The sequence below is a fragment of the Sorghum bicolor genome, chromosome 7 (assembly GCF_000003195.3).
Source record: "Sorghum bicolor cultivar BTx623 chromosome 7, Sorghum_bicolor_NCBIv3, whole genome shotgun sequence".
Taxonomy (NCBI): domain Eukaryota; kingdom Viridiplantae; phylum Streptophyta; class Magnoliopsida; order Poales; family Poaceae; genus Sorghum; species Sorghum bicolor.
Window position 1 is genome coordinate 6,510,321 of NC_012876.2, and position 66,275 is coordinate 6,576,595.

Here is a 66,275-nt window from a genome sequence, read left to right on the forward strand (position 1 = left end):
GCAGTGGGGTGTGTGTGTGTGATGTGAGGCTGGAGTTTGGTTGGGTGCGGGAGGTTTTGAGCCTCCAACCGAGGATCCTCTGCGGATGCGCTTCGCTCCCACTTCTGGCCGCGGGAGCCTCCAGCTGGACATTCCTCCCTTCCATGCCTTTTTTTTTTTTCTCTCTCTCTTGCCCCCTCACCCCTCGCGCGCTCACTCTGTGTCTCTGTCTGTCCTTCCCGGAGGCGTGGCTGTGGACTGTGGACCATGGGTTTATCTTTATCCAGCAACTGCAAGAGTAAACATAGCATGGTTCAGATTTATTTATGGAAATATCTAGAGAAAGGCTATCCAGCTACTAAAAGCCTATTTGTTGCTTTGAATGACTGACAGATTCAGTTTATAAAAACTCAAGCAAACAGGCTCTAAGTGTTGGACACACTTTTTTTCGGTGCTCGTCTCACCCCCTTATTTTCCAACTCCAACGAGCTTAAAAGACAAGGGGTTTGGGAGAGAAAAATTGGCCAGACAATGGAGCGTCCATGGTCGGAGCTCACCGCGGAAGAAGGAGGGGGAAGAAGGCGGCTGTCACGAGCGAGCTCCAGTAAAACCCTAGCGCGCCCGTGGCGGGGCGGTGGGCGGCAGTGACAGCGCATTGAGCTTGAGGAAAAAGATACGAAGAGGGAAAATTAGGTGTCGGGGAGAAGGACCAGATCCAATATTTAATATGAGTTCTTTTACTTCTTTTGTACGTATCATAAATGTTATATAGTGGCCATTAACCTTGTATTTTGGGCTTTTAGCAAAGACTTTAAAACGCGCAGCCTTTTTAAAGGCGCACCGTACAACCACCTAACCTATCTCCCTCCCCACTCCTGCACCCGCCAGGTCGTCTTGCACCTCACGCATCTTCTCTGTGTCTAACTCTGGCGATGGGTTCTAGCTAGCGACAGGGGGGTTCAATGTCGGCGTAGGTGTGTCCTTCTTCTCCCGCATTCAAGCACTCCCAAGTTAGGGTACTGGTGGGCCCCTTTCTTCTTCTTCCACAACTCTGGTCGGCTTAGTAGAGAAGGGGCTCAGGAGAGGAAGGTCGCCCAAGCGATAGGGACGGTGGCTTAGGGTTTTGGCAGTAGTAGAGGTGGCCAGGGCAGGTCGAGATGGGGCGGCCATGGTATGGTGTTGTCGGGAGGGGTGAGGGAAAAAGGGGACTGCCACAGGCATGCATGCTAGGGTTTCACCGGAGCTCTACACCCGCGCCGCCACGATCGCGGAGCTTCGCTGAAACCCTCGTGCACCCACGGCGGGACAATGTATGCCAGGGCGATGGGACTAAGGAGAAGGAATAATAATAATAATAATAATAATAATAATAATAATAATAATAATAATAATAATAATAATAATAATAATAATAATAATAATAATAATAAAAAAAAAAATAATGATAAATAATAAATAATAATGATAATAATAATAATAAATAATAATAATAAATAAATAAATAATAATAATAATAATAATAATAATAATAATAATAATAATAATAATAATAATAATAATAATAATAATAATAATAATAATAATAATAATAATAATAATAATAATAATAATAATAATAATAATAATAATAATAATAATAATAATAATAATAATAATAATAATAATAATAATAATAATAATAATAATAATAATAATAATAATAATAATAATAATAATAATAATAATAATGATGATGATGATGATGATGATGATGATGAGGATGATGATGATGATGATGATGATGATGATGATGATGATGATGATGATGATGATGATGATGATGATGATGCCCTAAGTACCTCTATTTATTAGAATTGATTTTCCTAGGTGTCCCTTTGGAATGTATGAAATTTACCAAAATCCATTTAAGTATATACAGGGAAAAAAAGCATGACTAGAGGGGGGGAATAGTATTACAAACAATGGCTGAACCAACAATTTTGATTAAGGAGGCGGGACAAATAGTCCTTAAATGTAAAAATATACATAAGTGTATGTCTCAACAGATTTTTAAATATTTTTATAGTATTATAACAAAATTCATAATATTTTAATAAAAAATGGGTGAGTTGATCCTTTGTTGTGCCGTATAGAGCAACTCCTAGAATCTCATTGTATCCTTTCTGATTAGTACGAATAGAGATTTTTAGTAAAAAAAAACTCTAGCTACTTGTTTAAGCTGACCTCAAATTTTATAATTCTTTCAAGTTTTTTTTGTAATTCTTTCTATAATTTTGGTTAAACTGTAAATGCTTTGATTCTCTATAAGAAAATTAAAATAACTTATAGTTTAGAACGGACGTCGTTAAGGTGACATGACTAGTTATTATTGTACCGTTGGCAATCAAGTGTTATCCGGGCAAAGTGATGAATCTTCCTTTCGGAAAAAAAAAAATAACGCGCGCGACTGCCGACAGATGAAAGTAAAGGTTATTTGTGCCACTAGTAGGAATACTACGCACGAGTACGAGACGATGATAGGGATGTGTAGCAGTTATTTCTTCTTTTGTAAAAAAACAAAAAATTTTAGCGCAGGTTGTGTACCTAGACGCATGCATGCATGCATGAACAAAGGCTCGATGGAAAAGATGGTTGTCCAGGCATCATCATCATCGTCCATCCATAACAAAAGATCACTTAACAGTGACATGTCTCGATATCGATATAAAAAAACGTGAGGCTGGGAATTGATCAAGAGGCGGAGTGGCCGCGAAGGAAGCAAACACCAGGCCACCAGCAGCAGAGCATAGGACAGCGCGAGGCCGCAAGGGCCGCCCGCCACAAGCTCCACGGGTCCGCCCCCACGTGACGTGAAGCGCCCCGGATCGATGATATCCATCCCGCGGTGCCACCTCGTATTCCTCGTCTCTCCCCCACACACCTACCCACCTCACCAGCAAACTCACACGACACATGACCCTACTCCCGGCCCTCAAATACTTTTTAGGCCTTTTTTTAGTTAACCCTAAAAATCAAAAACTTTTCAAGATTCTCTGTCACATTGAATCTTGCGGCATATGCATGAAGTATTAAATATAGACGAAAACAAAAACTAATTGCACAGTTTGCCTGTAAATTACGAAATGAATCTTTTAAGCGTAGTTAGTTTATGATTGGACAATGTTTGTCAAATAAAAACAAAAATATTACAGTACCGAAATTCAATTTTTTTTTAAACTAAACAAGGCCTAAGGACTTATTTAGTTCCTAAAAATATTTGGAAAAAAAATAGATTATCTGTCATATCAAATCTTACAGCACATGTATGAAGCATTAAACATGGATAAAAATAATAATTAATTACACAATTTACCTATAATTTGCGAGAAAAATCTTTTGAATCCAGTTAGTCCATGATTGAATAATATTTATCAGATACAAACGAAAGTGCTACAGTGTCCATAAAAAAAAATGGAACTAAACAAGACCTAAGTACTCCCTCGAGACCCATAAAACAAATCGTTTTAGACAATGGCACGGTCTCCAAAGTCTAACTTTGACTTCTTGTTTTTATAAAAATATTTATCAAAAAGTGGTATAGATATATTTTTGTAAAAGTATTTTTCAAGACAAATCTATTCATATGGTTTTCATATTTTCAAACTCAACAACTTAAAAGTTATTCATGATTTATATTCCCAGTGTTTGACCCAAACCTTGTCAAAAACGACTTGTTTTATGGGTATAGAGAAAGTAATAGATTTTTTTCCCTCTCTCTATACGCCACTCCTTGCTCTACTACATCATTCCCTCCATCTCAAATTATAAGTCATTTTTAAGAATGTTGGAGAGTCAAAACATCTCAATTTTGATCAAAATTATAGAAACAATTACAAAAATTTATAACATCAAATAGGTATAATATGAAACTATGATTAATGAACAATGTAATGATATTAAGTTGATATCATAGATATTATTATCTTACCATATAAATTTGTTCAAACTTAAGATGATTTAACTCTCCAAAATTCTTGAAATGACTTATAATTATAATTTAGGATTAAGGGAGTACTACCCACTGCCGTCCTTAGTCCTCTCTCTATGGGTTTTTTATTTGGCTATGGTAGCATTTTTATTTTATTTGGTAATTAGTATCTAATTATATTTTTTTTTTGAGATTACACAGTACAACGCAGACACTCAACCCGCACGCACACTCACCCCTATGAACACACGTACGCAAACCCTACCCCTATGAGCACCTTCGAAGGACGGAGCCAGCAAATCTTGAAGTTCACGAAGTCACCACAAGCGTCTCGCTGTCATAAATTATATATAAATTATATAATTATTTTTTATCTATATTTAAAGCTCTATCTATACGTCTAAAGATTTAATGTGATGGATAAAAATAAAAATTTTATAAACTAAACAGGTTCACTCGTGTGATGCCCATTTGCTTGTCTTCTTAGCCCTACTTTTTCTAGCACCCAAAAGTATTCAAACCTGCGAATGACAGCGAACAGACTCAAGGTCCTGATACCGTACTCCTGTATACGAGACGAGCCATATATATATAGACCGACCTGAAACGTGCCAACCAATGTACCACCCGACCTGGCAAGCTGCAAAACTAGCTGCAATGGTAAACGTCAAATAATGCATACCACAGGATGACAGGAACAGGCCGTGTTTAGTTCCTTTTAGGAAAAATTTCGCGACACTGTAGCACTTTCGTTTGTTTGTGGTAATTATTGTCCAACCATAGACTAGCTAGGTTTAAAAGATTCGTCTCGTAAATTTCAACCAAACTATGTAATTAGTTTTATTTTCATCTATATTTAATATTTTATGCACGCGTCTAAATATTTGATGTGACGAAGAATCTTGAAAATTTTTAGCTTTTTGGATGGAACTAGCCGTGTTTAGTTCCTCAACCAAAACATTTCGTTACACTTGTAGCTTTTTCGTTTATTTGTGGTAATTATTGTCCAACCATAGACTGACTAGACTTAAAAGATTCGTCTTGTCAATTTCGACCAAACTGTGTAATTAGTCTTTATTTTCATCTATATTTAATACTCCATGCATACGTCTAAAGATTCGATGTGCTGAGAATCTTGAAAATTTTTAGGTTTTTGAAGGAAACAAGGCTGCGGCCAAGACAAAAAGTTTCGTCTGGATTTACGGGGTTCCCCAAAATTTCGAGGATGGCGTGTAACGTGTTGACTCACTTTGAAACACACAGCTTCGAAACGTTCGTGACATGCATGATGCTTGATGCATCTGTCATGTGTGCGAAGACTTCCATGGACTTCAACAGGCTTTGTTTAGTTCCAAAAAATTTGGCAAAATATATGCTGTAGCACTTTCGTTTGTATTTGACAAATATTATTCAATTACAGACTAACTAGACTCAAAAGATTCGTCTCGCAAATTACTGCTAAACTGTGTAATTAATTATTTTCTTTTATCTATATTTAATACTCTATATATATGTACTGTAAAATTTGATGTGACGGGAAATCTGAAAAATTTTGTAAAACTTTTTGGAACTAAAGCTCGGATACCCGTAGTCCGGTTATCCTGAACTAGTGCATCTAGCTTGTTCGCTTGTCTTATTAGCCGTATTTTTTTTTTGTAAGGCCTTGTTTAGTTCCAAATAATTTTACAAAATTTTTCAGATTCCCCGTCACATCGAATCTTTAAATGCATGCATGGAGTATTAAATATAGACGAAAATAAAAACTAATTATACAGATTGGTCAAAATTGACGAGATGAATCTTTTAAGCCTAGTTAGTCTATAATTGGATAATATTTATCAAATACAAACGAAAGTGCTACAGTGTCAATTTTCCAAATTTTTTTGAACTAAACAAAGTCTAAGTCAACAGTTTTTTTTCAATAAATTAGCGAATAATATTTTCAGCCATGACTTTTAAGACTAGCTAACAGGATAAACCCAACCTCCTACCAATTTTCAGTGCCATCCCTAGACCTACACGCGACGTTGCACACTGGTCTCCCAACACCTTGTTTGTCTATTGGTTTTCTACACCGGTTCTCTATGGTTTCGCATGGTGACATTCTACCAAATTTATTGCACGCAATTTACGCAATTTACTATTATGAGAATGTTTGTGGCTCGTTATAAAAAAAAAAGAGATATTTGTAGTATACAAAGAAAAAAGTTATTAAGACCCTAACGTGGTTTTGACTTTTCCAATAACAATAAAACTTTAATTGTGTGGGTAAGGCTTATAACACTTTTGTTTTTATTTGACAGACATTTTCCAATCATGAAGTAACTAGACTTAAAAGATTCGTCTCGCGATTTACAGGCAAATTGTGCAATTAGTTTTTGTTTTCATCTAAATTTAATACTTCATGCATGTGCCATAAGATTCGATGTGACAGAGAATTTTGAAATTTTTTTGATTTTTAAGGTGAACTAAACAAGGCCTAAATGATGCAAGACAATATAACAACGCTTTCCACTACTGTCTATATTACTAGTATTTTATACTATACGACCCAACAGGAACGAATGGTGATTAGTTTGTCTTGCATACATAGTTGACAAAATTAATCCTGGCCCTTCCAAATCAATTAAAGTAATGAATGTAAAGATTTCATCCAAAATTAAAATCACAGCAACACAACACATGTAAGTTACACTTGTACCTGATGTAATTTAGCCATAAAATATTTTAAATAGTCTAATAGTTGGTCGTTTTGATGCTACGTTAAATTCGCACAACATCCTAAAGTATGGATAAATTAAAGTAAATTTAATCAAGAAGTGAGACATTGACATCATTTGTTGTTTATTGCTTTCTTGTAAGTTTCTGTAAGGGCATGCTTGGTTCGCTCCCAATGCGCGCTGCAACAGCTACGCCTTGTTTACTTGCATCTGAAAACCCAAAAATTTTCAAGATTTCACGTCACATCAAATATTTATATGTATGCATAGAGTATTAAATATAGATAAAAATAAAAACTAATTACGCAGTTTGGTCGAAATTGACGAGACGAATCTTTTGAGCCTAATTAGTCCATGATTGGACAATAATTACCACAAACAAATAAAAGTGCTACAGTGTCGCGAAATTTTTCACTTCACTAACTAAACAAGCCGTAAACGCCTGCGCTGCACTTCATCCAAAGTTTGGAGCCACCTGTGGCGGCAGCCAAACACGTACATCTAGCAATTCTGGCCAATGCAATTTATTGTTTCAGTTTGCCAGCCCCTAAGGTTTGTTTAGTTCACCCAAAAACTAAATTTTTTTTAAAATTCTCTATCACATCAAATCTTTCGGCACATGCATAAAACATTAAATATAGACGAAAATAAAAACTAATTGCACAATATCACACCCATATTTTAAGAACAAAATAGGATGCATAAAAGACTCATATGTGCCCCAGAAACAGTCGCACACATAAGTAGACAAATCCCAATTGTACCATTGCAGTGTTTATTACATAGCGGAACATAATATATATCACATAGTCTCATACAAAAATGATAGCATGAAGTAAACAACGCTCTCGACGGAAGCTCCTCACAGGGACAACATTGACTGGTTGACTTCAAACCTAGTACTTATAGCGATAATCCTCATTTCAATCATCATCATTAGCATAACCTGGGGTGTTGGGAAATTGCAAGAGTGAGCACATATCTCAACAAGTATAACCAGGGGTTCATGAGGCTCAAAAAGCTGACACTGGTTTGACTGCATTTAGCTTTTAATAGTGGATAGCATGTTCATAATTAATGAGCAATTGTCAAGGTAGCATAAATAATCCATTAATCACATGATCAAGTGTAAGCATAATTAATTCATAGCATAAACGGTAATCAAATGAACATAAATAACATAACAAGCTCATCATCTTAATGTAGATGTCCCCAAGGCCGCTCCTGACCGTGAGCTCGACTAGTATACCAGTTTTACACTCTGCAGAGGTTGTACATCTTTACCCATGAGTCATGATTTACCCTTTCGCCCGAGGTAACTAGTCTCTTAACCCCCTTCCTAGGGAGGTCGGCAGGGATCACTATGAAGCCTTTCAAAAATTCGTCTAACATGTTAGGGCCGCAAGGTTTCCTTTGCAAGCAGATATAGATACCCCCCTTCCGAATGGTACAATGACGCGCAGCCTATACACATAGGGACAGGGGCTCGCACTATACCCGTGTCGGTTCAGCCCCTCCGCCCTTTCGGGTAACCTCTAACAAGCTAGAAAAGGTCTCCATACTGAGCTAAAGCCAGAGCCATTATAGCCCTCATGGTTGCACTGTTATCCCGGGTGATCACGTACAGACAAGATCTCATACAGTTATTTGTCATTCTTTTATATTCATTGCATAGCTATTAATCATCTTACAAGGTCATGGATTATATCAAGCACTAGCACATCTACATCAAATGCATATCAAGTATGTAGCAAGGAATCCAGGTAACAATCATCTATAATTTTGCTAAGGTCGACAAGGTGAAAGCATGCATGTGATATATATGTGTATTTATAAGTGAATAGGTAACAAGGATGATCCCAAGTTATACTTGCCTTGATCAAAGCTCTCCTGAGCCTGCTGGTCTTCAAAAGCTTGGTCTTGATCACCAACGTACGGCTCACCGTCTATTCCCAAACATCAATCAACAACACGCAATCTAATGTAGACAATCATACACAAAGCAAACAAGCTATAATTAGAACATTACACCAACAGTGAGAAACCAAAGATAAAAGTTGATGAAAATATTCTACGCAGCGCTACGATCACACAAACGTAAAGTTCACGAAAATCGGAATTAAAACGTAGAAGTTATGAATTTTCTAAGATTTCCTATAGAGAAATAATTAATTAAATACTACTGCAGAATTAAAAAGTTTCAAAACAGAGAATAAATACTTCTAACATGTAGAGCTCGTAAATACGAATCTAACGAAATTTGAATGGACAAAAACGGAGTTAAAATGAATATTCTATAAGCAATTTAAGTTCAGTGGCAATTCTGTAATTATTGGAAAGCGTATTTTAGATTCAACCGACCAGAATACGCTTACTGAAATGGAAAGCGTAAAGCTGCTTGAGGCGCCAGGGACCGTGGAGCAAAAACTGAATACTTCAGGGACTCTTAAAGCAAAAACGCAGCGAAGAGGTAAGTTCTAATCTCGCCCGTAGATGATCGATCGGACGGCTCCCGATCCGCCAGGGAGGGCCAGGCGGCGGCCGGCCGGCTTCCTCTGCCCCGACGCGGTGGCGCGCCATGGGCGCGACCCAGAGCTCACCGGAGCTCTTCGATTCCCCGTTTCCGACCACCAAAACTTGAAAGAAAAACTCCGGGAGGGCGAGAAGCTCACCGCGACCTCGCTGGGACCCTTTGCTTGGGCCGAGAGGTGACAAAAACGGCTCGCGGCGTGCGGCGGTGGATTTGGCTCTCGGCGAGATTCAAAACTTGGCTAGACGGCTGCTAGGGCTCAGTCTGGCGGCGTGGAGGGGAAAGACGGGGTGCGGCGAGATAGTTGAGGCTTTAAAGGACGCAGTTTTGCTATCTTGGCAAGGAAATCCCCGAACTTCGGGATTGCTTCAGCCGGAGAAGGAAACCTGCTCGGTTACGACGTGGAGAAGAAAACCATCGCGCTGACAGGTGGGGCCCGAGCGCTAGAGAGAGAAGGGCGGGGCCCGGCTGGCGGTGAGAGAAAGGGGGTGGGAGAGAGGAGGGGCGCGCGGGTCGGCCAGGCGCTTGGTGGGCCGCGCTAGCAGGCCGGGGGAGTAGGAGGCTCGGGGGGGGGGGGGGGGTTTAGCTGGGCTGCGAAAACAGATTCCAAGGGGGCTACTCCCCTTTTTCTCTTTTTCTTTTCTATTTTCATTTTCCAAGACATTTTCTAAAAGAGCATTTTTGAGCATAACAAATAAGAAAAAAATAGAAACAACACACAAAATAAATGTTATTCTCAGCATGAATGCAAAAGCATGTTGGTAGCCTTATGATGAATTTTATTCTCCACAAAATAATTTTATTTGCTAGGTTTAAATGCTCACAAAAATACTTAAATAAATCAAATTAATTCCTATTAATTGAAAATCGCGAGACGAATCTTTTGATCCTAGAAAGTTGTGGACACCGACGAGGAAGCTGATTTATTTTTATGGGCCGTACGTATGTCATGAGTACAACTACTAGTAAAATTTTGCCATGCTTTCTCTGTACTAGTACTTTCATACGAATATTTAAATCTATGTCAATAACGTATGGGGCGTGGAAGATTTCACTCTACGGACCAACCCCAACACTCACTAGTATTTAAAAAAATGTCGTATGTGCTTGACTGTCCATAGCACATCACCTCTTCTAGCCGGCTACTCCTAAAAATTACTAACGCCTATACTACAATACAAGTTATATAATAGTGGGGCACACAAACTCGTAGTTGCATTTTATTTTGGGACAAAAGGGAGTACTTTGTCTTATCCAACAACATGAAAGTTTATATATTTTCGAAAATAAGCTGAAATTCAAATTACAAAGGTGGCAAAGTATCCATGCCATCTTTAATTTAGGTTCACTAGGATAAGGATATGTAGGCATTCAAGATGGGTGTTTTCTATAGCCATAATCTTGGAGTTATCTATGCTAGTAGATAACACTTGAATAGACACGGACAATAAGTGGATGATGTGTTATGATATACTCGGAGCTAGTGTTGTGTCAAACTAGATCTCAAAGCTATAGAGTTGTGCCAAACATGTTCTAAAGAGCATCTTTCACAGTTTGATCAAGCCACTTCCAAAAATCTTCAAGTAGGCTTGTTTCTTATTATTTTATTCAGAAGCAAATTATAGAAAAATGTTGCAAAACCAGATTTTTGGACTCTTCTTTTTTATTAGACACCGTTGGAGATGATGCTCGAAGAGCAATACCAGGATATGTCATAAAATTCTTGTGAAGCACCAACTAATGATCGAGGTCATAAATTATAAATCATATGGACCAACAATTAATGGTAGACGGTTGAACTCCTGAATTGAAACTCGCCATAAGTATGCACATACATGACTTATGTTGCTGATGAGACTACATTTTCCCACGAAACGGCTAAAATGGAAAACCGATTATCCATGAGATATATATCTTGAGCATCATTCCCTCAAGATATAAGTTCCATGACGACAGCACTTGTGGACCATTGTACCCAAGATCAGATAGTTTCTTCAAACTTTAGATGCTGGTAGAGAAGTGAGGCTCACAGTCATCTCCGAAGAATATCCCCGAAGAATATAATGGATCCATTATATTCTTTGTACCAACAAGCTAACTCTATTGTGTGTCGATTTTCTAGTGAATGACTTAGGACCATGGAAAACGTATATATCATTTGAAGTGCAAAAGCTATAACATCACTTGATCCTTTTGGGCTACAATCTCCTGCCAAATGTCTGAATAAGCAAGCGCCTTTTTGCTCAATACTTGCACATATAGCCATATAGTAGTACCTCAACAACAAAAGGAGAGAATAAAAGAAAAAAAGGACCAAGACACCATCAAGGCAAATCGCAACAAAAAAAAAAACATCAAAGCTCGGCCCTAGAAAATATGTGGACCTGAATAACTTGCAGCATGCACATATAGTTAAAATTAAAAACCGAAAATAATATATACAGTTGATGGAGAGTCCAGCAGCAGAGATAAGGTTCGCTGACGAAATGGGATCAGAGAGTTCGCCTAGCGATGGCATGTTCATATGTATTCGAAACATCGTACCAATGCTTTAGCTTTTACAATGGACTGTAGCAGGGAATCACCTTTTTTTGGTTGTTGGAGTGACATAAAGAGTCACAATATACTGCATTTCACCCGACATATATACTATTCTCCCTCACTTCAAAATGCAAGATTTTTTTTATTATCTCCTAGATCAAACAATCGTCAAGTTTGACCACGTTTATATTAAGAGTCTGTTCTTTTTTTTCAGGTGTACTTTTTCTGTCAGTTAGGAGTGTTTAATTTTAGTCTTAATTTTTCAGACCAGCGAACAGACCCTAAAACGTAGCAACATCTACGATGCTAGATTAGCTTTCTCTAATCCACCATTGAATTTAGGTTTGTATGCACTTAGATATACATGTCTATATAAATAGCAAAAGCAACATATTTAGAAAAAGCCAAAACGTCTAATAATTTGGAACAAAGAGTAGTATTATTTTTCATATAGCCCATGAAATCCACTATAATAAAGAATATATATGTCAAAGCTGGCATTGTTTAGTTCGTGAAGGAAAATTTCGTGACACTGTAGCACTTTCGTTTGTTTGTGGTAATTATTGTCTAATCATGGACTAACTAGGCTCAAAAGATTTGTCTCGTCAATTTTAACCAAATTGTGCAATTAGTTTTTATTTTCATTTATATTTAATATTCCATGTATGCATCTAAAGATTCGATGTGACGGAGAATCTAGAAAATTTTTTAGTTTTTGGGTGGAAGTAAACAGGGCCAAAGTCCATTATTTCAAGAAAAAAAAACTTTGTATGCAACATTCTATCTTTTTATAAGGAAAAAAGAAGTAGTACTATACTGCATCAATTCTGTGCAGTCAGCAGTGTACTCGGCGTAGCGAACCGCTTGGTGGCCACACGTTGGGTGGAGGTGGCGGAGCGCGGTTGCAGGCCGTCAGATCCGCATCGGGCGGCGGAGGGAGCTAGTGGCGTGGGACGTGTAGTTCCGTGGCTGTGGGGGCGAGTCGCGTGGGCCCCACGCCCGCCCAGCCAACTGCAGCCGCACGCTGGCCTGGGAAGCCGCGCGCCGCGCGAGGTGAGGTGGCTCGCTGCGCGTGGACCCACTGGGCCCCAGAGCTGGTCCTCCTTTTTTTTCTTTTCTTCTCCGAGGCTTCCGTTCTCACCTGTTCCCCACGGAGGTACTCCCTACTTCCCATAAATAAATATATTTTTTGATCGGTACAATTTATATTTGACTATTTATTTTATTTAAATCTTTTATATGCAAATAATAAAATAAATAAATCATTATAAAAATATATCTAAAATAAAATAAGTCATAACAAAATAAATACTAATTATTAGATATTTTTAAATAAAATAAACGATCAAATATGAATCATACAAGTTAAATAAATACGTTTATTTATGGGACGGAGCGCAAAACTGCACTCACTTCACTTGCAGCACCAACCGATGGATGGATGAGCAGAGATGAAGAACAACACACACGGTTGTGCTTTTACAAAATAATAAAAGTATTTTGAAACAGGCTTCGATCTTGCATTTAACATGTCCTAAAACATATTCCGTCTGCCCCTGAATAAATAGATTTCTAGAAAATTTATGATAGATTAGTATGATGAAGAAAAAGACCATACTACCATTTATTAATTGGAGTAGTTTGCACACCTATTCAAGTTGGGCAATAATTATAGCATTTACTATATCCATCCAGTTGCATAGACTCAGGACTTGTTTAGTTCGCGGAAATTTTTAAATTTAGCTACTGTAATATTTTTGTTTTATTTGATAATTAGTGTCTAATTATAGACTAATTATGTTCAAAAGATTCGTCTCGCAAATCAAATTATGCGATTAGTTATTTTTATATCTATATTTAGTGCTTTATACATGTGTTTAAAGATTCGATATGATAGGATGAAAAGAAAATTTTTGGGAACTAAACAAAGCGTGGAATTGGTAGAAAAGAGAGAAGTGAGGTGGTGCAGTAAATATGTGGATACTTTGAGAAAAATAAATGAGCCACCCATTAATGTTCCTTAAGATTGATTTATTGTACTAGACAAATTAGTATGCTAGGAATCTAATTATTAAAAGAACAATTTCCAACATTTTCATGGTTTGCAACGTGACATTAACTTTGACAATTTATTGTTGGTCAATTAGATGACTTGCTCAAAAATGTATTCAATCATCATGTCATGTGATTTAGTTTTGACTTATAATTGAACTCTGTGCCTAGACGTTGTGTTCCTATTCACTTTGAGATGGGTCTCCGCAAATGCTCAACACTCCTTGTTTACTTCTCCAAATATTTTGCAAAATGTTTTAGATTTCACGTCACATCGAATCTTACGGCATATGCATAAAAACATTAAATATAGGTAAAAAGAAAACTAATTACACAGTCTGCATATAATTTGTGAGATGAATCTTTTGAGCCTAGTTAGCCTATGATCGGATAATATTTATCAAATACAAACGAAAATGCTACTGTTCACATTTTGCTAAAAATTTTGCAAGTAAACAAGGCCGGTAACTCGAATATGCACAAACAAGAGAGTGGCAAATCATAGAAACAGTCCGCTCCAAACTTAGACCCTGTTTGGTTCCTCTTGCTAAATTTTAGTTAGCTAAACTTTAGTCACTTTAGTAGCTAAAGTTTTCAAACACATTGACTAAAAGAAGCTAAAATAGTTTAGTTCTATTAATCACCTAAGAGTAGCTAAAATAATTTTAGCTGGAACCAAACATGCCTCATCACCCTAGCTAACCTATACAAGCACTAGAGATTGGGTACACTGACTGTGAGCATGTCGGACCACAAAATCTTTCTCTCCGCTCAATATTAGGAACACATATAAATGTACATAATATTGAAGTACAATGATTTTCTTCTTCATCCATCTTGCATTTACAAAATTCGTTTTTATAGATGACAAACTTAGGCCCACAGCACGAGCCCAAGTATGTCCTTCCATTCCCTCGCACTCCTATCCTTCTCATTTTCACATATGGCAAACTTAGGCCTTGTTTACTTTCAAAAAATTTTCAAGATTTCCCATTAGATCAAATCTTTCGGCACATGCATGATGCATTAAATATACATGAAAATAAAAACTAATTGCATAGTTCATCTGTACATTGTGAGACGAATCTTTTAAGTATAGTTACTCCATAATTGGACAATGTTTGTCAAATAAAAACGAAAGTGTTACAGTGTCGAAAATCTAAAAAAATTTGCGAACTAAACAAGGCCTTAGACTCAAGATATTCTTGAAAAAAAAAACTTATACTCAAGGTGTTGTTGAAAAAAATCCCCCTCCAAGGACTTTGTATTTGAACTCACTTTTAAATATAAATATTTGATTTTTTTTTTCTTTCAACTCATCCGGTCTCCGTGCTCGTTATCCGTTTGTTTTTTTTTCTATTTTAGGATTAGGAAGGTACTCCCTGTATCTCAATCATTCTAAAAATATCTCAAGTTTATAACTAAATCTATATGATCAGATAATACAATTATGATGCTAACTAAATATCATTAAATTTTTCATTAATTATATTATCATAGTATATCCATTTTATGTTACAAATTTTAGTATTTCTCTATATAATTTTGGTCAAACTTAAAAAGTGATTTGACTCTCCAAGATTCTTAAAATGACTTATAAGGCCTCATTTGGTTTCTTCCGATAAAGTTTAACTCCTGTCACATGGAATGTTTAGACACATGTATGAAGTATTAAATATAAACTATTTACGAAACTAAAGACACAGCTAAAGAGTAATTTACGAGATGAATCTTTTAAGCATAGTTAGTCTACGATTGAATACTACTTGTCAAATAAAACAAAAATTTTATAGTATATATTAAACATTAACACCTTTAACCAAACATCTTGAATGGAGGGAGTAACTATTTTGGGCGGTGGAAGAACCACGCATGTGAAAATGGGTGGCTACACAACAAGAACACCTTGAGCAATGTCACAAGAACGTCACAGTCTCTCCAATTAACGGCGTCCCAACCGCGGCACAGTGACAATATATCTCAGACAGACACAGGAGAGAGATGAGATAGTTACATGAGCAGCACATCTATCCATGTCCATCCATATCTATCCATCTATATATTTGTCTATCTCTATCCATCTGTCCTGGCCGGAGATTTGGATTTGTCTAGCTAGCTGACATGATTGAGCAATCAGCATGTAATAGTAATATTAATTAATTAATAAATTAATTAATAACTAGCAAGTACTAGCAACAATGGAGATAAAAATGGCGCAGCCACAATCTTGTTAGAGAAAATAGTATAGCTAACTAAAGATGACGAATAATTGCAATATATATATATATTTATAGAAGCAAACACTGACCCGAAAAATAAATAAAAGGACTCAGGAAAGAAAAAGAAAGAAAGAAAAGAATAAAAGATGCGGCGGGACGGGACGGGAGGAGGAGTTTGTGGCTGTGGAGTGATGTGGGCCCCATCAATGGGGCCGGAGCCGGACGGTGTGGAGGCCACGTGAAGAGCGCGTGGACCGGATTGCTCCCCCCGCCTTCCCATGCCGGCCGCTTCGGCGGGCCAGCCCGCCAGACACAAACAGTCCCGAAAAAGATTCACCACGGGCCTTGTTTAGTTCCAAAATATTTTACAAAATGTGAATAGTACCAATTTCGTTTGTATTTGATAAATATTGTCTAATCATAGACTAACTAGACTCAAAAGATTCGTCTCGTCAATTCCGACCAAACTGTGTAATTAGTTTTTATTTTTTTTATATTTAATACTTCATGTATACGTCTAAAGATTCGCGCCGCTCGTTTGCTTCCGCTTCTTTCCTCATCCTTGGCCTTGGACTCGACTTTGGACCAACGCTGACGCACATGCTCTGATGTATACCCGCGGAGTACTAGGTAGAAATAAAATTTAAGGCCTTGTTTAGTTTAATCCAAAAATCAAAAACTTTTCAAAATTTTTCATTACATCAAATCTTACGGCACATACATAAAACATTAAATAAATAAAAACTAACTGTACAGTTTACTTATAAATCGCGAGATAAATCTTTTAAGTCTAGTTACTCCATGATTGGACAATGTCTGTCAAATAAAAACGAAAATGCTACAGTCCCGAAAACCAAAAAGTTTTTGGAGCTAAACAAGGCCTTCCTACAATTTTTGGGTTTTGGGTACGGTAGCATTTTCATTTTTATTTGGCAAATATTGTCTAATCATGGACTAACTAGGTTCAAAAGATTTATCTCACGATTTACAGGCAAACTGTGCAATTAGTTTTTGTTTTTTTTTGTTTATATTTAGTGCTCTATGCATGTGTCGCAAGATTTGATGTCACCAGAAATCTTGAAAAGTTTTTGGTTTTTGGGGTGAACTAAACAAGGCCTAAATAAAATGCAGAGCAAAGAGATTATTTTATGGTTAAAACAAAAAGACAAAACTGTTGTTACCGATAGCAAAACCACCATTCACTACAGAAAAACCGTCCTCAAAACCGCTCTAGCGAGGTAAAATACACGGTTTAAAAAGTTGATGGAGATGATTTATCCAATTTTAGAGTTGAGCGAGGAAACATAGATTTTCATAAAAAAAAACGGAGTAGACTTTTTATTACGAAACAAAATGAAGCAGTTCTGGGCCCACCTTACCGGTAGAGCCCAACACATCGAGCAGCCCATCAAGCGAACAAACAGCGGGCCAGCTACCCTGGCTGGCTGTGGCTGTGGGCCGGTTTCTGCGAGTGTGCGTGCGGCCTGCAGAGCGTCTGACCCACATCCACACCCCGCATGCCGGGCCGGGCCATTATCTCGTCTCATCCAGATTCTCCGGGAAAAAGTCTACTTTAGGTCTTCAACTTTCTCGAAAGTCTGATTTTCATCTCTGAACTCTAAAACCAGACAAAATACATCCCTCAACTTTTAAAATCGTGCACATTATATCCTTGACCTGGTTTTGAAAGCGGTTTTACCTTTTTATTTTTATTTATTTTGGCTTATTTTTTTGAAAAATAACAGTAAATCACATAAAAATCATAAAATAGAAAACTCAATTTTGTTGGACTTTAGATCAATAGATCTACACATTGAATATATAATATAGTATATTCTAGTACAATTTTTTTGATACATCTTTAGATCTATGTTTTTCTATAATTAATTAGACTAATTATAACTACATTTTCTATGGTCTAATTGTGACGAAATTTATATGGTGAGCTAATTATTCTATGTTTGAGTTATAGTAAAAATTTTATACTCATTTCATCACGTATTACTTAGTTATAGATTTATTTAGGTTTATGCTTGTTAAATTATAATAAATCTATAACTAAGTTATACATGATCGAATGAGTATGAAATTTTTACCATAGTTTAAACATATAATAATTAGTCTAACATAAAAAATTCACCACAATTGCACCATACAAACTATAGCTATGAATTATTCTAATTAATTATAGAAAAACACAAATATAAAGCTACAATAAAAATTTTGTACTAAAGCATACTATATTATATGTTCACTATGTAGATCTACTCATGTGGAGTCCAACAAAATCAGAATTACTATTTTATGAATTTTATGTGATTTACTATAATTTTACAAATATTCAGCCAAAATAAATGAAAATAAAAAAGACAAAACTGCCTTCGAAACCGCTCATAACTATGTCAGGGACGTAATATGCATGGTTTTAAAAATTGAGGGGTGTATTTTATCCGATTTTAAAGTTCAGGGATGAAAAGCAGACTTTTGCGAAAGTTGAGGGACTAAAAGTGGATATGTTGAGTCAGACGAAGAAGAAGACTATTTTAGGTCTCTCAATTTTCGTGAAAGTCTTCTTTTCATCCTTGAACTTCAAAATCGGGTAAAATATATCCCTCAACTTTTGAAACCGTACATATTACATCCCTAACATGGTTATGAGTGGTTTTGGAAGGCAGTTTTTTTTTATTTTTATTTATTTTGGCTGAATATTTGTAAAATTATAGTAAATCACATAAAATTCATAAAATAGTAAATCTGATTTTGTTGGACTCTAAATAAGTAGATTTACACAGTGAACATATAATATGGTATGCTTTAGTATAAAATTTTTGTTGTAGTTTTAGATATATGTTTTTCTATAATTAATTAGAATAATTCATAGCTATAATTTGTATGGTCCAACTATGGTTAATTTTTTATGTTGAGCTAATTATTATATGTTTAAACTGTCTTATTAGATCTTGTATAACTCAGCCATAGATTTATTAAGATTTAACAAGCATAAATCTAAATAAATCTATAACTAAGTAATACATGATCCAATGAGTATGCAATTTTTACTACAACTCAAGCATAGAATAATTAGCCCACTATATAAATTTTATCACAATTAGACCATAAAAACTGTAACTATAATTAGTCTAATTAACTACAGAAAATCATAGATCTAAAGCTGCATCAAGACAATTATAATAAAATATACTATATTATATATTCAATGTAATACATCAGATCAGATTTTTCTTTGTTAGTTCTCTTGAATCTTCATCTCTCTTGATGTCTTTTTACACACTATTAATTCCTGTAAACATTGGATGCCTCACTGGAGTGTTTATGGGCCGGGTTTTGCCTCTAGAATATTAGACACGTTCAAGCATCGATATTTGATCGGGTTCAGTTGGGCAAAAAAAAAAAAGGACTGGCATCAAATCAGAATTTTGACATGTGCCAACACAGTTAGGGGAATGTTAGGTCGGTTTGGGTTGGATTTTTTCCCATTTTGTGTAAAAAAATTATGCCCCCCCCCTCCCCCCCCCCCCTAAAAGGAACCCGAGAGGCTGACCCAAGAGGAGGATGGCTGAATTGGGTCACTGGCGCCATAAACCTAGCGATCTCTACTTTATTTCACATTGAGCCTAGCTATGTTTATGTGATTAAACATATAAGCAAAATTTTGGACAATTACTTAGAACTAGTGACCTCAAAATGGGGAAGTAGGAGCTGCAAATATCGCATATAAAGGAGTATTTTTTCGAAAAGGTTATCATAAGAATATAATTCTCAAACAGAAGTGTTAAATATATTGTGATAACAAAGTATAATTACAATGTGTGTGCCACCTGATTGTCACAAAGGAAAATTATGATGAGTTACAGTTTGCTTGCCATATAAACTATATTCATCTGGCACCTCATTATTGTATGAACCTGAAGAATGAATTCAAGTCTTCAAGAAATCATTCCTAAGATTCAACTATATATATATATATATACTCCATACTTCAGTCATAGATTGCTATATATATATATGTGCTCACTAGTAACTACTGCATGTGATGTGAGTTAGCACTTGATATTATAATTAGCTAGAACTTTCAAATTATTCTAATTAGTAAGAGCTGCTAGCTAGCTCCCGGATGAGATACACATCTACTACCGGAAGGCTGCAGGGCCTCCAAACGGTGTCCAGAAATCGAGAGGCGTCTCGCTGGCCACCGCGAAGGTGCTCGATATCGGGACTAGGCACAGCCCTCGGCCGGTGAGTTCTCCGTTTGCCGCCGCCGCCTCACCTCCATCCCTCAAGACCTGGACGTACGCATCATCAGGAAGCCATTGTACATAGGTGTTAGGTCAAGTATGCAGCTAGCATGAGTCTATCTGAGATGAGCCCTGCAGGGTATACAGCAGCACTGAAAATACTACTGTAGCAGTACCTTGTGATGGGGCACTTGCTGCCTGTTCTTTAGGTAAGGAGCACTGAGAGACTGCATATATACAAAAGCGTCCATTCAATTTTGAGTAAAATGCGAGCTGGTAGATCAAAATTTCTACATATTTATGATTAAAGCCTTTAAAGGACCAGAGAGCTGCAGCAGCTAGATCAATCGCACTTACACCAACTTGCTCATGCAGGAATTTGATGTACTCGATGGTCTCGTGGAGCACCGATGCCGTATCCGTCTGAACGTGCAGCAGCAGCACGCACGCCGAGGTTGATCGATCATTTGTTTTTGGCAAAGAGAATTTCATTTGTTAAAAGGTGTGGGCCTTTTGCAACGAGACTTATTGGGGTATTAATTGGACTCTGAAGTTTTCAGCTTCCAGAATAATACGTAGTGCGTGGAAGTGCAGGACCATTAACCAAATTAAGACCATGGATCGCTTACCTTTCCAAAAGGGGAGACTAGTTGCTGAAGTGCTGTGATTCTGTCACCAAGCTTCTCTTTCCTCACCTGAAGCATATATAAAACCCAAGTGGAGTATACATGAATGAGTGTATATAGTACAGAAACTTTATGAAAGCAAAATTGTATGTGGCCATTCCATTATTTCCATATAGTTAGTCTTGGAACAACATCAACTTTAAGGAAAACAGTTCAACTCAACAACAAATCGGGGTGTTAGTTTTCCATGGTGAAATAGGATCTAAACTAATTGTCGTTGCTAGTATGTATACCTTGAAGGTAGGCAATGGTGATGGTGTCCCTGTTCTCGATTTCTTGAGTGGTGGCGGCGTTGGAGCGGTGTTCGTCCTCTTTGCAATGATATTGCTAGAGTCTCCGGCACCTTCGTCTAATGCACTCTACATGCATAGAAGAACAAACTAAATTAATTAAGGTTACAGGCTGAATCGGGACAGATCGCGGTAGGCACAGCACAACGGCGCAAAACATTCAGGCCACTGAAAATTATCAAACAAAGCTGTGTGGCATGCAGTGATTGAAGGTAACAAAGAAGTTTTCAGGCAACTGAAAAATTAGCAAAACTGTAACTATATATACTCGAATCGAACCTTGACTCCAAAATTTGCCGGCCTAGATTTCCCTGACGGTGGTAATAAGCTTGTGGCCCCCTCCGCCGCCGAAGCAAAGCTGCCGGCAGAAGGGTTCCAAAACGGCGTACTATTGCTGAACTGCAGAGCCTCCCTGATGCTTCCAGCTGGCACTTGGTTCATCGTCTGCTGCTGGTGGTACTGCTGCATGAAGCCCGGCGAGGAAGTCTTGGCTGCTGCCGCCGATGGCTCCGTGAGGCTTCTGAGCAGTGAGGAGGTCCGGAACCCGCCGGAAGAAGAAGTCGGCGACGAGAGCAGCTCCAGCCCAAGGTTGGACAGGAACTGTTGGTTGGGATCATGGGCGTCCTGTAGCATCAAGCTGTTGTTGTGATTCGATGATGGGCTCCTCAGACCTACGTGATGAGCCTGGTCGCTTCTTGGGCTCATGTAGCCATGGAAATTACCAGCTACAGATCCATCCCTAAGATGGTCATGGTCAAGCATAGATACATATGATCATGAATAAACTTTCAAGAAGAGCACCAATATATAATTTCTGGAGGAATTAACTAAACAAACAAAAGATCAGAGAGAAGAAGCAAATTGAAGTTGGTGAGACTTACAAGTAGTAAGAAGGCTGGTTCCAGCAGCTGGCGGTGAGACCACCAGACACCGCGGGGTGCGACGGCACGGCGACCACGCCGTGATCGGCGACGGCGCCTGCGTTGTCTTGGAAGGTTATGGAGCTGCCGCCGGTGGCGAGCGAGTGGTTGGACCCGGGAGACTCCGAGGAGGCCGCCGCGTTGCCGGACCTCGACTTGTTGTTGCCTTCAGCAGACGACCAGCCGGCGGCGCCAAACCCAGCAGATAGCTGATCCGGCGAGCACGACACCGCCGTGGTCCACCAATCGCCGCCGTGCCCGTGACCCGTGCTGCCTGTAGTGGCAGCCGCCGGTGGATGGATCATCTCCTGGTGATCTGCCATATCTGTCTATATCTATCTATCTACGACAGATACATGCATGGGCGGGGTCCGATCTGTTAATATATGGGATCGATCGAGATCTTGATTCGGCTAAATTCTTGGCAGTTTAGTTAGGTATGTAGCTAAGCTAGAGAGGTATGGTAGATAGCTGTGGGAGAGAGAGAGAGAGAGAGAGAGAGAGAGGGGCGGCCGGGCATGCGATGGAAGAGTAGTGGCGAGTAATGAGTGTGGCGTGTGGTAGTGCGCGGCTAATAGCTGAGCTAGCTCTCTAGCTATATGTGTCAGTGTGTGGTGTGGGACTGTGGGTTATGTGGTGGACGACGACTACTGTCTGGTGGGCAAGTAGGATGTGAAGTTTAATCGAATGGATTATATATATATATATATAGAGAGAGAGCAGAAGTGGATCAGAGTGCAACGAAATGGTGGCGCGACATGAGTGGTTTTATATAAACTGCCGTCGGGCCGAGGAATTAAAGTGGAAGACGTACGACGAAGACGACGACGAAAAGGAGGAAGAAGAGAATTTAGGTTTTCTGACCGGCCGGCTAGCAGGAAGAGAGAATGAAAAGGTTATATATTTTAGGTGGCCAGGTCGTCCACGGTCTGAGACGGCGACGCCATTATCGTATGCTATTTGGCGCAGCTGGTTAATGATTACCTGCTCATCTTGATCTCTCAACATGCTGTCATCATACATATATATATACCTGGTTAGCTGGTCTACATTCGAGGATCCACGCGTGCATGTGCCATATGTATATGTATGTATAGAAGCATACAACAAGTACGTCCCCTGTATGAACATGGACACACACGCTGCTCTCCTGTATATATGTACTCTTCAAAATGCATTTATCATTTTATCTAGCTATAAAATAGTACTCTGCAATTCTGCATGCTTTTCTATTATATTAATTAGATTCTTTGGACGCTAAATCGAACATGTCCCCCATTAGAGGAGGTAGTAGTATCACACCTAACGCTAGTAGTTGTTTATATATGTGTGCTGTGGTGTGTGGTCCTCTCTAATCTAATCTGAGAGGTGTAACCCTACTTAGCTTATTGCCCTCAGAGACATGTTTTAATCCTACTCCCTATGCAATATGTATATATGCTCAAAAAAATATGCAATATGTATATGGAATCAGTTAGTTGCACATACTCATCCTCTCCTACTAGCTAATGCTCAATACTCTTCTCCTACTAGCTAATGCTGCATCGATACATCTCTCGAGCCCAGACATGGTGTTAACTTATTTCTGGAACAATTAATGATAGATCGAACTGCCGCCTATCATAAACTTGATCAAGATAACCCTGGCAGACGCACAATTTCCTTTTTCAAGAAAGTATAAGCACCGTAGAAAATCAAGGTGCTCGAGGGAATCAAGATCATGCTTACAGGCGGCACGTCATCTGGATTCACACCTCAAGAGTTTCTATGCTGCTCTTCCAGTGTTAGGTTTATTTAGTCCTACATCGAAAATTGATGGTGAAGAATCCCAACATATAAGATGAAAATAACTCTTATCTATCAAACTAGTCTTTTAGGTTGAGTTAAAACCAATGTCTTAATATGTCATTGTGGACTCTGAGACTAGTATATGAGATACTCTCTATCAATATGTTTGTAAGGATACTAGTATATGAGATACTCTCTATCAATAACCGACAGATGTTGGCTCTTCAGTAGAAAAACAATGTTCGTTTACAACTTGACTTTACTACATAGCCAAGCACTTAACTCTATTATTGGATTTGTTCTAACATGGGATATATATAGCCAAGCCTAGCTAGTTGCTTCAATCAAGTAGATCAGTCTAGTTATTATGATCCTTGTTGCTTTTCTTCATGCTTCTAGGTCCCAAAACTTTATTTCCATTATCATTATGAAAAAAATAACCACCATAGAAGATATGTGCTCCATCGATGTGAATGATCAAAGGTGTGATCAGCATTTTAGAACAAGTATTCACAAAGATAAACCTCGAAAAAATATTGACCTCGCATCCTCTTGGCAAAGCATTGATCCCCATATATAACATCCAAGAAACACAGACGCACCACATACAACTATCAATGTCAATGACAAATGGATAGGAAAATATGGAGATTGATGAATTAAGTCATGACATATTTATATATCATTGTCGACGAGCATATCATTTGCCACTAACAAATGGATAGGAAAATATGGAGATTGACGAATTAAGTCACCACATATTTATATGTCATTGTTGACGAGTATATCATTTGCCACTAGAAAATATAGGAAGAGAAAAAGGTGGGACATGGTTAAAAAATAGTATCTCATAAAATTGACGAATTAAGTCACCACATATTTATATGTCATTGTTGCCGAGCATATCATTTGCCACTAGAAAATATAGGAAAAGAAAAATGTGGGACATTGTTAAAAAAATAGTATCACATAATAAAAAAAACCTTTTGTAGACAAATATAAGACAATTGTGGTATAACTTGGCTCTAATGGGTTCTAGTCAAGCCTAACTATGCTCTCCATCGGGGTGAATGTAATACTTCAATCAAGGTCCGCATTTTGAGAATGAGTAGTACTCATAGAAATAAACCTCCAAAATATATTGCATTGGCTTTGCATCAACATCAATGAACAACAAAAACATGTTAGCACTAGAATCCTTTCTCTTAGCAAAGCAGTGAGTGTCATAGCACCCAAGCAACACAAACACACCATATACACCTATTAACTCCAATGACAAATGGACATGAAAATATGGAGATTTACAAAGTCATCACAGATGTATATATCATTGTCGATGAGCATATCATTTGTCATTGAAAAATATGGCCACATTAACAAGGCATCAAACATATACATAGTTTTACACCAACCATCTTTAGTAAACCATCTACGATAGGAGTAGGGGCAAAATTCAATTGCCCACAAGTTCAGTACTACCTCATCCATATCTCCATGCATGAGTCAAGACTTCATATTTGTCCTCATCAATCAACATGTGCCAGTGACACAATGCTAAACCCTGGCTACCTTCATCCCTCCACCTCATCTATAACCATCTATATTATGCACACATCACTCATATGTTTCCCACCAGCCAAAGTTGTTCTTTTGTAGTCCATCCTTGTGACTTAAAGGAGACCATGAAAAAATATGTTGTAGATTGTCCTTTTAAAGTTTGCATATTATTTTCACTTTTGAATTATGTTGTTGGGACTATACAATGTGTTCACTAGTACTTAGACTATACAATGTGCTCACTAGTGTTCCATGCCTCTGTGTTTGAGTTCACAAGTTAGAAAACGCACATATCAATCGCTAATAGATAAGACATTATGGGGTATGCTCAAACATTTGTAGATGTAGGTCTGCAACTGACTCTAAAAATTTACTTTTAAGGGAAGTTAAATATTTTGCACCACCCCTGAAAATTGATTTCTATAGACAGTTGCTTAGAAACACCAACCACCCCTAGGAATTAATTTTTAAAAAAATAAAAACTGATCATAAAAAGTGGCAAAAAATAGAGTCGGGATAAGCCTACTAGCAACACACTGCGTGTGTGTCGCTAATCGTAGTTCACACAAAATATGCATGCATGTGTGGTCCCAGAGATGGCCTCACTATCCCTCCCTACCACCACACTCATACTCACTTTTGGCTACATATAGGATGTTTTAGCCTTTTTGTCTTAACTTCTATGGATCTTTTATTAAAAATTTGGAATCTAAACAATCTCAAATAGAAGAAATTTATAGTTTAACTACATAGTTTAAAATCTCATCAAGCAATACAACTTCAGTATAGGGCATCACTCCATCTGAGGTCATTTGAAAGTTTAAAATAATGGATTTGAAAATCTCATAACTCTTGAAACTTATATTTGGGGCTCTAAAGATTTCAAATAAAAAAGTTGAAAGTTTATAGATCTAATTTTAATACGAGTTTGTCTTCATCTAGCTTTACTTAGCATCATTACTTTATAATTTTGATAATTTTTTTATGTTGCACTTATTTATTATGGTGGTCATATTACTAACCATGGTTGAATCAATTTCTATCCATGCTTAGTGCTTCTGACTGTCCCTACAAATGTATCTATCTCTAGGACGATCTGTAACACTAACCGCACGTAGAAATATTATTACGGGCGATTGGTAACATCAACTGTCTGTAGAAGTTGATTCACAAGTTAGTCTCTGAAAATAGTGAATAATAATGCCTTCATATTCATTTGTTTATATACCGTCAGTACTGTAGTATACTTCCTTCATATTCTTCATCCTAAATTAACTGTCATTTTTTTTTCGTTTCAATACCATAAATTTTATTTGATTTGTAGAAAATATATACAATATTTGTATCTCTAAATAAATTTAATTAAAAATTAAATATATATTTAGTTAAAGTTATTTTACGGAAAGTGAAAAACGACGGTTATTCATCGGAGAGACAGGTGCTGGAAGCTGTGCTCTTCACTCTGCCGGGGAGTATACGTACAGGCCGTACTCCAGAGAATTCGGCGGTGTTGACGTCACGCTGACGGCCGGCCAAGGTGGGCGAAGCGTCGCGTCACGGCCGCGGGCCCCGTCCAGGAGGTCGTCGCACGCACGCGTGCCCGCGGAAATTAAAGCAGCAGCGCACTCACTCACGCGCACGCGTGCTACACGTACGCACGGCAGGGGCCATCGCACACCTGCCGCTGACTCCTCTGCGTGCGCCAATACATAAGGCCTTGTTTAGTTCACTCTGAAAACCAAAAAATTTTCAAGATTCTCCATCACATCGAATCTTTCGACACATGCATGAAACATTAAATATAGACGAAAATAAAAAATAATTGCACAGTTTACCTGTAAATCACGAGACGGATCTTTTGATCCTAGTTAGTCCATAATTAGACAATATTTACCACAAACAAACGAAAATGCTACAATATCGAAATCCGAAAACTTTTCGGAACTAAACAAGGCCTAAGATGAACCCTGGCTGACACGTCCACACGATCGAACAAAGCTGTGACAGAGCTCGTCGTAGATTTTTAGGCTATATAGCTGCAAACGGTGAGTTGCTACCAGCTACTATACTAGACAACACAATTATAAACAAACTAGTTATATCACATGAAAATCTCACTAGAGAACTTTTTTTTTTAAAAAAATATATCCAATTGCCGGCTTTGATTAATATAATAAGAAAGGGAGCAAAACCTCATATGTTACAAGCACGAGCAAAACTCCCAGCATGGCCTAGGCTGTAGGGGGGGGGGGGGAGGGGGGGCTCCTGATGATCATTGGAACTTGGCCCTTGTTTGTTAGATGCTGCACTCGATCTGTTTTATTATTAGTTTTCCTCAATTTTTACTAGCAATGTTCTTTATGTAGTTACATAGTTAAGTAAAGCAAAAGATTGTTCTTCATTAGCACAAATCTTTACTGTAAAAAAAACGGATGGTTCAATGCAATGAAATTAGAAATAAACGTGCCCCTTATATGCTTAAAGGCACTGTGCTAGCTCGACTGTTGTGTTTTCGACGACCACGTGTTTTATCTAAGAGCTTATTTGAACGCACTCATATTCATTTAATCCTTGTGTTTCAAAGTGGATTGAGGTAGGTATTGGTTGATTTTTCAGGCCTTGTTTAGTTTCCAAAAAAATTTGTAAAAAAGTTCAGATTCCACGTCACATCGAATCTTATGGCGCATGCTTGAAGCATTAAATATAGATAAAAAATAATAGTTAATTGCATAGTTTATGTAATATGCGAGATGAATTTTTTGAGCCTAGTTAGTCGATTAAACAATATTTGTTAAATACAAACGAAAGTGTTATAGTGTCCATTTTATAAAATTTTTTGAAACTAAACAAGACCTCACTCTAATTCACTTTAATACATATGGATTAAGGTGAATACGAGTGCAGCTACATGAGGTCATCTAGTTGAGTCGTTGTTGGTGTTAACATCATATTACTCTAGCTAGCTAGGGCATGCAGTGTTGATTGTTAGTAGAAGCCAAGGCCTTGTTTACTTGGGAATTTTTTTGCAAAATTGCTACAGTAACTCTTTTGTTTGTATGTGACAAATATTATCAAACATAGACTAACTAGGCTCAAAAGATTTGTCTCGTAACTTTCGACCAAACTGTACAATTAGTTTTTATTTTCATCTATATTTAATACTCCATGCATGTGTCTAAAGATTCGATGTGACGGAAAATCTTGAAAAATTTTGCGTTTTGGGTTGGAAGTAAACAAGGCCCAAGCATGTTTGGCATCAAAACGTGCAGTCCTCATCTGTAGGTCCATCAGTGTTGACACGGTGCAGTGCAATCATATCTAGTACTAGCTAGAGTGTTAGGCCATGTTTAGTTCACCCCGAAATCCAAAAAGTTGTCAAGATTCTCTGTCACATCGAATCTTGCGGCACATGCATGAAGCATTAAATATAGACGAAAACAAAAACTAATCATACAATTTGACTGTAAATCACGAGACGAATCTTTTGACTCTAGTTAGTCTATGATTGGACAATATTTACCACAAACAAACGAAAGTGCTACAGTTGCGAAAACTTTTCAGTTTTCGGAACTAAACAAGGCCTTAGCAGGGCTGTGACTTGGCTGGTCATTATTGTCCCGTGGACTATCAACATTGGTCAGCACGCGTATCCAACTTTTGGATTCATCACCTTTTGCTTCCGCTTCTTCTGTGTTTCATTTCATCATGACACCTCTGCTCAGCTCGATGGATTGAAATCGGATGGAAGAAACGTTGACTTTGCTGATTCCTTTTTGGACTCTACTAGTAGTGCTATCAATCCCGTGGGAGTAGTAGTGAAGTCAACGCTTGGTGAGAAGTCAACTTCTCGAAGTTTCTTGTAGTAAGAGCATGGCACGTGGAGGGTAAGGAAATCAGTCGTTTGCAGTCGTCTTCAGATATTTTTCTTGTTCGTCAAATGTGACGGCAAAAGGAAGGAATCCCAATTGCAATCTTCTCTAGATCCATTTTTTCTTTTGTTCCTTGCATGTGGAGGCACGGATGGGGAGAGGTCTCTAGTTAAAACTAGTGGCAGGTGCGCGCCTTCGCGCGCATATATGGCCGTGTCGACGAAAGCTAGTCGGCAGTCTACCTTGGGGTATACCCACGGTAGTAGTTTATCGGTAGACGGTGCGCAAACTACGAACTCGATGGTGACGCAAGACACGGACAAGCTTTTTATCCAGGTTCGGCCGCCGAGTTGGCGTAATACCTACGTCCTGCGTCTGGTTGTATTGATTTGTGTTGAGAGAATATCTTGTCCTAGGGGGGTCCCTTGCCCCTCCTTATATAGTCTGGAGGGCAGGGTTACAGATCTAGAAACTAATCCTAGTCGGTTACAATTGCCATGGATAATTCGATATCAATTCCTATTCTAACCGACTAGAGTCCTGCTTGATCTCCACATCTTGTTTCCTTGCGCAGAACTCCAAGCTGTCGAATCAAGCCTTGAACTCGTCTCGTAATGGGCCAAACCTCCTGGCCCAAGTCTAGCCGCAAGGGTATAGGGGTTTATACCCCCACAGCTAGTCCCCGAGCGCCATGTATTGTGATGCAACACGCCATCTTGAGCTTCTTCGATCAGCGAGGCTTGTCGTCTTCAATAAGCGGGAAAATCGCCCAAACAGTTGCAACGGTTCCTTGACCAACTCGAAAGACAGTTGATCAACATTGACATCGAAGAAGCAGGTTGTTCGAAGAATGCATGGTGCTCTAAAAAAATTTCTTTCCTGGTGAAGTGTGCCCACTTTACCTTTTTGAAAGGTAGAAGCATCAAAAAAGCAAGCAAATTCACCGCTAGGTGAAGTGTGCCCACTTAGTCCCCGAGCCTGGTAGTAGGTGGCGTAGACACGTGGTGCCAGGGTCAAAAGAAAATTCCCCAAAGTAGTTTTGAGTCTGAGATGCATCGCTAGATGCATCGTACCGATGTAGTCCCCCGAGCTTGCTAGAAGGCGAAGTATGAACCTTGTAGCAAGGTCTAAAAAATTGAATTTACCAGTCCCCGAGCATATCATGCTCGTCTGCAATTGAAAAGACCAATCGACCAGTCCCCAAGCACTTAGTGTGCTTCTTGGAATTATACTGTACGACCAGTCCCCGAGCGTCGAGTTCTCAGTGGTCGGTGCATGCTTTAAAACTTTGAGCTGATAGACTGAGCGACCAGTCCCCGAGCGTCGAGTGCTCGGTGGTCGGTGCAGTCCTTGAAGGTCTGAGCTGATAGACTGGGCGACCAGTCCACGAGCGTCGAGTGCTCGGTGGTCGGTGCAGTTCTTGAAGTTCCGAGCTGATAGACCGGGCGACCAGTCACCGAGCGTCGAGTGCTCGGTGGTCGGTGCAGTTCTAAAAGTTCCGAGCTGATAGACTGGGCGACCAGTCCCCGAGCGTCGAGTGCTCGGTGGTCGATGCAGTCCTTGAAGTTCCGAGCTGATAGACTGGGCGACCAGTCCCCGAGCGTCGAGTCCTCGGTGGTCGGTGCAGTCCCCGGAGTTCCGAGCTGATAGACTGGGCGACCAGTCCCCGAGCGTCGAGTCCTCGGTGGTCGGTGCAGTCCCCGGATTGCTGACTCACTGGCATATGTGTCTTCTTACTTTTGAAAAGATCTTTCCAATTAAAGTTGACGTGACGGGGTCTCCTGACGATATGTCAGACGGATGCATGAAAAGTTGCACCTGGCAACTGTACAACCGCTCTTTGCATGGTTTGAGAAAAGGAAACCATTAATTGGTACGAAAACTCCGCCACATTAATTGTCTATAATCATTGTAAACCGAAACGCCGCGTCCGCCGCATGGCCTGCCCACTTCCCGAGAATACAGGAAGTGGGAGAGGTGGGGTCGCAGGTTTGTAAGGGCCTAATAGGTCTGCCTGTACTGCTTCGCCTGCCATTGCCTTCAAACCTTCCGCTCTCATCTTCTCCAATCTCCTGCATCTTCCTAACTCCAGCCCACATTCGCACCTCTAATGGCGAAGAGCGACTCCAGGAAGAGGGCCGAACTGATGGCCAAGGAGTGGAAGAAGTCCCGCAGCACCACAAAATCTCTTGGTGACCTCGTCGATATGGGGCTTCTGCACGGCGCAGAGCTCGGCGGCTGGAGGGCACCGGAGGGGGAGAGCTACCCCGACCCTCGCGCCGGTGAGATCGTCGTTTTTGAAGATTTCGTTAAGAGAGGCTTTGGTGTTCCTGTTCATCCTTTTCTCCAAGGTCTTCTTTTGTACTATGAGATCGGGATTTGCAATCTGCACCCGAACTCAATTCTCCTTATTTCCACCTTCATCCACCTGTGCGAGGCCTATGTTGGCATAGAGCCGCACTTTGATCTTTTCCGGTATCTTTTCTGCTTGAGGAAGAAGGGAGCAGTTGGAGGCTCCAAGGTTGCAGGTGGAGTATACCTCAACCTTCGTGATGGGATGAAGAATCGCTACCTGCACTGCCCATGGAACACTTCCTTGACCGAATGGTACAGGAAGTGGTTCTACATCAGGGAGGAACCGGGCAGCTCCACGTTCTGTGACGTGGGATACATTCCCGAGAAGAGGACGAGCTGGACCGACCGACCGGAGTTCGACGGTCCAGTGGCGGATCTCATGAAGCTGATCGACTGGTCGCGCCTGGACGGGCTTGGCATGGTCGGCAACTTCATTTGCCGCCGGGTGATGCCCTGCCAGAAGAGGGTACACTCGGCGTACGAGTATGCCGGAAGCGCAGCGCAGACCCGACCAGGATGCGGTCGGAGATCTTGGACTAAGCGGAGGTACAACAGCTGTTGAACGAGCTGTTTAACTTCGCGGATGGGGGCTTCATCCGTGGCAGTGATCGGGTGCAAGCCTTCAAGTTAGGACGACCAGCACCAAAGGTATGTAGCAGATTCGAGTTTGATTATTCGTATATCGTCTGCAGTTGACTCATTTCTGTTGCTTTTGCAGGTCGGTGATGTCGACCGGTGCGCAGTGTATGTATCACTGGCACCGGGGATGGAAAATCCGGTGGGAGAGGTCCCGCCAGAGGAGGACGCTGCTCGGTGTACTCATTACACCAGTAGTGAGGAAGACCGAGCCCGCCCCGTCCCGACCTCCGAGGAGAGGGTAGCAGGGAAAAGGCCATTGCCGGCAGATCCCTTGTCGACACCGGAGCTGCCGGCAGATCTCCCGGCGGAGAGCAGCCAAGCACCGAAGCGTCGTCGGCTCGTGCGGATCGTCGATGACGACGACGACGAGGAGGCAGCGCCGTCGTTGGTCCGACGGCCTCGGAGCCGCCCAGACACTGCGCCGGTCGCCACTGATCGAGTGGCCAGCGGCGCCGCTGCCCCGCAAGTTGCCGAGACGGGGGCACAGGTGCCGACCGGCCGGGCGAGGAGGAGGTTCACCGCGACCCACCGTCGGTCAGACCTGTAAGTGTTCGACTTACGTATTTTGGACTCATCTTTTTTTTTGTTTTTTTTTTAACTTTTGTTCCTGTAGTGCGGCATCGGATGTCGACCCTGGCCAAACTGCCAGCCAGGGAACAGGCGAGCCTGCCCGCGGTTCTGGGGATGCGGCCCCCCAGACCACAGAGCAGCCCACAGCTGCGGTCGCGCCTGGGAGCACCGAGGGACTCCCAAGCGCGGCGCCGACTACAACAAGCAGCCCGACCAGGGCTGGAGAAGCTCCCCCAACTGACTCCTCGGAGAAGGGAAGATCTCCGACCGCTCCTCCTGCCGGGGGGAGTGAAGTCCCCCCGCCGCCCCGAGCAGGAGCCTCTTCGGCTGCGGGCTCCCCCGGTCTGGTCCAAGGGCCAGTAATGCCTGGGACCACCACCGGGGGTGACACAGCACAGGAGGAGGAGACCCGGGCGGCCTCCGATGACGAGGTGGAAGAGATCGAGGGTCGTCCCCGTGATGGCCGCCAACACGTGTATGTGTGGCGCCAACGCGGGGACCACTTTATCGGTCATGAGGAGCTCGCCGAGACCGAAGAGGCCGCCAGGGTGGAGCGCGCGGCCAAGCGCCTTGTCGACGAAGTCAAGGTAAGCGGCTCTTTGTAGTGCTGCGCATTCTTTTGCCTTGTCTTGCATGGTCGTTATATGCTTGCTTTGTAGGACGTAATGAAAACGGCGAAGTACCGGAAACGGTGCTTTGACCAGATAGAAGGCGTCATGGCCGAGAACAAGGCCCTTGCCGCGGAGGTAGACCGGTTGCGCGCGGAGGTCGGGGAGAAGGTGGTCGAGATGAGTGCCGAAAAGGAGCGTCGTCTCGACCTCGCTCGTCGTCTGGCCGACCAGTACCGGCTGCAGGAAGGTTAGTCACACGCTCCGAGCAGCTTCGCGTACTTGTATAGTTTGGTTTGCTGACCAGTTTAGGATTCACGCAGACTTGGAGGAGGAGGTGGCGAGCCTCCAACAAGAGAAGGAGCAGCTCAGCCAACAGCTCGCCGGTGCGCTGGAGTCCGGGCGGCGAGCAGAAGAGGAATTGGGTCGAAAAGGCCGGGAGCTATCTGGTAATGAGTGCCACCTTGTTGGTTGCTGCCTGCCCCTTTATTTGTCTGGTATGCCGAAAGTAACGTTTCGCTTTGTTTGCAGTGCTCAAGGTGAACACCAAAAAGCACCTGGATGAGCTGATCAAGGACCGGGACTCCTGGAAGGTCAACTGTTGCAGGATCTGGAAAGGAGTGTCCCCGGTCCTAGACCTGATCAGTCCTGAGCTCCCGGAGAGCCAGCCCCGCGCGCCGCAGTTGACCCCGGTCGAGAAGGCGCAACGGGCGTGGGACTGGCTCCAGCAGTTTGTGAAGGACGCCGGGGAGTTTGCCGGCGCGCACGTCCTCAGTATGGTGCGCGCCCACTACCCCCTGGTCGACTTGAGCAGGCTGGAGAAGGGGTATCCGAAGGAAGTCGGCCCACAGGAAGCGGACGAACTTCGGGGTAATCTGCTGGACTTGTCGTCGACAGTGATCGGCGACATCAATCTGTGCGGAACGGCCACTCCTCCAGACCAGCCGAGCTCAGATAGGTCGGCCAGGGAGTTGTCGGGCGCGTCCGTTGCGGGAGATGGGCGGTCGACGCCTGCGGTCTCGACCAGCCAGGCGCCGGTGGCCCCGACCCCTTCGTCCGGGCAGCAGGGCCAGGCGGGTGATCAGCCCGAGCAGCCAGGCCAATAAAGTAGTCTGTAGGAATAGACTAGTGTTTGCCCGTCAGGGTATTTATTGTAAACTTTGTATGTATAAAGTTTGTAATAAAGTTTGCTTTTTGTCATGACTGTTGTTTTGAGCGCTGTAAGAATATCTGAGTGACGTGTCACCGTATTTGTCTTGGTTGTCGCTAAGAGCGTCCGTTGCAGGAGTGTTGCCGAGTGCTGCGTGTGACAAGGTATGGGCCAAAAATAGAGAATTTAATTATCAAAAATTATGAGATACTTACAGAAGAAAATCATTAAAACTTTATGGATAGAAACGTCGCAGTTTATCGATGTGCCAAGAGTTAGGCACTCGTGTTCCGTCTGGATATGCCAATCTGTAGGACGTAGGTCGTGTGACCTCGGTCACCACGAAGGGTCCTTCCCAGGGAGTGGATAGCTTGTGCATTCCCTCCTGGCTTGTCTTCCATCGAAGCACCAGATCGCCGACCACGAAAGAACGGTCCTTGACATTCCTGTTGTAGTATCGCCTGACTGCTGCGAGATATTTTGCTGTTCGGAGACACGACACTAAACGCTTTTCCTCCATGCAATTGATTTCGAGTCCTCTGGCGTTGTCGGCGGTCGCCTGGTCGAAGTGCTCGATTCTAGGAGATTCGAAGTGTATGTCGGACGGCAAGACCGCCTCTGCACCGTACACCATGTAGTAGGGAGACACCCCTGTGTTTCGACTGGTCTGAGTTCGGAGGCCCCAGACCACAGCCGGCAATTCTTTCATCCATCGACCGGGTGCTCTGTCGTTTTCGGTGTACAGCCTTTTCTTTAGGGCGTCAACGATCATTCCGTTAGCACGTTCAACTTGACCGTTGGCACGTGGATGTGCCACTGACACATATTTTATGATTATGCCTCTGTCATCGCAGAAATCCCAAAAAGTGGTGCCAGTAAACTGAGTGCCCAGGTCGGTGATTATGCTGTTCGGAATGCCGAATCTGTGTATGATTTGATTGAGGAACTCCACAGCCTTCTCGGAGGTTGCCTTGACCAGGGGCATGTATTCAATCCACTTGGAGAACTTGTCGATTAACACGAAGACAAACTTGAAATTGCCCGGGGCTGGTTTAAATGGTCCGATCATGTCGAGCCCCCAGCAAGCAAAGGGCCAAGACGACGGGATGGTTTGAATTTCATGGGCAGGTACGTGGGTCCTCTTAGCGAAAAACTGACATCCTTCGCAATGCCGAACCAGTTTTTCTGCGTCGCTGACCGCGGTTGGCCAATAAAAACCTGCTCGGAAAGCCTTTTCGACCAGCGTTCTAGATGCGGCGTGGTTGCCGCAGGATCCGGCGTGTATGTCTTCCAAGAGCTTGATACCATCATCTTGGGGTATGCACTTGAGCAGTACTTCGGAGCTTGCGTTTTTCCGCATGAGTTTTCCGTCGACCAGGATGTAGTTCTTTGATCGTCGGATGAGACGCTCGTTCTCTGTTTTGTCCTGAAAGCCAGTCCCGTCTGATATGTATTTGATGAACGGGGTACGCCAGTCACGCCCACCGTTTGTCGGAGTGGCGTCATCTATGAGCATTGCCTCGGTGGGTTGTTTGTCGACCAGGGGGGAGCCTACGCTCGGCTCATGGATGTCCTGGACGAAAATACCCCGCGGGATTTGGGCCCGAGATGAGCCTAACTTTGACAACGCATCTGCTGCTTGGTTCTTATCCCGGACCACATGGATGTACTCTATGCCATAGAAGTTAGTTTCCCATTTGCGAATTTCTTTGCAGTAGAGATCCATCTTCTCGTGGGTTGCGTCCCACTCCTTGTTGAGCTGGTTGATGACCAAAGCGGAGTCGCCGTAGACATAGAGGCGCTTGACCCCCAGTTCAACGGCTAGTCGTACGCCATGTAAGCATGCTTCGTATTCGGCGACATTGTTTGACGCCGGAAAAAGGATCCGAAGGACGTAGCGGAGTTTGTCCTTGTTTGGTGATACGAACAATATCCCAGCGCCTGCACCGTTGATGTTCAAGGACCCATCAAAGAACATTGACCAGTGGTCTGAGACATCTGGAACGGAAGGCTCGTTGAGATCCGTCCATTCAGCAATGAAGTCGACCAGGGCTTGAGACTTGACAGTGGTGCGACTCTGGAACTCTAGGGAAAATGGACATAATTCCATTGCCCATTTCACGATTCTGCCATTGGCGTCTTTATTGCGCAGGATGTCCCCGAGAGGAAAGCTGGTTGTCACCAGGACTCGATGGCCGTCGAAGTAGTGCTTCAGCTTTCTTGACGTTATCAGGATGGCGTATATAAGCTTCTGTATTTGTGGGTACCTGGCCTTGGATTCGTTTAAAACTTCACTTATGAAGTAAACGGGTCTCTGGACCTTGAAGACGTGACCTGGTTCATCTCGCTCGACCACTATTGCCGTGGAGACAACCCTGTCGGTTGCAGCAATGTAAAGGAGTAGGTCTTCATTAGGCTGAGGCGCTGTGAGGACAGGCGGTGAAGTGAGGAAGGTCTTAAGCTGAGTGAACGCAGCGTCGGCTTCTTCTGTCCAAGAGAATTTTTCTGACGCTTTCAGTAGTTTGAAGAAAGGGAGGCCTTTTTCTCCCAGCCTTGAGATGAAACGACTGAGGGCGGCCATGCATCCGGTTAGCTTCTGAATATCCTTGACGTTCTTCGGTGGTCGCATGTCGAGTACGGCTTTGACTTTTAAAGGGTTTGGTCGTATGCCGTCGCAACTGACGACGTTGCCGAGCAGCAGACCGGAAGGAACGCCGAAAATGCATTTCTTGGGGTTGAGCTTCCACTTGTACCTATTGAGTGCCTTGAAGGTTCGGTCTAAGTTGTCGATTAGGGTGCTCACGTCCCTTGTTTTTACGACCACGTCGTCCACATAGGCTTCGACGAGGTCATCGCGAATCTCGTCGTGGAGGCATTGCTGGATGGCCCTTTGATAAGTGGCCCCGGCATTTTTAAGTCCGAAAGACATGGTAGTGTAGCAGTATGCGCCGAAGGGTGTGATGAAGGATGTTTTGATCTGATCTTCTTCCTTTAACGAGATCTGGTGATAACCAGAGTAGCAATCTAGAAAGGAGAGGAGTTCGCATCCGGCCGTTGAGTCGACCACCTCGTCGATGCGAGGAAGACCAAAAGGATCTTTAGGACAGTGTTTGTTGATATCGGTGTAATCAACGCACATTCTCCATTCATTATTCTTTTTGCGTACAAGGACCGGATTGGCGAGCCAATCGGGATGATACACTTCTTTTATGAATCCGGCTGCTAGAAGCCGTGTTATTTCTGTCCTAATAGCCTCCTTTTTGTCACGAGCGAACCGTCGCAGTTTTTGCTTGATTGGTCTTGCGGTCTTCGAGACGTTTAAGGAGTGCTCGATCAGGTTTCGTGGGACACCGGGCATGTCTGCGGGTTTCCATGCAAAAACGCTCACGTTGTCCCTTAGAAACCTGACGAGCGCGTCTTCCTATTTTGGATCCAGGTTAGCCCCGATGAGGGCTGTCTTCTCGGGGTTGCCTTCGACCAGCTGCACTTCTTTGTACTCCTTGGATTTCGAATTCTTTCTGGCTGTCTCCTGCTCAGGTAATCGGAGCTGGTCGGGGGGCAGCTGTGCGGCTTGGTTTGCTGTTTCCGCCATGCGGATTGAGAGGTCAATTGCCTCGGTGATCTTGAAGCTTTCTTCTTCGCAGGTGTACGCAGTGTAGACGTTGCCTCTGATGGTTAGGACACCCTTCTCCGTGGGCATCTTAAGCACTAGGTATGAGTAGTGCGGGACTGCCATGAACTTTGTCAGCGATGGGCGGCCCAGTATGGCGTGGTAGGTCCCGTCGAAGTCCGCGACTACGAAGTTGATGAACTCCGTGCGGAAGTGATCGGGTGTGCCGAATTGGACAGGCAATGTTATCTGTCCGAGGGGCACCGAACTTTGACCTGGCAAAACACCCCAGAATTGGGCGTCGTAAGGTTTTAGTTGCGCCGGTGATATCTTGAGGGCGGGCAGGCTGTTGCGGAAGAGGATGTCGATGGAGCTTCCCCCGTCCACGAGCACGCGCTCGAATCTGATGCTATTGATGCAGGGATCAAGAATCAGTGGGAAACGACCCGGCTCTGGGATAGCGGCCCACTGGTCCTTCCTGCTGAACGAGATCTCCCTGTGGGACCACGCGGGAAATTTCGGATCTGCGATCAGCCCGTCCGTGCTGTCTATGTTGAGGCAGGCTCTCTTTAACAGCTTTCTTTCTCGCTTGGACTCAGTGGAGACCTTGCCCCCGAAAATGGAGTGCACCACGTCGGTGGGGCTGACGTATTGGTGTCGGGGGTCCCTGTCTTGGTCCTCATCCTCATCTTCGTGGTCGTGCCCGTCGCGCTTGTTATTTTTCTTGGCGGTGTCCTCTTGGGCGGCCCGCCGTGTATAGATACTTTTGAGGACGCGGCACTCCTCCATGGTATGGTTAGACTTTGGGTGTAGCTGGCACGGTCCCTTCAACGTTTTGTTGTAGTCGTCTTGGTAGTCCCGTCGTCCATTGGGACGTTTGACCGTATTTACTTCGTGGTCGTATTCGCGAGGGCGCTTTCCTCTGAAGTCGTCGCGGCTGTCGCGCCGCCGATCCCAACCCTCTCGGTGATCGCGGTTGTCAGAGCGGCGGTGATTTCTGTTGTCGTAGCGACCACGACCATCATCTCGCCGGGAGGGCTGGTCGTTGCCTCTCGCATCGTCTCGGATTAGTTTTTCTGCGTCATCAGCATCGGCGTAATTTTTGGCCGTGGCGAGGAGCTCTGCTACCGTTGATGGACGCTTACGCAACAGCTTGTTCCTCAGCGCTTCATGGAAACGCAAGCCCTTGATAAAGGCTGATATGGCCTCGTCATGAGAAATCTTCGGGATTTTGAGGCGCATATCCGAGAATCGTCGGATGTAATCGCGCAGAGGTTCATTCTTCCTGTCTCTTATCCTTTCAAGGTCATACTTGTTTCCGGGCTGCTCGCATGTGGCGATGAAGTTGTCGATGAAAGCCTGTCGTAGCTCTTCCCAAGAATCAAAGGAGTCCTCGGGCAAGCCGAGAAGCCACTGATGACCAGCCTGGTCGAGGACTACGGGGAAGTAGTTAGCCATGACGTGCTCATCTCCTGCCGCTGATCGGACGGCGATTTCGTAGAGAGTGATCCAGTTCTCTGGATTTTCCTTGCCGTCGTATTTTTTAAGTTTTTCGAGTTTGAAATTGCGGGGCCACACGACCTGGCGGAGGTGTGAGGAGAACTGCCTTAGGCCCGGAGGACCGTGAGTTGCATCGTACTCGATGCGGCGCAGGTTTTCGTGGACTGCCCTCTCCGCGGCGCGCCTGTTGATGCGGTCCCGGGCATCTTTGGGAGGGATGTTGTGGCGGAGATCCCTGTGTTGATTTTCTTCTTGGCCGCGTGCGCGGTTCTGCTGGCGGCGGCCATCGGCGTCCCGACCACCATCGTCGCGCCGTGAGTCCCCTCGATGGTTGTCGGGGGAGCGGCTGCGGTGACGCCTGCCGGGTGAGGCCCGGCTACGATTAGTCTGGTCGGAGGCGGCTTCCGTATAAGAAACGTCCTGGACTCTCTTGAGCAGAGTGGCTGTCTGTCCCATTGCGGCGATCAGGTGTGCTCGGATGCTGGTCCGGACTCCCTGGCATTCGGGGGTGTCAGGAAGCCGATCCAGGTTGGCCATGGCGACAGCCACGTTGGCGCTTGGCGTTTTGTAGACCGGCTGGTCCCCGACCATGTCAAAGGCATCGTTGAGGTTACTTGGTGGCATCTGTTGTTGCTCGTCCGCACGCCGTCGGGCGCGATCGGCGTTACGCTGTTCGCGGAGTTGCCTCTGGTCGTCTGTTTCTCCGTCAACAGCCGGTTCGTCGGCGCTGACATTGAACACAATATCCCCTCGCCGGGGGGGGAATATCGGGAATCGGTTGAAACCCGGAGGGTGTGAAGGAAAATCCAGGTCGTAGCCCTCGTCTTCGGTGTTTATAACCTCGGTGGGGACGGAGCCGGTGCTTGAGTTGGTGCTGGAAACCTGGCCGTCCCGTAGCTCTCGGATGGTCACCATGTTGACATGGTGACGATTGTTCCTTGTCGGCGACCAGCCCGCTTTGCTGAAAACGGATTGGACATGCTGTGAGTAAACAGAGGCCGAGTTGTTCAGGCCGCGAGGATAGTCTTCCTTTTTGAGCTCGACGGATCGTCCTGAGGGGGTTGAGGTTATCGTCAGGGACGTTCCCAGCCGTTCGTGTGTGGCGACACGAGTTGGCCGGCGGAATTTCGAAAAATCCGCTCGAGCAGCTTGGTCGGGCCGGCGCAGAACTCCATCTATTAGTTGGGAGACTTCGAGTAGCTTGGAGTCAGCGCGATCGAGCGCTTGGAGGAGGTCCGAGCAGTCGATCTCCTTTCCCTTGTAGAGCGGGAACGGTGGTCGGGAGCTTGGTGCCGTCGTGCGTGTGGTCGGAGACGGCGTGATCTCAGATTGGATCTGGATCTCTTTCGGAACCGTGGTCGCGAAGCCGCCGCTGCACGTCGTCCACGTGATTTGGCCGACGGTGAACGTGAGGCCTTCGGGCACGGTCGCGGAAGCTGGGATCGTGACCATCTTGTTCGCCGGAAAAGTTGCACGCACACCCCCTACCTGGCGCGCCACTGTCGACGAAAGCTAGTCGGCAGTCTACCTTGGGGTATACCCACGGTAGTAGTTTATCGGTAGACGGTGCGCAAACTACGAACTCGATGGTGACGCAAGACACGGACAAGCTTTTTATCCAGGTTCGGCCGCCGAGTTGGCGTAATACCTACGTCCTGCGTCTGGTTGTATTGATTTGTGTTGAGAGAATATCTTGTCCTAGGGGGGTCCCTTGCCCCTCCTTATATAGTCTGGAGGGCAGGGTTACAGATCTAGAAACTAATCCTAGTCGGTTACAATTGCCATGGATAATTCGATATCAATTCCTATTCTAACCGACTAGAGTCCTGCTTGATCTCCACATCTTGTTTCCTTGCGCAGAACTCCAAGCTGTCGAATCAAGCCTTGAACTCGTCTCGTAATGGGCCAAACCTCCTGGCCCAAGTCTAGCCGTAAGGGTATAGGGGTTTATACCCCCACAGGCCGCCAATTTCAATGTACTGAACTGTGTACTGGAGATTTCATAGTAATTTGTTTAGATTTAGCAGCACACATATTATACATAGGGTAATTATACATAGTATGGTCGATGCCTAGGATTATATGTTTTTTTGGTCTCTAGGTGTACAGTGAAAGACCTGATACAATAAAGTAGGACATAGAGTAGGGATACTGAAGGTCTATAGTTTAGTGACTCCGAACAGGGTCGAAAGGCGGTGATCATGTAGATTATTATGGTAGTGGTTATTATACAAGGTTGTTGATGCTTTCATTGCCAGTTCCTATGTAGAGTAGTCGGCGAACTGTGTTGTTGCAGTTTTGTTTTCAGTCGTCGTCGCTGTCGTTTGAGGTGCTCATCGATGAAGCTTGCGAGGTGACTGCATGGATGTGTTGTATACATCAGATGTCAAGAACGTTTTTTGCAAAGTAGATTGTATAAGATAGTTGAGTAATTGGTGCGGAAATTGGTTTTCGTGTGATTTATGACGGCAATAGATGAAACTATATCAGGTACTTGAAAATAAGTGTTGTATTATGAAATTATAAGCGGGAAGAGTGTGTTTTGATGTACCTTGGAGCCGAGAGGTTTCTTCGTCTGTGTCACTGGTGCCAATTAGTTCCATCCGTTGTTCTGTATCAAGGTCCGAGTATCCTGTGAATTTGAGACAGAAGAGATATTAGCATCTGGTCACGATGGTTTGGAGCGGTGTATTTGTAACAAAGGTTATTACCGCGGAGTTCAGATCGACGTTCTCCTGGTGGTGTCTGTCTGCCTAGCATTTCATCTGTGAATGTCTGGTAACATAGGCGCCAAATGCTGATGATGTCGTTCTGTCCAGTTAAGTTTCTGATGCCTAAATGAGCAGTTTGTGGGACCATTGTCAGGCGTCCGCGGGCACTAAGGTCATATTCGGCTGTACCAGATAAGAATGTGATCCCATGGATGATGCAAATTCTATTGAAGAGCCTGTATATCAGCGAGTTGCAGCATAGATGTGGTGGTACGCCGCGGATCTGGATGGTCAGGTGTTCATATGGTTCTGTCAAGGGTGGGCTTTTAGCTAAGTGTACGTTGAGAGGACAGGAGGTTAGCACGGTTTGTAAAGGAACTGCTGTTGATCCATGTTCTGGGTTCCAAGGCATGAGGGCGATCATGTAGTTCTGAACAATTATAATGCCTTTGCGCAACATGTTTATCTTCGCATCTGCTGTATGTACGTGTAGGAAATAACCTTGGCCATAGCTGGATATGTCCTGTACCTGAATATTGACTTGGAATTGTTGGTGGACCGCTTCGGCAAGGTCGTAATGGTTGAATGCGTCTGAGAGAGTATCTGGGATCTTTGCGAAGACAGCGTTGACATAGGCGCTGGTGTTGATATCCTGAAGTCAGCTTTATCGATGATTATGAGGTTTTCGAATCTGTGATTCGCCATCTGCTGGAAATTGTAGATGTGTGAGTGTTTTTGGTAAATTAACAATGAAATGATGTATTTGTGTATGTAGTACGGTCTTCGAGTCTATGGTAATGTAGGTATATTTAATTTAGAGTATGTGGCGCTGCAAAAATTATATGAGGCCATTAAATTGATGTACTGTGTTGCTATTATTTGTTTATGAAGTGATGAGAGTAAAAATAAGGCTCTTAAACAGTGTGCATGGTGGACGTCCATTTTTTTTGTAGAAGAAATAGCAATATACAAGCAGGATGAACATAAACTTGTTTTATATGACTATGGTTCATAATAGGGTCTTGTACATGTACTGAGGATAAAATATGTGTACCTTCGTAACAAACATTCAGAAAGAGTATTGACTAAATTTGTGGTATTACCTAATCAAAACAAAAATGAGTGGAAATTTTGGGCATAACTTAAGGCGAGTTGTGGAGGGCTAGGAACAATAATGATGATCAGGTAGTTTACTTACATTAGGCCGAAGTAAATTTTCTCCGTAGCTGTTGGTGGTGTTGTGGATCTAGCTTCTTCAGGTTAATGGGGCGCAGGCCATGGTCCAGAGGGTGTGGATGGTGGAGCTGTTATTGGAGGGAGACGGGAGGGGAGGGGAGAAGAGGGGAGGCACAAGTAGGTTATGCAATCTTGGGCGGAGGAATCCGAAGCTGGGGAGACCAAAGGAGGAAGGCGAACAGTGTTGAGGCCATGGATAAGGTTCTCTGGATTGCTGAGGCGAGAGGAAAGATGTAGGAGGTAGGTATTAGTAGTAAAGTGGATAAGGGAGGGAGGTAGTTGATAGTAATAAAGTGGAAGGTGGGCAGCACGATGGGGTTTTTTTGGCTCATCTATTTATTATTTGGCTGTTAGAAAATTGTACAAAATTCTGTATATTTGGCAGTGAAATCTTTTGAACTTTAACTAACTTTATTCCCAAAAGTAGCAACATGTATGACATAAATTGTGAATCTTGTAGAGGTATAATTTCTGATAAATTTGTAATGGTATTGGTTTGTTTAAAAAAATTTGTTATTTTTTTTGTACAAATTTTGTAAAACTTTTAAATGTTTCTCTCTCGTTCATTCGTTATTTAGTTTGTAAAAAAATGTATAAAATTTGCTTTGTCTGGCATTGAAATTTGTATAGGCTTAATTAGCTTTATACCAAAAAGTGGCAATATTTGTGGCATAAAATATGAACGCTACTAAAAGATATTTTATGAGAAATGTAATGTTATTAGTTTGATATAATGAGTTGTAGGATTTTTTTTACAAATTTGGTACAATATAGTTTAGTTTTTCTTGTTTTGGCGTTTATTTGGTTTTTTAAGGCTGTTATCCGTAATATTTTTTTTTGCCACTGAATTTGACCAATGAAGTAGATGGTATGAGGACGAATGTGTTGCAGTATTGTTTATGTGAGTTTATACATAGTTCTCCCAGTATGTTAAACAATTTTTTAGATTAATTTTTTACAACGGCGAAACATAGCGGTACATTTGGTATATATTTTTAAAAACGAGCGGTGCCGCTGCTTTTGCAGTGGAATAAACCTATAAGATGAATCAAAACTGTTATATAAACATATTTATTGAAGTCTGGATAGATTATATTACACATGATGTGAGTAATATTAGTTGGTTCTTACAAGCACAAGGATCGTACTTATAAGGCTGTGCTATATATTACAAACTTTGTACAAACACTGCATTGCGTAGGCTAACGGAACAGCTAGGGTGAATCCTGTGGCACGAGGATTTGCTAAATGTGTTCCTATGTCGAGGGCTATTAAACAGATATGAAATATGAGTGCATGATGTCGGCATATGTCCTTATTAGGCTGACGAAGTCTTCATTCCTTATGCTAGAGCTCCTGTAGTAGGGTATTGACTGTTAATCATGGTTGTACGAAAATTGTTGGTACAGCTGTTGTCATGGGTGTTGACTACGTACATAAGTCAGTAGTAGATCCAAAATTTGAAAGTTACCTGGTATGTCAGCTCGAAGCCATCGACTGGGGATAGCATTCGGTGATTCCATATCCAAATGTGTGCAAAGAAACCGAATCTGTATATAGAAAAAATTGTGTATTATGTTTTAATAATTTGTTAAATATAGGTGTTATTAATGTGTTTTTTTTGGGTTACCTTTGAGTCTGTGAAGTCATCGGCTGAACTTATAATACTATTGTAATAAGCTGTCATGACATTATCAAGCTTAGTTACAGCATCATGTAAGTGCATGATGTTGTTTATTCCGTCGGATGCCAAACTGTATTCGTTGTGTAAATGGCCGAAACTTTCATATATTGGAACTATGTCTTCTCTGACATATGACACACAACATTGTAGTAGGCTCATGTATACGCTGAGGTTGTTGATGTCATTAACCAGTCTTTTTAGGATTGGGTAGTTGAGGTCGACTATTTGATATCCCAGAACATTTGTGATTTGCTTTAGGGTGTAACAGATAGCAAGTGTTTCAATGGATGCTGGAGTTTTGTGAGGAAGTTCATTATACTTGTATGTCAAGTTTTGTGTACGCACGAATGCTTCAAACTGACCTGTCGATGTTTCGATGGTTGTAATGGCACTCTGTGCTTTATATGCTGCTTTTGTAGTCGCAGTATATATGACTTTTAGCCGGGTAACATATGATGGTGGGACTGGTATCTGCATGGTTTATGTTACTGTTAGTTGAAGCAGTTGATATACTTGATTTATATGAGTAATATTGTATGAGTAGTATATATTTTGTTGTGTAAAAAAATCATACCTCATGCAGCGGTGGAATCTTATTGAAACCAGTTAGGTTCATAGGTTCTTCTGGTTGTGCCTTGACTAAGTTGATGTGGCCATCTATAATGCTGTAATTTCTATAGGCGTGGTTTGCAGCATTACTTAGATGCTCAGCAAAGTGACAGATATATATATATGTACCATCCAGGCTATTATTTGCAGCAACTTGAATAATGGTGCGGATGGCGGTAGCTTGGTTGAGGAACTGCTGTAGGAACTCTTGTAGCATTTGTTGTAACTGAATAGTTTTATATCTGCATATCTTCAAGATTTTGAACTTTTGGTAGTAGAAGTCTCGGAGTTCTGAAATTAGCAAGTAGCTGTAGTCTGGTGACTTCAGTTCGTAGGCTGTGTCTATCATGCTAGCATAATTATCCTTGAGAGCCTGGTTTCCTAAAATGGATATCATAGTTAGATCCATAATTTGTAGTGCCTGTTCATAAGCAAAGAGGTAGTACATTATTTACCTGGGTGTGTTCTCAACGCTGATGGTACAGGAAGTATTGTGAGTGGATCAATATTGATTTTTAGATCATCTGCTTGATTCGATATGCGCCAAAGATAGATAAAGGTGAGACATTTTGTAAGCAAAACTTAAAAAACATGGTGATAGTATAGTATTTCATTGCAACTGTACCTGTTATCCAAGGTAGCTGAGTTAATTCGTACTGTTTTGACCATGGCACGATTTTGAGGCGGAAGTTTCTTGTTTGTAGAGGCGATGCGCTCACTGTTTGTCGCTGTAGGTGAGAATTTTGCAAATAGATGATAAAATTTGGTGGCCTATATGTTATATCAGAGGTAGTCATGTAAAAGCCCAACTGGTTTCTTATTGTCTCTACAATTTCTTTGGAGACCTGTCTTGGTTCTTCCCTGTATGTATTTGTTGGTCTTGCGATGATGGCATACTGCCAGTATGTTTCTGAAACATGAGCTGTGAAATTATTTTTCCTCTATTTTAACTAAAGATTGTAAGAAAAAAATGTAATGGAAAGTGCAACTAAAAAGTAATAACTAACAAGAGTGATAATATGTACCTTCATTGATTCCTGGTATTTCCATCATGGTTTTCACTGTGCGGGTAATTGATCTGCAGTGTTATGTAAAATAATGTCAATATTAAGTATGTGATTAGTATGAAGATATTAGTGTCAAATTTTTATAGGAATAGGTTTTATTTTGTTTACTAAGATGTTAATATGACATGTGTATTTAGTTAATAAACAGTTAGTTCTAATTGATATGTGACTAATATTTGGTAGGAAAACTGGTGTGGCCGATAGGTCGATATCTGAAATTGATGTGATAGATATATGGGGGCAGTGATTACAATTTGGTGTTGATTATAACTTAGGAAAAGCTAATAGAATAATTGCAATAATCAGTGGATGAAGACAGATTGAGAAAAAGAGAGAGAAAAACCTAGGGTTCCATGGATGAGGGAGCTTGCCGATACGCTGTCTGAGTTGAAGGCCGCTGCACTGGGGAGCAGTCGTAGGGTGAGATAGCCGTGGTGCGGTCGTCGTCCGCCGCTGCCGATTCTTGCGTACCTATCGACGGCGCTAACACAAGGATATGGTGGGGTGGAAGAAATAGGGTTGTCTAGGTTTTGATGGAGCTCGGTGACGCGATACTTAGTTGGGACGAAGCGTTGCTGGGAAGAAGTCGGGTGCCGATTCGGTGCCCCTGTAGTTTGGAGTAGCAGCCCGTCGGCTCGTGGTGATCGGAAGTACTGAGTGTATATGTACAGGAGCAGTAAACTGGGCTGAAACTGTGGTGCTTTGTGGGCTTGGTTTGCCTTTTTTTTTGCCTTTTTTGGTGGCTTCACTATGTTGGGCCTAACGGTGCAGCCCGATCGTTTTTTACGTTTGTGACCTGTGTTTTGGATTTATTTTCTTATAGTTAAGGTCCATTGCTGGCCTTATCCTTTTTCCTCTTTCTGGGTGTTTGCCCTGGGTTAGGCTTAATGCTATAACCCGATTGTTTTTTATGTCTGTGAGGTGTGTCCCTAATTTGTTTTGTTATAGTCAATATCTATTACTCAAGGGTCGAAGCCAACAGAATTATGATAATAAGGGCGTTGAGTTGCTGACATGACCGATAGCACGAACATATTCAGTATCATGTAGAAGACATCAGTTTCATGTACAAGACATCAGTAAGAGTGGCGCAGGTAGTTTTTGTAGACGGGTAAATAGTTAACAAAATACTACCATTATACTCGCTTTTATGTAGAAGGCATTGGTAACAGGAGTGTAGGCAGTTTTTGTAGATGAGTAGATAGTTAACCAGGTCGACACTGGTGACAGGTAATTAACTACATAGTAGCAATATTTGTTGAGATACCAGCATTTTGAGCAACCAATATAGAAGGAACATGGTAAAAACCACTCGCTTTTATGTAGAAGACATTGGTAGCAGGAGTGCAAGTAGTTTTTGTAGATGAGTAAATAGTTAACCAGATAAACACTGGTGACAGGTAAATAACTACATAGTAGCAACATTTGTTGAGATACCAGCATTCTGAGGAACCAATATACAAGGAACGTGGTAAAAACTAAAATAAAACTGCTAGGTGGGAATAGCTGAGCCTAGGTAGAGTCCTGTGTTGTAAATATAAAGCAACACGCTCTTAAAGACCATAGGCATCATGTTGCACAAAAGGTTGTTGTCGACTGATCGTGAATACGTATCACCTGAAATGTATAAGGGTCTTAGGCAAAGTTTTGGTAAATATATAAAGTTTTCATATAAGTGCAAAAGTTGAGGACATGGCGTGTATAAAAAAAATGTTGCTACAAATATTTATCTTACTAATAATAAATGTTAAAAGCATAGTTGAAGAATGCAATGTTCACCTGTCCTGATTTCTTCATTTAGACCTGATCAGAAGACGCCTGCTGCTTCAGGGGCTTATTTCTGGACCTGCTAGTGCATACATTTGTCAGTTGTTAAATTTGTGTGCTATTATTAGATTGCTTTCTTGGCTTTTTATGGTCTTTTGTTCCAGATTCCTACCTTTTTGTTTTTGGTGCAGGTGGTGGATCGGTTAGACCAACAAGGTTGTCTTCAGACACTGTTTCTTCATCCAAGTTTTCATCACCTCTAGTCTCCTGAGTCAATGGAAGGGCGATGTAAACAATCAGAGATAATGTATAGTTTTTAGAGGCATATGTTAAGAAGGGTAACAATTTTGTCAGTTGTTTGGAAGTACAGTCTGTATACAGTTAAAGCAAAACATAAATTTGAGTACGGGTTTTACAAACACAAATTAGGATCTGGTAACAGTGTTACCTTTTCAGGTTGCTTATGTTCTCCAAATAGCCTTTTCCGGGTATTTGTTGGAGGCACCGTTGATCTGGTAGATATTAAAAAGAGGATGTAAGTGGTACATGGATACAAAGATTATTAGTTGTTCTATATAATTATATCTTACTCATTGGTATGATCTTTAGTAGGTGTTTTGTCTTGATCAATGACTGGGGCAGGCGTCTGTAAACAAAAGCGTGAAAATGAGTGTGCTAGGTATATAGTCGTATAGAAATTGATAAATAGAGAGGGGAAAATGTATATGTTTAACATACTAATTGGCTATCCTGAGCAATCTCAAAAACTTGTTGGTGAGCCTTTGGAGTGTTCGTTATTTGTGGTGGAGTGCGTTCATGTGTAGAGGTAGTGCACATAACTGTAGTACACTGTGTGGTGGTTGCAGATCCAGCAAGGTACAGTGGAGAATGACGCTTATCTGATCTTTCCAAGATATGCTTCACCAGGTATTGTCTTTTTGATCTACTGCTGAATGAGTCCTCCGTGAGGTTAATGGACAAGGTGAATTTCTTGGAAATAATGGACTGTAGTGGCTGCGGCAACCCAGACGCCAATTTCAAAGGGTTTAAAATTAGATCACAATCTTTGAGAACCATTAACTTAGCCACCTCATCGTATGCAAAGAAACTTGCTTCTGCTGTTTCGTCCCTTGCAAAGAAGTTTAGTAAATACCTGTGTATTTGTAAGGCAAAAGTTTGTGAACCTCATGGTTGTCAAAATTCTGGAATATAACAAGAGGGTGTTTTGTAACACCTATGTAGTTGTTTCTTACCTAGGCAAAGCATTTGTGCCATAACATTTTGGACACCTATATCCACCAGCAGCCTGTGGATCCATTCTTTTCTTACACGGTTTGCATGTCATGTACCACCAACTAATATTGTCTGGAATATTTGTGATTGTCACTATGCATTTGTAACCTTCATCCTGAAACATGTTAAACAAAGCTGTAAGAAACCCCAGGGTATGAGACCAAAAGAAAGCTTAATGAATGGGTCATGTAAATCATACCGGAAATTCGTATGGGTCTATACTATCTAATTCAGCAATCGTTTTCAGTGCTAGTGGAGTGTCCTCTGGCTGTGCACGAAGGTTGTCTTCAGATGGAGGTGGTCGCTCTATGTACATCGTTTCACCCCTGAATCTATTTAGTTGTGACCAAATATATAATGTAAGGATTAATCTTTTTTATGATGCTACTATTGTTAAGCATACGATTAGAAATTGGAATTGTTCCATGTACTGCTTACCTATTATAAAATGGTAAAGCCTCCTGAATGTCTGGATTTAGATAGTAGTCACAGCCACTGCTTCCACTAAGGTACGGTTTATTCTGTGCGTAATGTGAGTGCCATTTTCTTGGTATGAAACCAACAAAGAGAGCTATAACTGGTTTGGGATCTTCTGCAGTGTTCAGATGATCGACATTGAAGTTTATGGCATGGTCACCCCAAAGCGTTATTTTGAGCTCATCGTCGCTGCACAAAGAAAGTATATAACTACTGTGAAATCACATTTACAATACATAGGGAACATAATCTGGTGTATATCTGAAGATTTGTTACTTGTCTTTTTTATTTTTTCATACCTCATATCCTTTATGAACACTTCTCTAAGGATGCTTGCTCTTTCTTTTCCTTTTGGGGTTATAGTTGTTGCAGAAGTGTATTTTGTAATATAACCCAGGACATCTGAGAACAAGATGGAAACCATAGAATAAGAATCAGCTGCTATACACTGATAAAGAACCATGAGGGCAACATGCAGGAGCTCACCTGTCAAGATAGGAACCGCTCCTTGTGCAGGCACAATTTTGTCAAAAGGGGTTAGAGCGTATACATATTTTGGAAATGTTTTTGGTGGATTCTCGGCTAATTTGATGGATGTAAACTCTGTGAATTCAATCATCAGATGAGCACTGAAGGGTTTGTAACATGCCTTTGCAGGATTTACTCTGAATTTACTAATCACATAAGTGTTGTCCACCTGTATAAGAGAATCCAATGTTTGGATAATTTCTTGGGGAATCTCAGCATACATAGTATCTCCCTGTGCAGAGAGAAAAATGGTATTATTTTAAAAATTTATAACATGCACAATACTCTGTTCCCTTGTTTTCTTTTTTTACTTGTTTAACTACTAACTTTATATCATGTGCTGATAAATGGTTCTTGGAAACACATGTGCAACAGTATTACTGTGTTTAAATGGACACAATTGTTAACAAAACGCAATAATATATGACAAAATCTTACCCTTGCATCTGCTAGGACCAAGCCAACGTACAGCGGCGTTCTCTGACCCATGTTTTCTCTAACTGTCCATTTCCTCAGAACACGAACACAAACAAAGCCTTTTGGGCGACCCTTCTCCAACTTTCCTAGGTAGCTGGTCTGCATTCTACAGATTATGTAGACATCGAAGAAGTCAGGTTTGAACCTATAGTATAAAAACCTATGAGCGTTTAAATGATATACAGTAAAATATAAACAGTATGGCTTCTTTGTAGAACAAAATTATTACAAAAGAAACACACAGTATAGAACAAAACACAGTTTACATTTCTGTGTCCATCAAACATGCGAATGCTTCTTTATATATGGAACTGTACATATATGGAGGCTCAAACTATTCAGAAGCAGGCCATAGAGTCATGCAAGATCAAATACCTATACATTGTAACTACTAACACCATGGCTAATCACATCTACGAGAATAATATCAAAAGCCCAAATAGCCATGACGGTACTAAGAAACAGAAGATTGTAGTGGTAACTTGCTGACTCTAATGTGTCGTTGGCAAATATGCTAGGACCTCTTTGTACACAACATTTCTTGTTTTGTTGGTGCAGCCTCCTTGTTCATCCTCTATTAGAATCTTTAGTCCATCCTTTTTTGTCACGCGTGACACAGCAACATAGAGCTGACCATGCGAGAAAACAGGTTTTTTAAGATAAACGCCCACAGCTGATAGTGTTTGCCCCTGGCTTTTATTGATTGTCATTGCATAGCAGACCTTTATTGGGTATTGACGTCTTTCAAGTACAAATGGCCATTTGTTGGTCTTCAAAGTCAGAGTAATTCTTGGGATGAGGACCTTTTTTCCACAGAATTTTCCAGTTATTATTTTAGCTTCTATCACCATATCTCCTAAAGAAACTATGACCAATCTAGTACCATTGCAAAGACCATCAGATTGGTTAAGATTACGAAGAAGCATGACTGGAGTACCCTTTTTAAGTATGAGGCGATGCTGTGGAAAATTATTTCCATTAAGTGAATTTAAAAATTCCAGTGGATACAATAGGTCATATGCCTCATGGGGCCCAATAGATTTGGCAATACTATCTGAGCTAAGATATTCTTTTTCCATGTCTGGCAGTAAGGAAACCATATAATCATTGATGGCATCAGTTTGCTCATTTGTTGGTGTTAATATAGCTCTCTGACTGAGGTACGCTGTATTTTTGTAATCTGTTATGAAGTTTGGGTAAGTAGCATTAACTATACAAGATAACTTGTCACCTTCTGTCCTCAAAAGTATATCTTCAGGTATCTCGATCCATGAAGGTTCAGATTCACCTTCCCTTGCAACTGAATCGACCTTTCCTTCCCCAATATCGAGCACCCATTTACTAAACTCAGCAACTTGTCTCTGGTAATCTACATTTGATGAAGAACAAGAGAGCCGCATATTCTGAGTTAAACTGAGAATCTGTACCTCTGACCAAAGTCGAGATTTAACTATAGCAGAATCGATAATCTGAGATCTGCTTCCTGCTTCTACAACAGGGAGAATTTGTCTCAAGTCACCACCCAGTACCACAACCTTTCCACCAAAGGGGATATTAGCAGCTTGTGAACAATGCATGGATTGTATATCACGAAGACTTCGATCGAGAGCCTCAAAAGCTCTTTTATCGGTCATCAGAGCCTCATCCCAAATAATCAAAGATGTTTCTTCAATCAATTCAGAAAGCATTGTTCCTCTTCTAATGTCACACACTGAGGTGTCATCTAGGTCACATGGAATCTTAAATCTAGAGTGTGCCGTGCGGCCTCCTGGTAAAAGCAGCGACGCGACTCCCAAAGACGCAACAGTTAGGACAATTCTCTGCTGTGCTCTTAGGTAAATAACGATACGATTCCACAGATAGGTCTTACCAGTTCCTCCATACCCAGAAACAAAAAAAAATCTTGGTTCATTCTTCATGACCCTGTCCACTATGGTGGTAAATGCATGTGTTTGATCAGTGTTGAGAGTAACAGTAGGGTTATCCATGTCCACTAAAGGATCAGGAGCATATGAAAGTTCCTCATCAATCAACCGGTTGTATGATGCAGAGTATGAATCTCCTGTTTTCTCAGGTAGGTTAAATTCCCTTATGTTTCTCCCATTCTGCACAAATATGGAAGCCAGTTCTTCTAGAAGATAGTCTCTTGCATTAGCTTCAGGCATTTGATAGTTAGGATCACCAATAATATCTCTAAATTGGTATTGGATATCATCAGCCAACAGTTGCCATACTTTCTCAAAGAAAGCATTTTCATCCCCAACCTGGCAGAAGACTATCATGGTAACAAAGAGCTTACGTAGTTGGGCTGAGGTAGCCCAACCCGCAGCTTCATCAAAAGCATCATACCACTCTCGGTCATCCCCAAGAAGACCACGGGATCTACATGCTTCTTTAAAAGTTGAATGATGTATATGGTTATGAAATCTAAGGTCTTGGTAGCTAACAGCACCTTTGACAATGAGCAACAACATTCTTAAATAATACCGTTCCCCTCCAGAAGGATGAACATAATGTAAACGACCAATTTTTCCTTGCTGACGGTGACGCCTTTCCCAAACTCGATTTTTGTGTTCCCATTTCCACCTTGAAGGAAACTGTGAGTATGTAAGGACCCGAGCATCAGGGTTCAACTGATTGCATGTGAACCATTCTGTTAGCATAGTTTTCCTTAAAAATTCCTCGGAAACAACTCTATCCATTCTAGCTCTAGCACTAAATGTAATGAAATTTTCATTAGGTAGATGTACAGGCATTCTTTCAACAGCCGGATGGTGTCTATGAATATCATAACCCAATATTCGCCAACAGGCATCTTGCTCACAAATGTAGTGACAATCAAGATATTCCCTAACTTCATTAATTGTGTTTGTATCTGTATCATAAGGGGCGGACTCTGCTCTTCTTACTCTTTCAAGATAAACCTTACTACAATCAGCACCCTTTGTCACATACTTGAATAAATATTTGATGAAAGTGCTTTTGTTGCACCATTCAACATTAATATGAGCCTGGTATTTCTTAAGAAGACTCATATTGTATGGAACAACCCATCTATTGTCCATATGCAGACCTCCTTTTTCAATATAAAGACTACTCTCACGGCGTCTGTACATGGCAAATCCGTCAGAATTTACTGAAGTCTCTTGATGATATAGTTTTGGAAAATGTTTGGAACATCTCCCAGCCTTCATGCAAGGGCAAACTGGATTGTGTGACCCACAAGGCCCATGAATCATGTGCTCAGCAACAAGAGCATAACCAAGTGGGTCATCTCTTGGATCAGGTATCTCAGCAGTAACATATGAGTCAATCATTGTAGGAGTTGGATCTGATGTGTCAGCTGTAGTCCATAAAATAATATGCGCATGTGGGAGGCCTCGTTTCTGGAATTCTACGGTGTGCAACACTTAAATTCAAACAATTGAAATTGACATAGATAAGGTTATCAACGATAGGTAAGACCTTCATGTTCTAATAGCGAGGAGTATGACAAAGATATATATAAGAATACTACCTGCGTTGCATGGTCCAAAAGCACGACCATCCTTGATATCGTGCAAGAGTTCCTCTAGCTTCATATTGAATACTCGAACAATGATGTCAGACCTATCACTTGGTTTCTGACCAGCATCAAATATGGCCTCATTGATCTCAAACCACTTAGGATTACATGTGAAAGTGACAAAGTAGTCGGGAGGACCATATTCTCGACAAATGGCAATCCCATCATGATAGTTTTGTATCATGTACCGTCGACCTCCTGTATGTGATGCTGGTAATACTGTCATCTTTCCCATCTCAGCACCTTCAGTGCAGCCTCTATTAACAGCATCACAGATACCCTGAATACTTTCCATTCTAATGTCTTTCTGATGCTTCATTATATACCATAGTCTATTCTCATCGACACATGCACGTGCATCAACCTTTGCCTGGCTGGATAGGGCACCGTAACAGAGATAAGGATTTGGCTGATTCTTTCTATAATGAAACATGTAGCAAAAATAGTCTTGCATCGTGACTTTTGTGTACGAATTTTGTTGAGTTGGTCTAACACCCGCATACAAAACTCCAGCCTGAAAGCCACGCTCACCAAATGGAAACAACAATGGATACTGAAGAGCCATAAAAGCAGGATGGAGAGCTGATATTTGTTTCAGTTCGTTTGAACGTGTTTCAATGATGATGTCACGTTCAAAAGACTCTGGAGAAAAACCACCAACAATAAGCATAGCTAACTGATTAACTGTTGGTAGGCTATACTGAGGAGGATCCCCATCTCTAGGCGCAACAATTCGAACCACAAAGTCCTCATCACCATGATCAACCAACCTTTCTCTAGCCATTCTGAACTGCTGTGTTAGAGGATTATAATCATCAAGCATACGTATCAGTGACTGAACTATGCAAGGATCTAGGTCTGTACCCCTTTCATCATCACGTGATAGGCATTGCATTCTATTTTGTACCTCATTAGAAGTGTCATAGACATATAGCTGAATAAATTTAGGTGAAGTTCCATCTTGAGGAAGTAAGGAGCCAATCCGGTGATGGACCTGACCACAGATCTTGAAAATAGGGGGCCCACGGCCATCATTCATCATTCGATCAATATTGGCCCCCATTGACGTGAATGAAAAAAGACAATTGTACTGTCTTATGTTCTTCATAAACTTATTGGAAATGACACCTCCATCAAACCGTGCCAATGAGGCCAATGGTTCGGGTCGTGGCTGGAACTGTGGTATAACAACCTTACCGCCTCTACAACAATTGTTGTACACTACTCTATGAGAACGCTGGGCTGAATCGTGGCCAACTCTTTCAGCATGCCAAAAGACCGCATGACAGTGTGGGCATTCATAGTCTGGTGCTCCGTAGTAAGATCTTTGTCGATATGAAACTGTGTTGAAGGAATAGAGGACAAAACAAGGAAAGGCAGGTTGTCATATGACCAACGACAACCGAGGTATGCAAAGAACAGGAAGAGCGCAAGAATTGTAAGGACATGAACAAGGCCAAAAAGACACAGAAATTGAAGGAGTGTATACCTTTGAGAGCATAAACAAAGGCTTCGTCAAATTGGCCACATGTGAGATGATTGCTGCTGTGCCAGGGGCCTCCTATTGTATTATGAAGAAAATGGTCTTACAAAATTGGCTGTTACAGTACATAGAAGCAATGCTATGCACCAGATGATGAACAAAGGATAAAATGTGTACGACCTGAAAGGGCGTACATGACCAACAATCTTACCTGCCCAAACTAAACGGTGTTGATCTAAAAGTCTTCTTCTTTTGTGTCTAGAGGTCGTAGGATCAAAATCTGATCTAGCACTGGACGACCTTTGTGTTAGTACATCAGTGTAAATAGTGTAAGTACTACCTTTAAATGTACAAGACAAGGGAACCAAAACGCATTAACCAGCGTAAGCAGGCTACATACTGATCCGTTCACAAGACGGTTCTACAGATACCGGCACAGCAGTATGTATGTGCACTGAGGCTGAAGCTGACAATTAGTAATAACACTGTTAATAGAGACATAAGAACCATAGTAACGGAAAGAACGCATAGTACAACATTTGCGGGAGATTACATACAGCTCCCTGCATGGTCTAAGGCTACATAGTCTGCCGCAAAGGTGGTGGCGTTCACCGATGCAGAGCCTGTTAGATTAAAATATAGACAATTAACATACATAAACAAAGGAAAACACAATGGAAACCAACGCTGCTCTATTACAATGAGCCTAGATGATACGTACAAACGCGAGGAGTGTCCATCGAGCCCTGAATATTCAGCAACAAACAGCACAACAGAAGTGAACAAACTATCCATACATTGGACAGAAATAAACCAACTATCCATACATTCGAAAATACAGACGAAACCCAAAAAAACTTTTTACAAAGAAAGAAGCATCGACCACTGTACAGGCCATCGCCACAATTCCAAATAGCAAACAAAATAGACAAGGTCCTTGTAAAAGAATAACAACTACAAAAAAAATCCTTCGCTATGTTTCTTGGTCAAATATTTGTACGTACTGTGAACAGGCGTAAGCCACATAACTATATACATTTGTTCGTAAAATAGCACATGGCATCCAAGGTGCGGATGAAATAAAAGGACAAATGTAATGAACTCAGAATGTGCAGAATATAGGACATGACTGAGAATTCAATAGAGTACATGCACAGATATACAGCAAAAACATGGAAGACACAAACATTTTATTGCTGAAAACAGGTAGCATACAAATTGGAAGCAGCACTGGGCATAGCACTGAGCCCATGCACCAACTGCTGTGCAGAACCCAACAAGGCGGAGTCATATCGAACTCCCTGGTTTGAACTGTTTATTACAAGCCTAGCCAATTCAACACCTCTATTAGCTACAGGAAGTAGATACTGGGCTAGAGCTCTATACAACATCAACCCATGCGCACTGTAGTCCAAGATAACAAAGCCAAATCTATCTTGCAAAGCTACAAGCGCTTGCAGAGCAGCTGCCTCATAAGCCACTGAGCGCTCCAGACCACAATTTGCCCAGAAGAAAAGCCTGTGTGAGTTGAGTTCACAACCTAAACCAGGTAACTCCACCTCAATCCCATACAAGGAAGTACCGTCGTCAAGAATTTGATGTATAGTAGATATGTAAGGAAGGCAGCAACAATTTGCAACGCGCTGAAGAACAGCGACGTAGGAGATATGTACGTCAAACATTCTGAACCGAAAATGGACCTGCCTTTTTGCAATAGAAAGCAGCAAGCGCCCCCTTGCACCACGCCTACTAAGAAAGGAACATCAAGAAAAACAAAGGCTGGCACAATTTTGACAAACAAAGAAGAATGAACGGCCTAGATCCTTGGAAGTAGTTTTTAGGGAGAAAAGAGAAGGAAAAAATCTGAAAACTCTCCGAACCACCTCTATCGGATTTTAGAATCTTAAAAAAACTAATACGATGCTAATATTTTTTGTTTGGGCCATGGGAGAGGCCAAAAAGGGGAAAACCCCCCCAAAAAAAAGACGTAAGCAAAACCAAACAACAATATTAGTCACACAGCATATAGGGTTAACCCAGAGTAAAATAGCAACAAAAAAATCTAAATCTAAAACATAGGGGGAAATATATACCTGAACTGAACAAGACAATAGAGAACGACAAGAACTATGGTTGAGTCCCAGTTGGAGCCAATGTGTAAACAGGCGGACACCGCGAATACAAAACCTGCAATAAGAAAAAAAAAATGTGAACCAATGGAAAGCATTAGAATGCATAAGCAGAAAGACACCAAAGGTAAACGTAGAGTAACTAAAACTAACCCCGCTAACAACGAAAAGAAACGGAAGAACAATGGACGGAGCAGGCTCAAATCCACCGACAAAGGACGAACGGAATCGAAAGAATGTAAAAACAAGATAAGAGTCTTACAAGGCAGAGGAGGGAAAACAAAGGCACAACGACAGCCCCAAACAGATTGGGTGGACGTCGCAGACAACCGGCGCCGACCCCCGGCGGGCACACGCAGCGAGGACGAAGCGGCCGCGCACAGCCGTACCAGGCGCGTGCAGCGAGGACGGAGCGATGGCGGCAGAAAACCGGCGCGGACCTCCGGCGACCAGACGCAGCGACAACGAAGCGGCGGCGCACACCCCTGGCGACGCCTGCAGCGAACACGGATCGCTGAATTCGAGGTGACCCAACGGTGCGGACACCCGGCGGGGTCCCCCGCCGGGCGCGCGCAGGACGAACCGAGCGCTGGAACCGGGCGGCGGGCGTGGAATACAAAGAGCAGGGAGGAGCGGCGGGCAACCCGGCGAGACGCACGAGAATAAGCAGGAAGCGGCGACGCGGAAGAATACGGACGGAGGAAACCAGGAAAAGTACCGTGGCAACAAGCTGCTTTGACGAAAATGACCCCGGTAGGTGTCCCAACAATTAAAGCGACGGGGAAGTGGGCTTCGACAAGAAACGACGGTTACGCAGAAGCTAAAGAAGCGGGACCAAAACCTGAATCAGCAAAGGAATCAACCAGAAGCCAAACAGTAATGTAGAATCGGATATAAGCAGAAGGATACGGAGAAAGCTGGAGCCGTCGGTAGAAAAGATCCAACGACCGGAGTTTTAAAGACAGACGTGGATAGCGCTTCTAATCTAGGAGCCAACGTAGTTTGTAGAGTTAAATACATGTCCACTTTCGCTATTGCTGATCATCAAGGGAACTTAAGATCGCTTTAAAAGGCGAGATAAGTCAATCAAGAATTAAGTGTCCTCACTCCTCACCTTAAAAAAGTGATTATATGACATCCCAAGAGCTCTACACACACTGATCTTTGTCTTCAAAAGTCATATTTTGCATTTGAAGCCTACTACTATAAAGGTTGTCAAAGAGTTGCAGTCTCAAAACCAAGAAAGGAAAAAGATAAGGAATCGTCATGTGAAACGGGGTGAAGTACACGAACTAAATATTCTCGAGATCACAGATATAAATCGAAACTTGCCCCCCTTCATCCTCTTGAGGGGACAACATGGTCGGACTACTCACCCCTATCGTTGGCCCTCTCAGAGCAGGTACAATAAGCCATGTCAGTTTGGCTAATAGCCAAGACAACTCAGCAAAGTCTGATGTAGAAGAGAGAGAAAATAGGAGAGAGAGGGTGATGGTCGACGCATTTGTCGACCAGCTCGTCACAAGCTCCAAGGCTGCATGCGAGGGTTGCATGTGTGGTCCTGTCCTACTTGCCAATGAGAGCATAGATGGAGGGAGGTAGTGGCGGGTCCCACACTATTAAAATAGTTTTGGAATATGTAAAGAGCCATGGTTGTTGTATATATTGTCTACAAAAACTAGTTTACACATGATATGGCTTGGCTATTAGACAAGCTTATTGGCCTTGCTCTCATACCTCTCTCCCCCCCACCTTGTCGTCACTAGAGCAGATTGTCGGATGTCCGCGCGACTGCCACGAAGAAGGTGGTAGGACCACAGGAGGGGGTCTACTTCAAGTTGAGGATGGTGCGACCAGATCTGTCTCGAGCAGCCAAGCAACTCCGATGACGATGACATGACCCGCATCGATGGCTGTGGCATCCACACCGGGCTCGATCGCATGGCAGCATGCATGGGTCAAAGAGGAGTAGACGGATTTGGCGCATGCGACCAAGCAGGCCAACCCCGATGACAATGTAGAGGGACAACAGCCAAGCTATTTGTTGTGAGGAGCGGGTGACCTATTGTCGGAGTGGGGAACCTACATCACCCCACACATTGCCATCGCCAACCCCTTTGGCTACTCCTGCATGCCTCACCGCCATCAGAGCCGGTGGCTGGAGCAAGGATGGCGCCGGTGGATATTAGGAAAAGTAATATAACAAACCACAATTAAATATATATTATGGGTATTGCGTGAAAAAATAATGATAGGTTCTGAGCGAACAATCATATATATTATAGAATATATAGCAGGGATATTACATGAAAACATAAATGTGATAAGTACTACGTGAACAATTAAAAATATATCATAGAATATAGCAAGGGTGCCATTTATATACTAAGTAAACAACCGGGAAAAAAGAAATCCTTATAATGGGCCGAAATATGTGTGTGAATGGGCCTTCTTCATCCGGTCAGACCAAATATAGAAGCAAAATAATTAAGGAAAAAGTCCACTTTAGGTCCCTCAACTTTCACGAAAGTCTGATTTTCATCCTTGAACTCTAAAACCGGATAAAATACATCCTTCAACTTTTAAATCCGTGCACATTACATCCCTGACCTGGTTTTAAAAGCGGTTTTGTCTTTCTCTTTTTATTTATTTTGGCTAATTTTTTTGAAAAATCATAGTAAATCATATAAAAATCATAAAATAGAAAACTCAATTTTGTTGGACTTCAGATGAGTACATCTACACATTGAGTATATAATATAGTATGTTTTAGTACAAATTTTTTTTTATGCATCTTTAGATTTATGCTTTTCTATAATTAATTAGACTAATTATAGCTATAGTTTCTATGGTCCAATTGTGATGAAAATTATATAGTGGGCTAATTATTCTATGATTGAGTTGTAGTAAAAATTTCATACTCATTAGATCATGTATTACTTAGTTATAGATTTATTCAAGTTTATGCTTGTTAAATCTTAATAAACCTATAACTAAGTTATACATGATCTAATGAGTATGAAATTTTTACCATAGTTTAAACATATAATAATTAGCACAACATTAAAAAAATTCACCACAATTGGGCCATACAACATATAGCTATGAATTATTCGAATTAATTATAGAAAAACATAGATCTAAAGGTACAACAAAAAAGTTGTACTAAAGCATACCATATAATATGTTCACTGTGTAGATCTACTTAGCTGGAGTCCAACAAAATCATATTTACTATTTTATGAATTTTATGTGATTTACTATAATTTTACAAATATTCAACAGAAATAAATAAAAATGAAAAAGACAAAACTGCCTTCAAAACCGCTCATAACCATGTCAGAGACGTAATATGCATGGTTTTAAAAGTTAAGAGATGTATTTTATCCGATTTTGAAGTTCAGGGATGAAAAGTAGACTTTTGCGAAAGTTGAGCGACATAAAGTGGACTTCTTCCAATAATTAACTTGGACCAAATACAGTTGCCTGGGCCACACCAACAAGAAAAGCACGCCTGACTGGAAGATTGCCGCAGACTTTTTTTTTTGCCTCGTTCATCCTTTTTCATATGGACAGATATTACATCTTTCTAAAAAAAATATATATCTATATCTATACCTACTAATAAATTGTGAAAATTTCAATCTGCCCTAAACTTTTCTTCTGCTCCCGTCTCGGCCAGAATCCGTCTCTCCGTCCGTTTAAGGCTTGTAGGAGAGAAAAAAAAATAGAATATTTTCTAGGTTCCCAATGCAAATCCATTCCGCTAGCCTCTGCCGTCCGCTCTTAAAAGAGCACAAAGAAAATAAATTTCTTTCATCCTATATCCTATTAATTTTCTTTTCTTTTATTCTTTAATTTGGCTAAAAATTAATAAATGCATAGTAATTCATAGAAAATCTAAAAATTACAAAACAAATTTTGTTCAGCTCGACATATATAGATTCATGCAGTAAACAAAAAATACGTGCAAAGTGTTTGTCCTATTAATTTACCTTTTCTTTTATTCTTTATATCAGCTGAAAATTAATAAATGCGTAGAAATTCATAAAAAAATCTAAAAATTACAAAACAAAATTTGTTCAGCTCCACATATGTAGATCTATGTAATAAACAAAAAAATTAGAAATTTTAGTATATTTTTTTGCTAGAGATGCATGCCTATGCTTTTTAGTGTAAAATTTAAATTGTACTCCCTCCATCCCAAATTGTAAGTCATTCCAAGAATCTTGGAGAGTCAAACTTTTCAAAGTTTTACCAAATTTATATGATAAAATAATTATTATTATGATACCAACTAAATATCATTAGATTCTTCCTTAATTATATTTTTATAGTATACTCATTTTACGTTATAAATTTTAGTATTTCACTCTATAATTTTGGTCAAACGTGAAAATACTTTGACTCTCCAAGATTTTTGGAATGACTTACAATTTGGGATGGAGGGAGTAGTTATCTTGCTCCAATTTGGGATGGAGGGAGTAGTTATCCTGCATATCTCACTGATTTACTAATTTATCTAAAATTATGTTTGCTAAATAGTTTAGCATCAATTTAAGTGTGTAAAAATATAAAATAGAAACTTCTACTATCTTGGCACGATTTGTTGTTATATCATATGAACACTTCATAATTAAGCCTATGTATTTATAATCTACATACATTTAACTGATATATCATATTTTATAGGAATCCTAATCTAAATAAAAAAATAAAGCTAGCAACAAACTTCTCATGTTTTAATATAATACTATTTTTATTATTAAATAAATATGTCTCCAAGCTACATAATACTGTAAATATTAACTATCTCATACCATAGATGTCATGGTTATCAATAAAATAAATTATGGACTTTAAATTTCATAAAAAAGATAAATATAAATAGATATGTAATATTATGTCCTTATTTTTATGACCATTTGATGTTTTTTTCTCGTTGCAACGCACGGGCATATTTGCTAGTATATGCACAAATTGCAACCAGTTTGTCCTTTGACAAATTCAATCAATAATTAAAGTCAACTACCGCTACTGTGGTATTATGAGCTAGTGTCGTCGTCCTAAAGGGATCCTGAACCTTATATGCACTGTCACTCTTGTGGTTAACACACATGAAGCGTGTCTGAACTCTGAATGTGGGTTCAGCTTCTTTTCGTATGGTAGACAGTGAAGGTGCCGAGACTGCCTAATGTGGGTTCTGCCCATGCTCAACTGAATGCTGCACTGCACAATGGTGAATGTACACAAGGGAAAGGGTGTCGTATATATGTATGCTCGTCGTTGGCAAAGTATCTTATTATCTGCTGCTCGAGTTCAGCCTATTCGCTTGAGCTTATCATCTGAATCTGTCAGCTATTCAGCAGTGTTTTTCTTTTACAATAAATTATTCAATAGTACTTACTGTCAATTATCAGCCAAGCAGTGTTAAGTAAGGCTTGAACATTTTGCTCATGCATGACAAATAAAGGAATGCCTGACAGTTGGATTAGTTGTTACAGTGTTAAGTAAGGCCCTGCTGCACACCGTCCCAGCTCCAGTTGACGCCTTCTCAAGGTGTGTAAAGCGGGATGACATTGATCGTCTAGAAGAGGTATGTAAAGCGGGATGACATTGAAAGAGAAAGAAATAGGCAAGAGAAATATGATGGATGTCGGGTAATTAAGAGACGGTCTGACAGAATGAGAAAATTCTCTTATAGACAGCATCTTTTATTACAGAGATATCGTCTACTCCTTCCGTTCCAATTACTAAGATATCGTCTCTCCTTCCGTTCCAATATACATCTAAATATAATCATGTATAGCAAAATAGATGTACTAAAAAAAGTCAAAACGACTTAAAATTTACAACATAGAGAGTATTATGCAATATCTTGTCTACTCTTTTTGTAGAGACCGGATATTAGTTTATCCATTATCTAAAAAAAATATCTTGTCTACTCTTTTGCCCATCCCAAAATAAATGCACATGTCACATCTCGAGCAGTCAATCAATCTTAAATTTGACCAAACATATACAAAATATACTAATAATATTCATGAAATCAAATAACTATTATTAGATTATTAATCACATCATATGTTCTTATAGTAAATCTATTTAGGATACTAATGTTATTTAGAGATGCATTGCCTTATTTTGGGATGTAGGAAGTATTATATATACTTGTCTACGAGACTACGACTAACATAGACGTATTTTAGAGACAGCAGCTGTTACACGCATGCCCTCAACAGCTAAGCTGCTAATCGATCCTTTGCTTAGCCCTTGTTTAGTTCCACTCAAAATCCAAAGACTTTTCAAGATTTTCTGTCATATCGAATCTTACGGCACATACATAGAGCATTAAGGCCTTGTTTAGTTCGCAAAAATTTTCAAGATTCTTCGTCACATCGAATCTTTGGTCGTATGCATGGAGCATTAAATAAAGACAAAAATAAAAATTAATTACACAGTTTACCTGAAATTTGTGAGATGAATCTTTTGAGCCTAGTTACTCCGTGATTGGATAATGTTTGTCAAATAAAAACAAAAGTGCTACAGTAGCCAAAAAACCAAAATTTTGCGAACTAAACAAGGCCTAAATATATATAAATAAAAAATAACTAATTATATAACTTATAATTTGCGAGACAAATTGTTTAAGCTTAGTTATTTTATAGTTATATAATAGTTATTAAATACAAACGAAAGAGTTACGGTATCTAAATGAAAAAAAATCTAAACAAGACCTTGTTGTCCGGCAAGTGGCCCGGCCAATCCACTTGCCATCATATTTCCAGGGCCATTTCGTGTTTTGGTGCCCATTTAATAATAATAATTATATATATTTGATATATTGATTGATGAAAGATTGAAAGGGAGGAATTATGATTTTAGGGTGATTATTGCATTGGGTCATGGGTATCACTGCATTGAGGCTGATGATGTTGAAAGATTGACAAGGACATGCAATTTCTCCCTCAGTCATGACACAAGTGGGGGTTGTGTCTATTTTGAGTGTGTTTGATAGGCTTGCAAACCTGACTTTTTGCTTGAGTGGGCTAGGTTTGAGTTGTTTGATTGCCTGGCCAGCCTCTAGAGCCAGCTCTATCTAACCTGCCGTACAGTCAGGGCCAAGCCCGAGTAGAACGTTGTTGTTTCTTCTCGAGTGATTCATTCACGTCACCTTCCAGTCTTCACTCCCATTCTCTTCCGCTGCAGTCCTCTCCGCCGACGGTGTTCCTCTGCTCATCCTCCCCGCCAGTGGTGGTCCTCTGCTTGTCCCCGTCAATCTCCGCTATAGATCAAGCCATGTTGACCAAGGGAAAGCTCGGGGCTGTGGCTGCTATGGAGGCTCTGGCAGTGCATCTCTTCCTATGCTGCAAAGTCGGCTGTGTGCGCCCCCGTTCGCGACGCCCACACCAGTGGCGGGGCATAGCCACAGAGGCGGCACCG

The 66,275-nt window shown here is 41.4% G+C and overlaps 4 protein-coding genes across 5 annotated transcripts in view; all 4 read right to left on the reverse strand.

The window, feature by feature from the left end:
• LOC8080907 (ATPase family AAA domain-containing protein 2) overlaps window positions 1-103 on the reverse strand; it is a 2,473-nt gene extending 2,370 nt beyond the window's left edge. Inside the window, exon 1 of the mRNA XM_002445110.2 lies at window positions 1-103. This exon is cut by the window's left edge and continues 730 nt beyond it. The gene's annotated coding sequence lies outside the window, so the exon portion shown is untranslated.
• LOC8069684 (transcription factor bHLH112) lies at window positions 19,783-22,824 on the reverse strand. The gene is made up of 7 exons (XM_021464559.1): window positions 22,122-22,824; window positions 21,520-21,979; window positions 21,184-21,309; window positions 20,894-20,959; window positions 20,622-20,687; window positions 20,441-20,491; window positions 19,783-20,312 (listed from the first exon to the last, which is right to left on the reverse strand). Exons 1-7 carry the CDS (start codon window positions 22,481-22,483, stop codon window positions 20,160-20,162), a joined length of 1,284 nt encoding a protein of 427 aa, XP_021320234.1. The 5' UTR covers window positions 22,484-22,824; the 3' UTR covers window positions 19,783-20,159.
• LOC110437175 lies at window positions 44,832-47,731 on the reverse strand. Of its 2 annotated transcripts, XM_021465514.1 has the most exons (8): window positions 47,457-47,731; window positions 47,072-47,124; window positions 46,672-46,956; window positions 46,502-46,570; window positions 46,012-46,427; window positions 45,384-45,908; window positions 45,225-45,303; window positions 44,832-45,109 (listed from the first exon to the last, which is right to left on the reverse strand). In XM_021465514.1, exons 2-8 carry the CDS (start codon window positions 47,097-47,099, stop codon window positions 45,096-45,098), a joined length of 1,416 nt encoding a protein of 471 aa, XP_021321189.1. In that variant the 5' UTR covers window positions 47,100-47,124; window positions 47,457-47,731; the 3' UTR covers window positions 44,832-45,095. The 2 variants fall into 2 exon arrangements, with proteins under 2 accessions (XP_021321189.1, XP_021321190.1); XM_021465515.1 differs by lacking the exon at window positions 44,832-45,109 and having other exon boundaries at window positions 45,224-45,303; window positions 45,800-45,908.
• On the reverse strand, window positions 48,446-60,248 carry LOC110437198. The gene is made up of 15 exons (XM_021465550.1): window positions 60,209-60,248; window positions 59,095-59,622; window positions 58,797-58,890; window positions 51,617-51,761; window positions 51,137-51,410; window positions 50,950-51,052; window positions 50,612-50,839; window positions 50,373-50,505; window positions 50,134-50,288; window positions 49,619-50,033; window positions 49,471-49,526; window positions 49,329-49,392; window positions 49,053-49,147; window positions 48,893-48,959; window positions 48,446-48,730 (listed from the first exon to the last, which is right to left on the reverse strand). Exons 1-14 carry the CDS (start codon window positions 60,246-60,248, stop codon window positions 48,911-48,913), a joined length of 2,379 nt encoding a protein of 792 aa, XP_021321225.1. The 3' UTR covers window positions 48,446-48,730; window positions 48,893-48,910.

Excerpts from the sequence above, each read along its gene's own strand:
- LOC110437175 (XM_021465514.1), bottom strand. The coding sequence starts at position 47,099 with ATGATGGAAATACCAGGAATCAATGAAG. Across the intron at positions 46,571-46,671 it reads TCAGCTACCTTGGATAACAG|ATGATCTAAAAATCAATATT; the intron begins GTACAGTTGCAA and ends CGAATCAAGCAG. Across the intron at positions 45,909-46,011 it reads AGATTCCACCGCTGCATGAG|ATACCAGTCCCACCATCATA; the intron begins GTATGATTTTTT and ends TAAACCATGCAG.
- LOC8069684 (XM_021464559.1), bottom strand. The coding sequence starts at position 22,483 with ATGGCAGATCACCAGGAGATGATCCATCCACCGGCGGCTGCCACTACA. Across the intron at positions 20,960-21,183 it reads CACCATTGCCTACCTTCAAG|GTGAGGAAAGAGAAGCTTGG; the intron begins GTATACATACTA and ends TATATGCTTCAG. Across the intron at positions 20,492-20,621 it reads TCCTGCATGAGCAAGTTGGT|TCTCTCAGTGCTCCTTACCT; the intron begins GTAAGTGCGATT and ends GTATATATGCAG.
- LOC110437198 (XM_021465550.1), bottom strand. The coding sequence starts at position 60,248 with ATGGCTTATTGTACCTGCTCTGAGAGGGCCAACGATAGGG. Across the intron at positions 51,053-51,136 it reads AGCGGTTCCTATCTTGACAG|ATGTCCTGGGTTATATTACA; the intron begins GTGAGCTCCTGC and ends TCTTGTTCTCAG. Across the intron at positions 50,034-50,133 it reads GGCACAAATGCTTTGCCTAG|GTATTTACTAAACTTCTTTG; the intron begins GTAAGAAACAAC and ends ACAAATACACAG.